This window comes from Wolffia australiana, chromosome 16 (genome assembly GCF_029677425.1).
Source record: "Wolffia australiana isolate 7733 chromosome 16, ASM2967742v1".
In the NCBI taxonomy this organism is placed as follows: Eukaryota; Viridiplantae; Streptophyta; class Magnoliopsida; order Alismatales; family Araceae; genus Wolffia; species Wolffia australiana.
Genome location: NC_135850.1, coordinates 6,527,988 through 6,587,070, shown reverse-complemented (window position 1 = coordinate 6,587,070; position 59,083 = coordinate 6,527,988). Strand labels below are relative to the sequence as shown.

Here is a 59,083-nt window from a genome sequence, read left to right as displayed (position 1 = left end):
CTTATTGTAGAACTGATACCTATGCATATTGGCATTTCAAATATTTTTGTTTCCTTTGAAAATGAATTTAAATGATTTTAGATTTGAATAATGTATGAATAATTATAATTTTGGAATCTACAGAAATTTGGAGAACTCTTAAAGTTTAACATGGGGTTTCAAGGATCTATAAATCCAAGACCAAATGTTTCATGATACAAATTTAGAGGTTTGTTTTTTATATTTCTTAGAAACATTGTAGATGAAGAAATTATCATGTAATCATTGAAGATCCCATAATTATAAATTTAATTGAAATACATCTATAAAATATTTAGTTCAAACTTACACATGGCCTAAAGTTCTACAACTACAAGAATAATCTCCTCTAAGGCCTAGACCTCTACCATTTAGCCCTACTACCCATAGAAATGATTGAAAATTTGGATCTATCAATTAAATAATAAGTAATTTATTTTTATTTTTTTCTTTAATTTTTCATTTTCAACCGAAAACTCAAAATTATTACTTTGGACTATGAAAAAACTTCCTATAGTGCCACCAACCTATAAAATCAAGGCTTTCAAACCAATGATGTTATTGCATAGGATTTACACGCATGATAAATGATCAATGACATATAATATAAATGACCGAATTGAAAGTTTCGGTACAAGGTGGAAGAACCTAATGAAAACTACCTAATAGATAAATAACTTGATCTGCTGTTTGAATAATGTAAAGTAATAAAATCTTGTGATACACAATAAAGTATGATCCTAGGAAACAAAAAATGGAATGATTATTTCTAGTTCCCCAAGAGGAATCTCTCAGGAATTTTGAAATTATCAAATTCCTAGTAAGAGCACCTTTAATGATTATTTTTATAAATTTTGCATTTCATTATTCCATGGAGAGATGAATGAACAGGAATTGGTGAGTCTAAATTAGAACGGATATTAATGTCAATGTTTGTATCTTTATTCTTAATCAAAATCCATGATCATACGAATTAATGATTTTATTTTCAAAATGGTTATTTATTCATTTTAAAAGATTGCTCACCCCTTATTAAAATATCCCAATTAGGTCAGCTAGTGTCATTTATTAGTTAAATAATAATAATCATACCCATTTGAAAAAATTTCCCCCTACGTCAGATAGTGTCACACCTCAATGCCTTACATAGCTATTACATTTACTTACTATATTATTTCACGATAAGTCAACTCCCAACTTGAGCTTTAATTAAAATCAAACATTTTTTTATTGTAAAACTGTTATTTGTAAAATTCTTAAAGTAATTCAAATTGATCTTTCTATCTCCAATAATAGAGATATATTTTTTTCTTAGCTTATCAATCTTATGATTTTGAGTATTCCAACACGGTGTAATTTGGGACAAAAATAAATTAAATAATTTCTCAGGCTAATATTTCATTATCGATAATAGAAATTGGAATCGTATGTTATCCCTAGGATTTTGATGAGACATTATTATATTATTAGGAGTTATTGATATAAACGAATCGAGGCTTAACTGTATCTATGCAGAAAGATGGTGGGAACTAAATGATGTACACTCTATCCAAGATTTTCCTTTTGGTGATGTACTCTCTTTCCGAGTTATTTCCATCGGAATTTACAATTATAGACAACAATATCACATCGTGTAGCAAAAGCATTCTGCCCAGAGAGTGAGCGATTTGATATTTGAGAGTATTTGTTCCCGGAACAGGAGAGCGAAAATATTATGTAATATTTGTTCACGGAACGTAAATGAAGATATTAAAGTCGAGTTTCCTTCGGGCGAAAACGGTATTTGCTGGTTTACTTTCCGGAAAGCTACGACTTATTGAGTGCGTAAAGAAAAATCTTGAATATATCATGAAACAATCACAAGATAAAGAAAAAAACGATGGAAAAACGTAAAAGAAGATTATAAAACTACTAAGATCCAGATAATACGTGGAGAAAGATGGGCGAACAAAAGTATTTGAAGATAACGTGAAAGATTGTAAGAAAAAGAAAAAAACGGTGGAAAAGGTAAACGAAGATTATAAAACTAGTAAAAACCAAATAACTTGTGGAGAAAGATGGTCGAAGAAAAAACTTTGAAGATACCACGAAAGATTGTGAGATAAAGAAGAAAAGGGTGGAAAACGTAAATGAAGCTTATAAAACTAGACATATCCAAAGGGTGGGAACAAATATATTTTGAAGACATCATGAAACAAAGGGTGGAAAACGTAAATGAAGATTACAGAAATACTATGATCCAGATAACGCTTACAAGATCGATAAGGGAAGAAAAGATATTGAAGATACCGCGGAACATTGGAAGATGAAGAAGAAAAGGTGAAAAACGTTAATAACGACTAAAACCAGTAAGATCCTGGTAATACGTGGAAAAAGATGGGGAAAAATATTTTGAAGATATCATGAAACATTTTAAGATAAAAAAAACGGTGGAAAGAGTACAGGAAGGATACAAAACAACACGAACCAAATAACGCGTGGAGAAAAACGGGCGAAGAAAAGATTTTGAAGATATCATGAAATATTGTAAGATGAAGAAAAAACCGTGGGAAGCGTACATGAAGAGTATAAAACAACAATAACCAAATAATACTTGGAGAAAGACGGTCAAAGGAAATATTTTGAAAATATCATGAAACATTGTAGGAGAAAGAAAAAAACGGTTCAAAACGTAATTGAAGACTATACAATAGGAGAAACAAAGATCTTAGTAAACTGCTGTATTTGAAGGTTATAAATAATACGAATCGTTTGATGATCATGGATTTGTGATCCATGTCTCTAATTGTTTGACACCATAGACAAAATGATTATCAGCAACAACTCTTTGACGGACCCATTACACACGCACACTCTATCTTACTCGAGGCTGCTATTGAATCAATTATTATTTCTTTCCCAAGAAATGAAAATAAACAAGGATGCAATTCAAAGTGAGACTCAGTCTCTCGCTCGCTCTAAAACTATCAGCAATACGGAGAGACTCTCTCTCTCTCTCTCACAGTCACTTGAAGTTCATGCAGAAGGCGTTCAAAAATCAATGCTGTCGGTTGTTGACTCCACTTGGGGTGCCATCAAAGGCACCTTCACCAACCCTCAGAAAGCAGGCGTTTCGTTTCCAAGTACATTAAATCGAAACGGATAGGTGACAGAAGGTCACGAGGATTTCATCAGGAGATATTAGTTGAACAGAAGCGCCGAGCGGAACCTGTTAATTTTGATAATGCATGGTCTACGAAGATAGAGAAGCTCATTAGTAAGAAAAATTCTAACATGAAGGGAAATAACTGATGTAAACGTGAGAGGAGAAGAGACTCAGCCTTTGAGTAGGATAGAAAAAAAATCTGAGAAGATACTGGTTGAGGGGAATGAAGCCTGGTCCGAGACCAAGACTCTAAAGCAGGAAGAATTGAGATGGGCTTCTCCCTCTTTGCATGGCCTCGAGCCAGACAACATTCCCCACAACCCACCATCAACGAGCTCGCCACCAGAGCAAAGGAGAAAGATGAGGAGAGATAGATAAGAAATTAGGGGTGATCTCATCTCGCCGTCTTCATGTCTTCCTAAGAAGAACAAAGAGACAAGAAAATGAATCAACTCAGAGAGGAGTGGAGAGGAGAGGATAGAAGAGAAGCGCTGGAGGGGCTCTATAAAAAGGGTTGAGGAGTGGAGGGTAGGCTACGGAATGAGCGGTTTCTCTCAGTAATTGGCAATTAGCTAGCAATTCCATATGGCACAAACTGGTCTGTTCAGTTGAATTTAATAACAACGAACCTACTCTTTCTCTCTCTACTTCTTCCCCCCTCCACAAAACCCTAAACTTTTATGGAAACCAGTTTTATCCCACCGCAGAGTCCCAGATGAGCCTTGAATTAAATCACAAGAATCCAACGGCCCCTCCCTCTTCATCTGCTTCTTACCAGATCAGTGTAACAGTCGCTTCTCTCACCAACCTTTCTTCTATCTCTCTTTTTTCTCCTTTAACCATCATAGCCCAGGCACCCTATCGATCCAGCCAGTGCCTTATATTTCCCATGGAAAAAGGGCAAATTAGCTACTGGAGAGATGACTGCTCATCTCTCCTCTTTCTCCACGACGTCGAACCATGCACAGCTGATTGATGGATTCCCACCATATCTCTATCTCTCTCTCTCTATCACTCAACTTTATCACTCTCCCCATCCATCATTACCCTATTATTGATCATCGAGATGACTACGACAGGCCACAAAACAATAGACATCTTGCTTGTGATGCACTCCACGTCCACAGCAAGCCCTTGAAGATAAAACTAGGAAATTCCTTGAGAATGGACGGCTGAGATGAGCTCTGATAAAGTGATTAACACGTGTTTGCATTGATTGCACCGTACTCTGAAAGCTATCATCTGAGGAGGTCAGAACCAACATGTCATTGGAAAGGCGCGGCCCTGCTGCTACTGCCTATCTTCGCAATGATGTCTTAATGATGATAAGTTTCATGGGTCGTGAGAGAATCTCAAACGGCGCATCAGATGCCTGCAGGTACAGCGGAAAATTAGGGAGCCCTGAAGTAAATGCTCTCTGCTCTGGGGTCGTTGGACCACGTTTGGAACCAATCGGATTTCTTCTTTGGGATCTAATTATCCACAAAAAAGAACATGGGTCAACGCAGGAAGAGCGTCTAGAGAGAGTTCGAGTCATAACTCATCTAAAATACGAGGGAATCTGTCTATTTGTCTCTCCAGATAGGACAAATGAAAATCTCTCGCAACCTTAAGTGCAATTTAGAAGGGATTATTTCGAATCTCTATCTCTATCTGAGGGATTTCGATACCAAGGGCAACGAGAAAAGAAAGGCGTCTACAGAGAGAGTCAAATCATTAATTGAATATCTCTCTTTTTTTTTCTCTATATGAGACAAATGGAAATCTGTCTCAATATCAATAAGTGCACTTACGAAGGGATTATTGATTCTCTCTCTATCTCTCTGTCTGGCGGATTACAATGGGAACGACAACAACAATGGTCAACGACGGAAGGATCAAAAGGAAAGGTTGTCTAAAGAGAGAGTTACGTTATTACTCATCTGATTTACGAAAGAATCTCTCCCAACCCCAAGAAGTGCACTTAAGAAGCAATTATTGAATCTCTCTCTCTCTCTCTCTTTCTCTCCTCTCCACTCAAGATGCGATAACTGAACTTCTCTCTCTAGCTGAATAGCTTCCTCAGTCTTTCTCTCTCTAGCTAATGAACTCTAAAGAAGGGATTCATCGAATCTCTCTCTTCATCTCTATATTTGAAGGCAGCTCATCAATAGGTTCTGGAACTGGCAGAGGTATCTCTTGGTCCCTCAAGTTTCATTAAATAGTAGCAGTATTTTGACAGCCGTTTCCCATGTGATGTCTTTGTAAATCTAATAATGGAAAACAATTAGCAAATATATATAACTCTCGGGTTTCCTCTTAAACATGCCCTCCGAGCTGATCAATTCATAAGGTTGTTTATCAAACATTTTAAAGAATTATTAACACGCCTGAAATCCGAATATTTCTGTAGTTTTAATGAGCATCTCAGCTTCTGCATGTTCTCCAAACCAGCCGTTGACTGACATGAATTGTCAGAGCGATAAGTAGGCCATTTGATTGGCTCAGTCGTGAAGATCGAATTAACTGGCGCCTACCTACTAAGTTTTTCTGCATTCAATATTCAGACTAATCAGTGACAGCTGCTACATGGGTGACTCAATCCCACCTGTAAAATAAATTATAATTTTTTCTCTGCATCCAGATGAACGCCACATGCGTAATCAATGGTAAAGAGCGTGCCAGGATTTCTCTTCTTTTCGTATTGTCATGAAGATGGGTCACTCCTCTTCTCGGAAAAGTGTCACCTTGGAACTGATGAAAAGAAGGGAGTAGACCTTGGGCTCGACTGCCGAGATGGCCATTTTTCAACCTTCTTTCACAAGTTTTGTCTCGTCGAAGGACGACGATTCCAACGCAGGAGACGACGTTTAATCCACAAATTTTGAGCTGACGTTCATGTAATTAGACTATTGTTTAGCGATAATTAGAACGTAACTTCAGTAATAAGTGATGGTTAACCGAGAAAGGGATGAACTGGGGAACCATGTATCATTTAAGACCTTCATTGTTGCTTCTCTTCGATTCCAGAAGAGAAGCAACAATAAATGTTTTTAGAGGGATTTCGCTCATGAAGGGATGATGTATTCATGATTCCCGTGAAACTTTGAAAAGCACAGCAGTACTATATTAGGTTACTCATAAATGTATGTTCGAGCCAGCTGTCTTATTTATATGAGTCGATCTTGAAAGAAGGCTTTCCATGTTCAGAGATTCTGCAAACGTATGTTAGGTGTGGTCATGATGAGCCTTATCATGAAACTACCCTACCCGAAAATGGATACATTACAAAAGGAAAAGATTAGACGTACGGTTGGGTTGTAAGAAGTTGCTGTCCTGAAAAACTTCTCTTAAAATCTTAGTCATAGTGACGAGACAATAACCAAGGTTTAAGTTTAAACATTTCTGCGAAAAGTCCTTAATCCAATGGTCAGGGATTCAGCTGAAGAGATGTCCCCAAGATAGAAATTGTTTAAAAATAGTGAGACATCTACTAGGCAACTGTATCCAGCATGAATTATATTAAAGTGCAATTTCTAATCACTTGCATTCATGATTTAGTATAAAACCAGTCTCCCTTGACTGAGGTGACTGAAATTACCTTGGTCAATAAGTTGGTTATCATGTTTTAGGCATCTATCTCATTACCTTGGTCAATATGTTGGTTATCATGTTTTATAGGCATCTATCTCCTGATTTTCAATGTGTGAAAGAATGTCACATAACTTTCTTAACATTTCAAGGCCCGAGAAAGATTATCTAGACGTCGAAGGGATTGTAGAATCGGTGGCTCATATTGCATCAAATAGCCAGTTATAAGGTAGGATGTGATCAATTTTTTAGTATGGTACTTTTAGATGGAGAATTCCAGTAAGTTCATGATATTGAGAGAATGTGCTGTGTATGTGGGTCATTAAGATGTAATTTTATGGAAGCTATTATATTTTCTACATGTGGCAGCCATGACTAGAAGCTGTATTGGTAAGTTAGGATTGGATGGTGATTCATACCTGGAGTTTTGCTCTCTATTTAAGTTTTTTTTTTATGCAGAGAATCAACACTCCTATATAAAAAAGGCCTAGGTTATAACAAGTAAATATGCAGTCCATTTACTGAAATTCTTATTTGGTTTAATGTCATAGTGGAATATGTGTACCCTAATTAAATAACAGATTGTATAAAAACTAAAGATATCACATATAGCTAAGAGGTTGGATATAACAGTCTAAATGAAATTCCATATCCTAAAATATATCATACAGTTTAAAGACTTTTTTGAAACAAATGACAATCATTATATATTGTGTGGCCGAACTGGATGTTGACCATGTTACACCTTGTAATGTGATGTAGTTACTCAAAGTATTTGGAAATTGAGGTTACTCATTTGATTTTGAAGTGGCTCAATGCAACATAACACGATTTGAAAATATGAAGTAGGCATTACTGAAAATGCTAAAGAACCAGTACTGCTGATAGTGCCAAAAAATATAAAGATCATACATTAATGGCATAATAAAATATCAGTATCACAGTAATGTCCTTTTTCTCATCTTTATCGCAATATGAATCTACTTAGATCTCTCATCATTATATATTTCCCCCATTATTTATTCCGGTACGAACAACCAATTTTAGCTCTAGAACCTTTTTAAAACCTTCATCCCTTTCTATGTCTTCTCCAAATTATTTGCTTTGATCCAGACTTGTCCCCTTAATTGGATGATTCATTACAAATTTATTCATAAAAATTTCAATCGGAAATATTTAAGTTTTAAGCCGCATTTTTTCCCATAGTTGTCATCAAATATAGAAGTTTTGAAATTATGTTCTCCTCTAATCTTTATATTCAATCGGAAAGGATAAATACCTATCTATGCAGACTAGTACCAGTTTCTGTTAAAATAGTAGGTGATTCTGAGCAGTTAATACTTTATTTCCATATTATTTATGTCCAACGCATTTAATATAACATCTATCTATGAGTTTTACACTTTCTTATCGAAATGTCTATTGAATTAATATAGTTATAGTTATATCAAACTTAAAACTTATTAATAATATAAAGTAATAGCTTCAAATTAGAATGCATGATCGAATTGCTACATAATTGGGATATTCCCCAGTCTTATCCCACATATGTACAACTTCCTTCCCAGGTGGTATTCTATGTCATAACAAGTGTATCATTTCCTAAAACATTTCAATTAAGCCACAAAATATTAAAGGCACAAGCCTTGATACAAAATATTACCATAGAGGTTAAGTTCCTTATCTAGATTCATGAAGTAGGAATTTCATTTCTCAGCTTAATTGTATAAAAATTCTCAGACATGAATCTTACTATAATATTTTCACATCAGGAAAAACTAAATTGAAAGTGCCTCAAGAATGCTGGAATACTATCTCAGACTTTGATCATCTCATAATTTTTTTGAATGGATGCATTATTTGTAGAATTAGAAAGTTTAATTAGTTGCACAGAAAGACTAGGCAGTATTATATATATATTTTACATAAATATAATAAAGAACAGTGCCCACTGAACGTTGACGAGTAGGATACTCATCTCGCACATTATTTATAAATTCATTCAAATAGTCCCAAATGCCAAAAAGCGCCCCTCGTGGATGAAATGCGACTGAGTGGTTGTGACAGAAACCCAATCTTTAATTCTTTATGTCAAAGAATCTCAATTTAGACATTACTTTATGCTCATAAATTTCTTATCTATTATAAAAAATCTGATGTATAATTTTACTCTCATAAAACTAGACAAAATGCTTTACTACTTTAGGATATTAGGCAAAGGTTAAAACTAATGGTATACGTATGACCTGCATGCAAACCATACATTCCATATCATGTTTAATATTCATTAGTAAAATCATATTCTATTTAGGCACATGCTATGGCTTACAATGAAGTACAATGTTATGTGGTGAGAGAGATTATGATATGATCATAGTACGATGACTAGTCATATTTAAACACTGATCCTAACAATTGTATTCATAGGGTATTTGAAGGACCATAGAGTATCCATAGAAACTATTATTGACTGATCATATAATCAAGATGGCTAATTCCATGACCACTTATGTGCACACATGAATAATAGATAATGGAAGCTCCTTAGAGAAAGAGTTCACCAAAATGCATGTGAATCCCTTGATGGTTTACTGCCTGCCTGTCAACCAGATATTAATATCCTGGTTTTATTCAAGCAGTGATAATGAATAGATTCTAAGTAATATGATGGACGTAACTAATGATGTGAAAGTACATAATTTAGATTTAGAAATTATAGTATAATGGTTTTCCCATGAAACAACATTTTAGGAATTTTAATTCCTCTACACATTATATCACAGAGTCCAGAAACAACGAAAAGAAAATTATATTGAGTTTAACATGATGAAATAACCAAAAACAATGTCAAACAAGAAAATATAACATTAGGAATCCAACTAATGCGTATCAATGATTGCTAGTTTTAAGAGGTGAATATCAATGGAAATATGCAGAAACTTTTACACAGTAATAACAATTTCCTTTTAACATAAGCTTAAGTATTTATGTTTCTTTCATTGAAGTGTTTTGATTTTGATGTCTTCACTATTTTTGTTCAAAATATCAATAAAATAAACAATCATATAAAAATAAATCGATCATCAAGTTAATATTTATTATTTAAAATAGAAATATAATTTTTTGCAAAAAATATATTACTATTTTAAATAATAAACTAACCTGCGTAAAATTGATGTATCGAATTTATTCTATCCCCATAATAATGGTACAATTAATCAGAAATAGACACTAAGTTTGGTTACCACTTTGTCGAATGGAATTTCAGTCTCAGCTTAAATTTAAAATCTGTTTAAATTAAAAAAACTATTGATTTATTATTTGAATATAATCATGCCTCAGATATCTCGGTACTTTTGTTTGATTATTCACATATAAAATAAAAACAATATTTGCATCCTCAATAATTGGCTTGTATATTTTTATTTAACCAACCATTTACTTGTTCTAGTAGTTAAGATTAAGATAAGCGAATCTAAATATTTTTAGCTTCATTTGAAAACTCATACTAAGATAATGAGGGAGACTCTAGAGATTAAGATTATTGAGTAATCCTAAACATTTTTATCCTATTAAGCTTAACATTTCAGATACTAGAATAGAAATTTGGAGATAGTATTGATTAATTGTGTCTTGGTTTTCTATATTCTAACCGGATGATATTATTTAGGATAGTGGTTGTATTTTATATAGATGAGCCAAAAATAAATGACACAGTGAAAAATGTGCAGTAGAGAGAAATATAGTGGGATGGAGTTAGGTGTGTGTTAACACTAAAATTATTAGGTGTTACATTTTATGCATTCAAATATTAATATATGGATGTTATCATGCGTAAAATGATAAAATTTATTTTCGAGTCATATTCTTTTTTTGTGTGGAGTTTTCATTATTGAGATGGACCTTTGTGACATCATATTCTTAAATAAAATATTATTTTTGAGTGGTAGAAAATTTTTCCTGAATGGTCAGACACTAATTGACAAAGATAATTTTTCTAAGTCATAAAATATATTTATTTATATTCTTTCGACTTTACATTAAATTTATATCAATTTAGGATGGACTTTTGGGCTTTATTGCCAATGTGCCACATGTTGCAATTTGATTCATCAAATCTCAACCAATCAGGGATTTCTCCCAATTTTAGTGCCATAAATCGTTGTGAAAAGATGCCACTATGGTGTCACTAAGTACACTACCATAATCACCAATCATGGACTTATGTCTATTATTTTTTAAAATGCACAGATGAGGTGGACTAGTACAAAAAAGGTCAAATTATAATAATGTGTACAGATACAGAAAAGACATCACTAAGTTGGATACATTTTATGAAATAGAAAATCATAAAGAGTGGCATAGTGAGGTGACATCATATGATTAGCCGAAAAGGGAAAAAAGATTAACATGATGTTGTTGTCTGCGTTGCTACATTACACAATAATTGAGAATTGCTTTTATATTTTTTACATGAATGACATGCATTAACATGTCATTTCATAAAATAAGAACTTTTTGAGGTGGCATGCAGTGGCACGTCTCCACATCTCATAATCATTATTTAATCAAAAAATGTCTTTTTTCTCAGTCTTCTTTTTATGTGTAGGACACGAGGCGCTCTTGGAGTTGCCTTTTGGCAAAGTTAAATGGAAATATATTGAGATTCTAAAACTTTAACCTAATGATGAAGTGATACTATCACTGATGAGGAGGCATAAAAATACATGGCAAGGATTTATCGCACTTTAGAATTTGACATCTGATGATCAAGAAGGCCAGTTGAAAAAAAATATTCAGGGTACCCTTTTTTCTTTACCTGAAACAAAGGCGCGGAAGCGGTGAATATATGAGGCATGAGGAGCGTGAAGATTAAGATTCAGACGAGCGGGAGCATTCGAGTTCACAATCCCCAGCGTTTTGAAGTTGCAAGTTAGGGAATTATCACTTCGATGTGGGTACCGGAAATGACACCAAAAACTGAGCGAGAATGGTAAGGTTGTCTTTAGATTACGGGGATGCAATTCTCCACGCCAAGCTGACCTCGGGGACTACTTGACTGTATGACGACGGAGGACCACCCGTAGGCCAAGCAGCATTATTCGCCACCACCCGAGAAGCAAAAGATTCGAGAGTCAAGCAAGGCAGGAGGTGCGAATTTATGAGCAGGAGCGATAAATGAAACGAAGGTGTGTACGAGCAGCTCCTCGACCCAAAATCCAGGTCTCGTCCCAGCTCCAACATGCAAAACTGTTTAGACAACGTGGGCCTCCTTTATCTTGATTTCCTATTTCCATCCATGTCCTCTGATCTATAAATAGGGTCTGGCTTTGTAAAAATCATCCGTAAAATTCCTTCCGATAGATATGGGCTGATGGAAAGAGAGTGAATTTCTGAGATCCATCAAGCTTGCTCTTTATGTGCTAGCTGTGTGCGAAGAGGCAAGAAAGAAAAGGGGGGAGCTTACTTGAACTCACAAATTTTCATGGTCCTAGATGAACATAAGGATCTCTGGTAAGCATCCTTGCCTAAGATTGATTCTTTTTCATCATAAACATAAGTTTATATCCATCTCGTCGTCTCATCCCACCATCACATAGCATCTTTATACATTTCGATTACACCTTTCATGTTACCATTTATTTGTCATTTTACCATCATCCCACTTATGCAGATCATTATTTTCATCATGCGACTCCAGCCTAATTCTTTCATATCTCAATATCATCACATCCTCCTCACTCTTACTTGTTCTTCTAATATCCTCATGTACAGTCTACTAAACTCATTTCATCTTATTATTACTTATCACATTCTCTTTAGGTTTTCCTCATCTCTCGATCCTGTACTTTACACACATGTTCCCTCCTCTCATTAATCACTACTTAAATAATATTAATCCTTAATTACCATTCCCCATGGGATATTCCATACTCATCACTGACAAGATTTACTTAAATGAGACAGATTTATGTTTTTATTGATTAAACTCAAACACACTAATGATGAATGAAAAACCCTGTTTTTGTGCTATTAATTAGAGGAGGTTTAGTTACTTGGCGAAAAATGTGGGAACAATCTGATTTGTAATTTCTGAAATTAATTCCCTTTTTTCATAGAGATACTATACAACATAATTTTAAGTTAGCAAAGAGTTGCCAAAGAATAAAATCAAATTAGTTAATGAAATTACCCTCTCTGGTTCTCCTATTATCACATTTATATGCAATAATGAAAAAGACTTTCAGTATAGTGTGTAGATCTCAGTCATTAAAGACAAGTATGAGACTCTAAATTTTTTAAAATATTTTTGACAAGTAATGTCTATCTGTAATACTTTAGTTTACTTTTGATTTTGAATTAGCCATTCATATTATTTATATATGCTAAGGGCAGGCGGAAATATATGTCGCTGGCAAGCCAATCACTTATTTGACATTTTGTTCAAAGTTCATTGACACAATACATTCACCAATATAAATGTATGATGTGATGCTTATAATGAAGCCCACAAATACATATTGTGACTAAGTGAAGTAGGACGAGATCTAAATATAGAGACCTCTACTGTTAAACATTTATTTTTAATATTCACATTCAAAGAATACTTGAGAAGGACATCGAAATATACTAATATAATTTCACTAGTTATTCACACTCATAAGATGATTATGGTGTACCCCCTATGTCATAGCGTCGAGATACTAAGGACTTATAGTAGGTGCTCCATTGGGGAAAGAATTGATTTATTTGATCTTAATGGATCAATGAAAGGTATCATACTGTTGTCCATCAAACTTAGACGTGGGAGACCAAAGATGTCTTGTGGACAGACATATGTACTTTGACTATGACCTTAGAGTCCCTGCCCATGGACATCGAAATCATCTTAGCTTGAGTGCAGCTAGAAATTCACAAAGATGATTGAGTTCTCAAGTTGGGATCTCCCAGACCATAATTTTTCACATGCACATCCTTCTTATTCTATCTCTCTTTGACTCGCCTCCACTCCTGATACGATTGGAATGGTGTAGTGATAATAATGGATTGATAACATGACCATTGCGATTGATAATAATTCAACATGCAGGTGAATGCATGGATATATGGTGTGTTTAAGAGTTTTCAGCCTTAAACACACAATTTATGAATACTCTTAAACACACAATTTATGAATACTCTTTAAGGGTTTGGAACCTTATTTCTTTGCCTTCCTACATGTCACAGTACTCTTTGATTGACTGGAAACTAATCTACACTTTTGGCCATGATTAAAGAAGCTGATCATTGCAAAAAGAGGCCAATACGCATAACAATTAATGTTAATTAGTGACTAATCACTAGCAGACGTCCATTTATGTTTTTCATCAACATGGTGACATTGAAGAACAGGTAAAAATATTTATTCAATTAATAATAAATGCAGTTATGGAGGATTGAGAAAGAGGACATGTGTTGGAATTGTAATATCTACCATTTCACATGGATTAAATGCTAGAAAAACTAAAAAAGAATAATATTTGTACATGTCACCACCTCTTCGGGAGAGAAGGGAAGCCACATTGACATAGCTTCTTGACCCACATTGCCCCATCATGAGTTTGCTTATTCCAATCATGAGTCAGCATCTTTTACAATCTGTGACACGAGGATGTATGACATTTGGTAAAGTCAGAGGCTGTATATCATATAGATGTGGTGTGGGGCGAATCATTGCCATACCACACACAAACTAGTTGTTAATTTTTCTTTTTTCATTTTATTCTTCACAAGGATACCTGAAATCTTTTGAATCTTTCGTTGAGGATGATACAGAAAATCAGAGTCAATTATTGAAATAATTTATCAGAAAACTTTAAGGATATAGAGCTTTGAAACTACTAAAGCTGAGGTGACATAAACACAGAGAAAGAGAGAGAGAGAATATTTAAATAAATCAAGTGCTATAATTGTTCCAACTTGAATCCTTGATTTTTGTAGATCTTGAAGGTAGATCAAGCTGACAATTTAAGGCAACTTCATCTCTCTCCCCTCTTCCACCTAATTCCTTGGATATATTATGAGGTGTTAATCTCTCTAAATGTGAAACCTAACTTTGTAGAAATTTCTAAAGATATTGAATTTCGAGATCTGGGTGTTATGGGCGATTGAGGGGCAACAGAGAAATGCAGGAGGTAACCTACGACGACAAATCAGTCTGGTCCTTCCAGAATGCAAGGATCCAGGATAAATATGGATTTCTTATATTTTTACATCTTTATCATCATTGTTAGGTTATATCCATCATCCTTATCTTCATTATATCTCAGCCTATGATCACACCGCATCGCGATATTTCTATCATGTCTTAGACCCTAGATATCACCATGTTTTTTGATATTGCCATTATCTCACTAACATAAATATTTATATCATCGTATAGTTATCTTTCTCTATATCTATCCTCTAATCTAGCCATGATCACATAATCCTCCATCCCTCTCTATCTCATTACATCTCATATAACTATCCCCTATCTAATTTAATTTATATCACTCATCTGAATCCTATTAAAATTGTATTATCACCTTCTCTCCTCTCCATTTGTCTTTTCTCTATCCCTGCTGTCGTGTAATTTTGCTCTCTCATAATTTCAAAGAATATTTAATTACTAATTTCTGTTCCTTGAATGAATAAACCTTACTTATCACTGACTTGTCATATTTCCATTGAGGAAAGGTTTTCTAAAAATATATGGATTGAACTTAAACGGCAAAAATATCATTATTTAACACAGTTTTTATTGTTTAATTGTTTAATATCATTATTGTTTATTGTTTAATTGTTTAATATAAATAATTGTTTAATGTATTTTTCATATTTGGTATTATAGCATATATTGAATCGGGTTAAAAACTTTGGGTAGAAAATTGAATGAGGTTAAAAACTTGGCGGAATGCATGCAGCTCGAAAAATCAAATCTGTATGTACCCATGGCAGAGCTCCAAGTGAGTTAATGAAACAAGCCACATCACATCTCTTAGGAGCTCAATTAATGATGCCTTTGAAGCCAAGGAAGATTTCTCACTTTCTCCATGATCTTTCATTACTACCAAACAATTTATCATTAAATTACAACATATAAGAAGTTTCACTTATATTATCAATTTCAGTATCATTCACACTCGTTTTATTAATCTGATGGATTAAAATGTTCTGTATTATGATTTATTCTAGTCATTAAAATTATTCACGCATAAAAAGTTCTATCTTAATTTTATATTAGATGAAGTTAAGTGCATCAAAATTATTAACCATTAAGTTAGTCCAAAATTATTCAAGGATATCCCCATGTTAGTTTTTATCTACATTTGGAGTTACTGTTTAAAAAACTTTAGGCCTTTTTTTATTTTGAAAAGATATTTCAAAACTTTTTATTTAGCCATTGCAATAAAGTCCAGGCTTATTTGATCTATGTATGTGTTGTTTGGATTGCAGAGTGGGTTAATGACAGCAAGCAAATGGGGGGGGAGACTGAAATCATAAGCTAAAAAGTTCATACATTGGCAAATCAACTAGGCCTGATTTGAGTCAATCTATGCTTTGTCTGGTTGACCTATTCTGACTAAGTCAAGTAACTCTACTGGGGATTCCTCTCATGGATATTATGTAGGCTTCAAGCCAATCACACCACCCTGTCTTATTTTAAGTTCATTGAATGAAATGTTTCTTCATTATTATTCTATGTGATGTTTGTAAAGAAGTCCATGAATACATGCAATTAATTAGTGAATTATGAAGAGATCATTAGTATTTAAATATTTATTCTCAATGTTCGTATTAAATGGATTTTTGAGATAGACATCAAGTTATCCAGATAGAATATCATTATTTGATCCTAGTTGTATGACAATTATGACTGATCCTGTGGTCGTTAGTGTGAGTCGTGATAACTTGTAAATTACTGGGTTATTTCTCTGAAATCTACACACATTTTTGTATTAAAATTATAATAAATGCTTGTTACATTAAATGATTTAATCTTTTTTTAGAGTAATATTCTGCTTTTTTGTGGATTTAATGCTATTTCTAAAAAGATTTGTGATATCATATTCGTCAAAAAATAAAATTCTGATTCAGAATGTATTATTTTTAAGTTAATATAGATATTTATAATATATATTTGACTTATTATTTATTTTATAATAAATTATTCATTTGTTTGAGCTTTAAAATGCGCCCTGCAACTTCTCCAAGGTGAAAGCTTGATATATGGTGATCCTCATAATTGATTGAGATGAAGTTTTTATGAATGCCAGAAAGCTTTTGGGTGACAGATTCAGTTAACTCAAATATGATTAATATATATAAATAGTATCAACTTAAAAATTATTTAACCTAACAATTATGATATCTCCCAGGAAGCAAGTCAAGGGTAGAAATGTTCCCCACAAGGTACTCAAAATATTATATAATGTATAGATCAATTATGGATATATCTTTGCTTCCGGTGGAATCAAATTCGTTTCATTCATAAAAAACAATACTCCCACAACCCAAAAACCACACTCTACTACAACAACTCCAGTTCATACTGGGTGATCTCATATCCTATGAAAGACTAGACTCATGAAACTAATGCATGATTGGGTTAAAGTAAACTCTAAGAATGTGCCAATATGTTACTCAAAATAATCATGTCATGCCACAACCTGAGGTCCATGAACATTAGAAAGATCATGCCCATCAGATTATAATAAAAAAACAAGATCAATCCCTTTAAAATAAAATGTAAATATGTACCATTGTTGCTGATAGACTTTGGATCATGGCTGCATTGAACAAAGTATACCAATCATTAGTGGTTCAAATACGTGATCACAAAAATTCACTTAGAGAAAATTTAGATGATTAATATATCATTTCTGATTTTATCATAGAATTAAGTCAATTAGTTTAACTTAAATTTTCAATTTTTAATCCCACCATTTTTAATAGAATGTTCGTTAGGTTTTTGAAATTGATTATGCCCTACATCATTAAAGGGTAGGCAAGTAGATGAGGGATTGTATCTACACAATAACTTCTGATAGACTGTCTAGGTGTGTAGCATAATATAGTTACCTTGTGGGAGTTGCAGTGTAGCTTGGCGTCTAATGTGTTTCCTGCATGACCTATTCATGGAGTTTAATCAATCCATGCTTAGTTGATTTGATATAGATATGAAGTTAGTTGATAGCCATGGCCATAATATAGTTAGTTGGCAATCATGCTATTAACAAAATATGTACTAGGGCTTGGGGATCACATGCAAAATCTTTTGGATGACAGAGAAAGTGTTACTAAGGTGGGAATTTTCTAATGAAATTATGACTTATTAAATAGCATTCAAGGGTAAGGTTGAAGGACTGATAAACTCAAATTTTAGGGTAAAATTACATCGTCAATATTTGAGTTAATCGATAATAATTTGGAAACCTTTACTTATAATAATTTGAGTAGCAAGTGATGAGCAATAGTTGTCTCCATTGGGAAGATATATAAGGGTTTAAATACTCTTTAAATGATGATTCACAAGGGATGGGAGGAGATACATATAAACAGGAGATTGTGATGTGATAAATATGAGATGGTGAGAGGGTGACAATTATTATTTTATAAGGATGATATGAATAATAATATGAGGAATTGATAGAATGACGTGGATATATCAAAATGAAATGAGAGAGTGAGATAGATGATGTTGTGAAGTGATGATTGATGTAGAAGATGAATAAGAAGTTAGCACGATGAAATGGGTGAACTGATGTGAGCGAACAGGGATGGATGATGGTGGAAGAATAAACGATAATGATCTTAATAATGGATGTGATGGAAGAACGGATAGTTGGTTGCGAGATGAAGAAGAGGGTGATGAACTAGATGGTTTAGAGTTTTTACATCAGATGAAGGTGACAAGATCGAGATTGAGATCAGATATGGCTGTGGTAAGGTGAGATGAATGAAGAGGTGATGAGAATGAGATGATGAAAATAAGAAGGTAGGTCTAACTAAAGGAATCTGAAGGAGATAAACCAATATAAGGCAAGAAACAAACATTAGATCCCTATGTTCCGCTGGGATCAAGGCATTTTCCTAATGCAGATCAATTTCTCCACTTTTCTGTTCATCTCCCCAAGCACTCAAGACACCGATAACACTCTTGATAGACCTTAAAAACATCACTCTCTTTCAATCAACCCCTCTAGAAGTTAATTCATAAAAATATTAGAATTTAAAAAATGATATCTCTTTGAATACATTTTGACTCTTCTGTTTTGAAGAAGAGTCAAAAAATATGTTTTCAAGAAAAAATATGTTTTCACTCAAAAAAATCATGTGCTTTCAGGAAAAATTATCAACGGAAAGTTACATTTTGACTCTTCTAATATCACATTACTACCTTTTCTTATTACCATTGTAAAACACAATGAACAAATCAATGCTTCATTTACAATGAAAAAAATCTAAAATAAAAGTAAAAAAAGTAGAAAACAAAACTTTATACTAAAGGTATAATATAACCTTAAAATTTGCAAACCAAAATATGGAAAAAATCAAATAAAATTTATTTAAATATTTATTTTATACTTTTTTTATGTATTTCATGTGATGTTTTATTGTCTGATACCAATGAAGACAGGTGGCTGAATCTAGCATATTAATTATTATTTTTCTGAATTAAACGTTGAAATTTAGGATAGTAACACATTATATGTTTCAAGGCTAAAATATTCTTGCGCTTAAAATATTCAAAAATGTTGTAAGAAGTTAAGTAACAATTTCCAAGACAAATGTCTTTAGTTTCAGGTCGGGAGGTATCTCATAAGGAGAGAAAAAATGTATTTTTCTTTATTCAATTGAGACATTTTATTTTTTGTCAAACTTGTTACTTTTTTTCCCAAAATTGATTTTTACTAGATAATGGTGCCACTATAAACCCAAGATAGACATTTTAAATAGTAATAAGAAAATTATTGATAAGTTTGTCAACATACATGCTTCAGTAAAGGACTAAAGATATGATAACTGAATCTTGTTTTTATTATCTATCTTGAATACTCACTCTTCTTACACCTTCTTGTTAATAATTTTGAATCCATACATTCTTTCTTATTAGTATCAATGAAAGAATGGTTAGTTATCTCTTATTGTCTTCTGGTTCAATTAATACTAAAATATTTAGGTTTTCTCCATTTTGATGGAAATTATTTGTTGAAATAATATTAAGTGATTAATTAGCTTTGTAGTGTCTTTAAATGAAATTTTTATAATGTGACGAACATAAGACTTTCTGAAATTTCCCAAAAAAACAAAAGCTGAGACTATTTATTAGCTATCAGCCAACCATTTTACAGTGTGTCATTATCACATATAAGAATGAATTTCTAGCTGTGAACTAGACGGTATGTTGTGATGTATGAAGGTTTTTAAATTTTATTTCACACTAGGAACTTGGTTACGGTAGTAGCGCCTTCAAACAAATTTTATGTTCCATTTATAGATGAATGTCCAAATGATCTGTAACTCCGATAAGTTTTGGTTTTAGAGCTAAAAACATTTTACTTATTTTGATATTTCATTACAACGTAGATGAATATTTTTCATATGTTTATTTCACAAGCCATCAATATAGCTTATGATGATATGCTAAATACTGCCATTTTGCTCTCCAAAGGATTACCATTTTACTAAAATGGAAAGACAAACATATAAGAAATAAGAATAGGAAATGAATACATTTTGTCCCAATGGATCACAAATGATAAAAAATCATTTAAATTCTAAAACAAAGAAATATTTTGAATTTTTGCAGAGAACCATGATCTGTGACCTTATTTAGTAAACAATGTGCGACATGTATCAATATTATTGCATTTAAATGAAACTTAGTGATTTCATGCTTCAAAATTAAGGCTCTCAAACTCATAGGCTTTCGTGTGACAAATCAAGTTTCATAATTGTATTTTATTTATTTTCTAATGATTAAAATAAACTGGATAAATGTGACAGCGTTCGATTCATTAGTTAAACTTTAAAACGAAAGAACTGAAGTAGATGTTACTTTCCCCTTGCAAAGTCAGTTTCACTAGAGGTGCCACTTCGCTCTCTTGAAATTTCAGGCTCTCAAATTCGTCCCTTACGAAACAAATCGATGTAAGCTTGACTTGCAAATAGTTTCAAGCTTCGGGCTTCAACATGGTTTGCTTTGGTATTTCTTTCTTCGAAGCACCATCAGTGTCAATTTTTTTAATCCATAATATGACTAACTAATGATATATTCATTTCACGACATCTGATCTAATGGGTTCATTATCCCTCTAAGAAAAAATAGTTTCACACTTTTTAGTCGTTTGAACTTCCACAAAAAAATTCATGGAGGAACCTACGCTTCATATCGGAAAGAGAGAGAGAGAGAGAGAGAGAGAGAGAGAGAGAGAGAGAGAGAGAGAGAGAGAGAGAGAGAGAGAGGTGAGATCAACGTTAAAGAAAATTAAAAGGTCATTTACGGTGTTGCAGAAACGACCGCGGGAGGTTTTCCAGGCTGGGGACAAGTAAACGGAAAACGAGATGGTAACGTCCACTTCTCCCCTTCATATTCCATCAGTCTCCTGCTCTCTTAAACGACATTTTCCATTCTTAGAGATAGTAAATCAAGGACGATGAGGGGGCGAGGAGAGAAGAAGATTCCAACTTTATGGATTTCCATCCTGTGCATCTCTTGCTTCATTTTCGGCGCTATCTTCGCCGGAAGGTAACTTTGATATCGCTCTTATCATCCTGGCCGGAGTTCTTTCCTATTTTTTTTCCACGATTAGATTTCGCAGAGACGTGTCTCAGTCGAGGGAGAAAATTGCACCGCGTCGGCGGCAAGACCAACAGCTCCGGCTCGTCTCAGAGGGCTTCGGCGGGGAGAAGGTAAGCCTTCGACGAAATCAAGAGTTGTTCAAGCTTCCCAACGTATAATCCCACTAAACAGATTCAATTATCTTAACAAGAAGGGACTTAGAAAATTCAATTGTGGATATTAAGTATATGCGTAGATGCAAGTTTTTGAGAGCTACAATAATGGGATAAATTAGTATTGGACAAGAGACGTTTAAAAGCTCCCACGGACCTAGAGTCGCGTGTGTTGAACTTATTAAGAGAAGTTAGTTAATGTGTCTAGAATCAAATGACTACCCCTCCTAGATCATAGACAGGAATGGACTCGGGTAAGGTTCTCATTTTTTTATTTAATTATTATAACCGCCATAATATGTGCTTAAATCGAACCACTAGTAATAATTAAGTACATGAAGAACTGTCCAGTTTCGACACTGATTTCTCTCCTTTTAGGGCCTTAACCGTAATCAACTTCACGGGAATGATGCCATGGAGGAGGTATCTAAAGCTCAGGAGACAATCCGGTAATCAGGAGAGAGGATGATGAAGGCCTGAGATTTTTCCTGAAGCTATAAGTTTGTGCCAAACGTGTATCTGCTTTCTAAACTCCAGATCTTTGGAGAAGACTATGTCAACGCTGGAAATGGAGCTCGCGGTATTGGGGAGCTCCCATGGCCACGCCCTGGAGAGGAAGAAGGCCTTCGTTATGATCGGCATTACCACCGCGTTCAGCAGCAGGAAGCGGAGAGACTCCCTCAGAGAAACCTGGATGCCGAAAGGTTGCTTCTTTGATGATTCATCGAGCTCAAAATCCTCGTATAAAATTCATCTCCTCAGCTACCATTTCCTAAAACTTTTTAATTCTTCTATTCAGGGGACAAGCTTAGGATGCTTGAAGATGAAAAGGGTATCGTCGTTCGGTTCATGATAGGACACAGGTGCTTTAGCTCATACTTGAATCGGAAAATATTACGAATATATAAAGTAGAAAACATGGGTTTATCCGGTAGTTATTTCTTCCGATGCAGCTCCACATCGAGCAGCAAATTAGATCAAGCAATTGATTCCGAGGAGGCCGAGTACAAGGACTTCCTTCGGCTGGTACTGGATTACACTCCCGTTCTTCTCAATGGTTTAATGAAGATAATTTAGTTATTAATTTATACGTGTCTAAGGATCATATCGAAGGGTACCATGCGCTGTCTGCCAAAACCCAGATCTTCTTTTCGACGGCGGTGGCTATGTGGGACGCCGAATTCTACGTCAAAGTGGACGATGATGTCCACCTCAACCTTGGTAAGGCGTTTATTATCCTTCCGTAACCTCCAAAATTTCTTATTTAGATTCTCTGAAATAATAATTTGCCAGGTACTTTGGCTGCCACCCTGTCCCGACACCGATGGAAGCCCAGGGTGTACGTCGGCTGCATGAAATCCGGACGAGTTCTTTCCAATAAGTAACACCTTTCTTTTTCCATTTTCGTTCAGTTCATCCACGTCAACTTTCGCAATACAATTCTGAAGATTGGGTTCATTATTCCTAGCGTGTTCAGATACCTGAACTCTGATGGAACGTTACTTCTGCTTGTTTATAAAGGACGTTTAATTTCCCCATAATGTGTTCTCATTTTGGGCATACGGCCGCGATACTACAAATTTAGACTCTCGATAAATGGTTAATACGTGTACTTAGAAACGAAAAACGATTTCAAGTTTTAAAAATATACGATGAACCCAGAAAACTCAAAGGCTTTCGAAATGTTCGTGATTATGTTGATTTTTTTTCCTTCTCAGTAACCACATTTCTCGTGATCTTCGGGAACCAATATTTTCTTCAAAAATCATCATCTTTAGGATAACTTTGACGAGTTATGGTAAGTAACTCCTGACGAAAAATATTTTCCTTGTTAATCACGTAGGGAGGCGAAATATCACGAACCGGAGCACTGGAAGTTCGGCGACGAGGGAAACAGCTACTTTCGGCACGCCACAGGGCAAATCTACGCCATATCGAAAGATCTCGCCTCTTACATATCAATCCACAGGTAGCAGCTCTTCCAGTTAATGAATAATATTTCTGGCTTACGATGCCTTTTTCCAGGCCGATACTTCACCGTTACGCAAATGAGGACGTCTCCCTTGGCGCCTGGTTCATCGGTCTTGACGTGGAGCACGTCGATGAGCATAGCATGTGCTGCAAAACACCTGGTGCAGTTTATCTTCTAAATACGCTCCGAAAACATTCGTTTATCTTCTCCAGGAACCTTAGCTCTTAAGGATTTTATTCTTTTCTGGATGCCAATAATGCCTTAGACTGTGAGGAGAAGGCGAAGGGTGGAAGCATCTGTGTGGCCTCGTTTGACTGGAACTGCAGCGGAGTCTGCCAATCAGTGGAGAGGATGAAGCTCGTCCACCAGAGCTGCGGCGAAGGAGAGGGAACGATCTGGAGCGCCGCCCTCTGATGAAGAAATTAATGGGTTTTCTATCTCTTTTCTTAAAATCCAATCAAATACTTCTTATTTCTTACTTGAGCCGTATTATAAGTGTTGCCGAATGCCGAGCAAGATCAAGATTTGGAAAGAACAAGATCGGGAGGGGGAAAACAGAATCTGGGGATGTATATATACATATCTGATTGGAAACTTAGGCACTCAAAGCATAGTTCAAATTGTTAGAATTTGAACTGTGCTGCCACTCCCCTTTAAATGAGGCAAGGAGTTAAAGAGCAAGAGGGGGATATGACAAAAAGGATCTCTACTTATAGGGTTCTAGATAGTAACAGATGTAAAAATAAACTTTCGGGAGACTACATCGTCTCCAGTTGCAAAATTGATCCGAACATTCTGCCCTTGAATTCAGAAACTCTGTTGACGTTTGGGAGTCCCAGCCTGGTCATCTGTACTACTATAATAGGAATTGGTGTACCCTTCTGGCCTCTGATTGACTGTACTACCATCTCTTACTCTCTCTCTCTCTCTCTCTCTCTCTCTCTCTCTCTCTCTCTCTCTCTCTGTCTCTCTCTCTCTCTCTCTCTCTCTCAATTTCCATCTCTTTCTCTCTGTACCACTATCGAAACCCTAATTTTCTCACTCCTACTGTTTGACGAATACCTTCAGATCTAGATTTGCAATCAATATCCTGGGTTTCCATATCCAAACGAGCAATGCACCTTCAGTTTTTCGATTTCTAAGGGTTCTAGGGACGGATGTCTGCATTGTTGATTCGTGTATTTATGGTTCGTTTTAGAACGGTATTCTAGATTTCTTTTTGTTGTTTGTATATGGGAAATAAATTCCGCTTTCATCTTTATTATCCATACCTGCAATCAGGATTGTTTTTTTTCCTCACACAGTATCTGATCAATTATGATTTTTTTTACACGTTGTTTTTCAAATCGAGTAAACTATCTCCCTCACAGTCTCCGATCTAGTTCGTGGGTCAATTGGTCACACTATATGTCCAATAATTGTTAATTTATTTAGATTTTCAAATAGATTAAAAAATTTCTCAATCTAATTCATGAGTAGATTAGGCACACCATCTGTCCAATTATGAATTTATTTAGTTTTCAAGTAGATTAAACTATCTCTTGATCTAATTCATGGGTCGATTAATCACGCCATCTGTACAATAGTCAATAATTTATTTAGTTCTCAAATATTATACTATCTCTTGATCTAATTCATGGGTTGATTATTCACACCTGTGAAATATCATTCTTAAATGATTGGTTATGCACAGATGTCTGCATCGTTGGTGTTGCACATATGCCGATGGGATGTTTTTTAGGCGCCCTTTCATCCTTGCCTGCTACCAAACTTAAATCGATTGCTATTGTCCTTATAAATTCTTATACTCTACTTAATTATACTCTACTTCATTTCAAACTATTCTTCTTAATGTAGCAGCCGGATAATTATCTTGGGGGATCTGAATTACAGAATTTCGTTGGCGGCGGCGGAGGCGAGAAGCTTCGATGCAAAGAATGAATGGGTGAAATTATTGCATAGGAACCAAGTGAGGTCTACTCCGCCACTCGTCTTCTATGCTACCCCAGACATGTAATCCAAAAGAAAGAGCCTTCGTTTTTTTTCCTTCTCCGTCATCTGTCTACAAGCTTCAGATCTGTGTGGTTCGTCTGAGTGGCTGAAGATGGGATTTTTTAATTATCTCCCAGAATGAGTACGGCCCTGCTTTCTATCTCTTCTCTCTCCACCCGAAGTGAGCATTGAGAACGAGCCCCACTAGTATGTCATTATCCATTTCATTTTAAATCCCTTATTCACTATCAGTGATCTTCCTGAGCTTCTTCTCCCCTATTTTGTAAACCTTCTGGAGAACGGATCCAGGTTTCTGGAAGCAGCCATATATAAATACGTATCTGAGTGGAAGCTCCTCAATGGGTATGATAGTGTACTTGTTGCTCCATCATCTCAGTGAAACATCCATAATATAGTGCCTCTTCCTTTTTCTTCTGTTCTTGGAGATCAAGGCTCCGATTGGCTTGGCTTTATTCTTAGTACGTCCATCAATATCAGACATGTCTTTCTTTTCACATCTTACACAAGAACATGAAGAGCCGTCAACCGAAAACATGTATTTACTAATGTAATAAAATCTCATATTGTAAGTTGTTCATGTCTTCCTGAGCATATATTGAAGAAGTCTTCTTTTCTGACGTCGTAATAGATGTCGGCTAGAATAGTAAAGATGTCGGAGCAGATGCTTTTCAATAATCTGCGTTATGTATCAGTAATAAGAGGAATGTCGGTTTACATTTTAATAGTTAACCATAGAAGTCATTCGAGAGTCTTGTGCGGATGATGAAATATGTGTAAACATTATTTTGATAATGGTAAAGGTTCCATGACAGAGTACATTTAATACTATGTACATTTTACAGCACAAGCTGTAGACACCTATTGATTTGATTAAATTAGATCTTGATTAATGAATCTATAAGATCTATGAACATTTGTCTACTTAGCAATGATTTTTGTAAAAGTTCCAAATTAAGAATAAATAGAAGGCTACCCATTTTAGGTGCTCATGCCAGCAATATTTGGGCTAACCCCTCTGTATTCTCCACTCTGCCTTTTCTCCTTCTAGAGAGACTAGGCAAGAGAATCAACTAGATCTTCAAAGAGAGTTGAACAAGTTCAAGAGGAGATCCACCATTTCAGTGATCACATGGATATTTTTAGAGGCTAAACACATGAACAGATTCAAGGTGATCTTCCATAGAGATATTGTGAAATCAGTCACACAAATGTTATGAGATCGTCTTTAGTTCTAGACCTTAGTCAGATTCAATTTTGTTGTACATTTTTATTTGGATCTTCAATCAAGCCCAAAAAACCCAACATTAACCTATGATGTGATTTTGCCTCCCTTACTTGTGCAATAAACTCAGTGTCATCTTGCAAGGGAATATGCTCTGGTATTGAAGGTAAAATACAAGACTCAATGTTAAAGTTTTTTATCCACACAACATTCTAAGTCACATTAGATATATGAATTTTCTCAAAATTATTTATGCAGTCAAGTTTGTTATTATGTTTGATAGTCTTTGAATACTTTGTACCTCCTTCATTTGAATATCAATCTAAGTACGTATTTGGTACCAATCTAGGTCCAGCTGGAAACTAGAGTCAATGTAACCCTCAAGCATTAGTTTATGTTCTCCATAAATTTAAAATAAATACTTGATCTTTTATAAGAACTTCAGGATTTAATTCATAGATATTTATTGTTACCCTTGCGGGTCAGCTTGGAATCTGTTCATGAATTATTTGATACATTGGGGATATGAAGTTTTTTTAAAATACGCTATTTCTCTCTAAGGATTTTCTGAATTCTACTTTAAAATATGACCTCCAAGTCTCATCAACACGAGAGATCTCTTAATGTTATTCATCCACAAGCCCATTTTGTATGTTTCTCTACCTATGTGTGTAAGGCCCCAAAGTAGGCAAAACTCTTGTGTGGATGCTTGCGTGCTAACATCACAGAGTGCCTGAGCACACTTGCCCAAGGGGAACCCCATATACTTTGACTTGGGGTAGGAAGCTGAGGTTGTCATGTTACTACCACATGCACCATAGGTGGTGACACCCATCGATGTAACACAAGGAATGCTGGGATCAAACGACTTGTGCTACAACATAAAGAGGTGTGTATGATCAGATATGCAGCAATGCAGACGTGATGCAAGCATAGTAAAATCAATGAAAATATACGAATGACGCTGCAGATCTAAGGGGGTAAGACCAGAGTAACGGTAGTGATGAAAATAAATGTGGCCGACAAGCCAATCACATATTCCACATCTCGGTCTATGTTCATTAATACAATATATCCATTATAGTGCACAAGTGATGCTTATAATGAAGTACATCAATACATGATCAGACTTAGTGAATTATGATGAGATCGTAATATGGAGTTCACTAGTCTTTCTGCATGTGTTCTAAACATTCCTATTCAAAGGATACATGAGAAGGACATCGAAGTGTCCGGATATAATAGCACTCTCTAACCTCACTCATATGATGAGTATGGCCGTTCCCGTAGCCATTAGTGTGGAGACACTAAGGATAGATAGTGGTTACTCTTTAGTGGAAAGAGTTCACTGAATGGATCCGTACGAATCCCTGAATGGTATTATACAAAACTGTCAATCAGGTTGATTCACGTCATGGTTGTGTAAGTGGTCCTTAGACCTGAGACACCAAAGACATCTTGTGGATGGGCGGTTGTACTTTGACTATGGCCAACGAGTCTCTAATCATGGGATACATCAAGAAGTCCTTGGGCAAGGTAGTGAAATATCGGAGAAGAGTTCTCTAATGATTTCCGAATGCATCAATACTAACCCGGATGAACGATTAGGGTTTGATAGTTGACCATAACCTAAGTCGTCCAAGGAGTGTCAAGTGAACGAGGGACTATACATACACAGTAATCGATGGTGAACAGGTTCCATTAAGTGAGTCGATACACACTCTTTTGTATCTTCTAGAACACGAGGTGTAGCTTGGCACCCCACGTGTTGGAGACTCAAACTATCGATTGGGTTAAATCAATCCGACACTAATTAGTCTATATGATGATATAGTTAATTGATTGGAAGCCCAATAAAGGTTATTGGGCCAGTGGACTTGTTACATAGATTGATACATGGGCCTAGAGGGTCACACGCAAATGGTCTTTTGGACGTCGGAAGATATACTCAAGTTTTAGGGGTTTTTATGAAAACTATCCACTTAGTATAAATAGGGGAAGGCCCTAAATGAAATTCACCCAGGCCAGAATTGTTCAGGGGCCTCCCCCTTCTTCTCCCCTCTCCCAAAACCCCACTCCATGCCCGATGCGATTGGAATGACATAATGACAATGACAAAGATTGAATGGGGCTTGTCAACGAGGAGATTCAACGTGCCGAGGATTGCATGGATACACTTAGAGGCTACACATTTGAGTAGCTCGACTCAGCTTGCTCTAGGATCCAAGAAATCACGGATGCAATCCGTGTAAAGGTACTTCGTTTCATGGTTTTAATGATGTCGTTATGGTTCCGTTACGCGCCTTCCGCTGCGTGGAATCATCATCTTCATCCATGTCAAGGCCTCTAGAACCCAATAGGCAGGCTCCCAATGACCCCAGTAATCAGCTCGAAGGCCGACGGGAGGGGAACAATCACTGTCCGTGAGCGTCCAGAACCATTGTCGATAATGATACAAATCCAACACCAAAAATAAAGTCCCTTACACATATTTGGTGGTTATTCCTATGACTCGAAAACTCTCGGCAACATAACAGACAAGAACAGTACTAAAGAAAATAATAATATTGAAAATAGAGGGGTATAGCTATGTGACATGCGGGACTGGTTTCTCCAGGTGGGCGTAATCGTCGGAGGTGAAGAGGATCATAGGACCAGTCGATGCTAATGTGACCGTCAAATGTCGAAAAAGGGATGATAGTAGGTACGTGACCAAGTGCACACATGGGCATGACGACAACCAGGGTAGAGCGCACGGTGCCAGGTGGGATGACAGGCATGACAACAGGCGCGGCGACAAACGTAGTTGCAAGCATGGCAATTGGCGCAGCAGCGACACGTTGGAGGCCACACGCAAGCAAGCCGTGACGAAAAGGCTGGCAGTTGCTGATGAGTCACTATTCATGTGTGCAAAACTACATATAATAGGGGGTTATGGAGTCACTTTGAATCAAATGAACATGCATTTTTGGGTTAAGAATCCCAATTTTATGCAAAGATCCAATCATTGTGTAGAAATTCATGTTTTATGCTCTTTGCATTTATAAACATATTGAAACATGTGTTTTCTTTAAGGAGGAAAAAAAAAATCATAGAAGAGAAAATATATAAAAAATAGTAGCAACATAAAAAAAAGGGGGCACCGATCACCGCCATGCCAGGCGCACCGCACACGCTGCCCGTAGCCGTAGTCAAGGCCGCAACAGCTAAGGCCACTGCCGTAGGCGACACGCGTAGCGCAAGCCCAGCCAACGGCCGCACCTTAGGCAAGGGAGCAATATCAGCACCTAGAGGTAAGTTTTCATTTGATCTCGTTCTATCGTTTGAGCTCTCTTTATATACCAAGCGCGAGTTTTAAAATGGTCGATATGGGATACGAAATTCCATATCTCAAACGCGATCGGGCCGGGTCACCAATAAAGAGTGATTGCGGCCCGTCGGGCTGCAATTTAAAGAGGAAGACACATAAACGCGACCGGGCTGCCCGAAGCACAAAAACGTAAGTTCCAGTATTTTCCCCTGCATTTTCTCTTATAATTCGACCTCTAAAAATTCTAGAAAAATTTCCTAAAATCACTAATCTTCTTCTTATTCCTATCTTTAAAGTCTGAGGTCGAAATAAAATCCGTAAAGACATTTCCCTTTATAATCATCCTTAACAAACTTCTCTCTATCCTTTCTTCACTACTCTACTCATTAGTCAAAGTCTAACTCTAAGAACCCAATCCCTGTGGAGACGACCTTACTCACCTCTATACATATCTGAGTAAGTTTACTATTACAAATTTTTATTTGATTGAAGCGAAAATAACAACGACGATTTACACCCCATTTCCGCCTTCATCAGTTGCAAACAGGCGGCCTCGGTCAGCTCTAGGGTTAGTGACCGCGGCGACGACCCTTGCAAGGTGACATAGAGGCGGGCCTCACGACTTACCACTACAGCGGCCCTTGTGGGCGGCTGTTGCAGCGGCCCTCGTGGGCGGCCGATGGGGCAATCCTCCTAGGCTGCGGTCACTAGGGCAACCTAGCAGGCGGCCGCTAGGGTAGCCCTCACAAGTGGCAGCTAGGGTGGCTCCACGGGAGGCTGCTAGAGCAATGGCTATGGAGACATCAGCCACTAGGGCAACGGCCATAAGGACGATGGCCGCCAGGGTGCTGTTGCAGACGGTGGCTAAAGTGGCCCTAGCGGGTGGCAACAAGGGTGGCCAAAGGCGGCCGGATATGGTGGGAGGTGGTGGTGAATGGCTGGAGGGGGCCATGGAAGGCCGGAGGCGGCCAAGCATGGCCAGAGACAACCACGGATAGCAGGAGGCAACAGTGGACAACAAGAGGCGGTCGTGGACAACCGGATGCAGCTAGGGACGACCGGAGGCAGTCGGGGATGGCCGGAGGCAATCGAGGATGGCCAGAGGCAGCTGAGGATAGCCGGAGATGATGGGAGGCGGCTGGGGATGGCCGGGTTCAACTGCCGGAAGCTGAGCAGTCTCAGGCGGCAGGGTCATCCAGCTAAGGCGACATCGACATGACATGGCACGTCAATGATCGTGCATCGAGAAGGACCCTACTGATGATGGACGATTAGGTCATTGAGGGCAGTAGTGGCAATATCATCCTCACAGTGATGAACTGGCAGCGGCAGCGCTAGCCGATCGGTGGGCGTCGTCCTCATACTACTCAAACATAAACGAGGATAATCTCCCTAGCAAAGAGGATGGGACTCCAAGTGAAACGACTCAAATTTTTCATCAACCAAATTCCAATTGTTTCTTGGGGCGTACCTTCCCTTATATAGGGTGGTGGTTGGGGGGGGGGGGGTCCCTAAGGGGCCCAATTAGGGTAACGTCTAATGTGGGGGATAATGGACCGAATGAAACCAAAGAAGATACAATAAGGGTTTTATGTCCAATATCCGATATTAGACATTCGAAATCTGATATTTAGAAAAAATGGGACGGTGTATGATATCAGATATCGGATGATATCCGTTCGATAGATGAAGACATATATCATAGACGCATACCGAAGGGGTATGGAAAAGACGGATATTGGTTACCAGATATCAGATTTTGATATCTGGAAATCAGAAGTGGTACTCGGATATCAATATCTGATATCAACCAAAAAAACAATAGTTGATCATCATTTCTTGATGATTTATGTCGACAACACTTTGTGTTTTTGATATTTATCCTACCTCGTTTAATATATACAGCTCAAACTATTTGTTTTCTTCCCTATAGGATAACATGATTCGCAGTTTAATATTAAACGCCAACCTATTGTCCCATATGGAAGAAAACAGAAATTTTGAGTTGTATATATTAATCGAGATAGAATATATGTTAAATCATTTGATAATATACTTAATACATGATATATTAACTTTATATTACATATAATACTACCTCGTTTAATATATACAGCTCAATATTTTTGTTTTCTTATATATGGGATAACAGGATTCAGAGTTTAATGTTAAACTACGAAACCTGTTATCCCATATGGAAGAAAACAAATATATTCTGCTGTATATATCAATGGAGCTGCTTAATAACTTAAAAGCTTCTACGTACTTTGTGCCGCTGGCCCACGTAGTAGATGATTAAAATATATTTTTAACAACCTTCTATTGTTGGATATCAAAATTTGATATCCAACTCCGATATCCGATATCGTCATCCTCCCTAAGAGACGGAGGCGGATGACGACATCGAGACGGACACCGATATCAGATATCAGTACTGTAGCAACCGATATCCAGATATTGAGAAAAATGGATACTGAAAATTTGATTTTTCGGTATCTAGTACAGCCACCATCCCAATATCGTAATCCGATCTTGGTATCGAGACGCACGATCCCTAAGATACGGAAAAGAGACGTCAAGAAGCCAAAACATTAAGTCCCTCGATAAAGTCCATAATGAAAAGAAATGTGCAGAAACGAACTATGGAGGCATGTCGCCAAGCTGGATACTTGAAGCTCGGGTCCTTTGCATAGGCTCGGGCTGCACCATGGGCTGTTGATGAGCCTGGGCTCGATTTACCAGATGGTCCTCAATCACCCATCCCTGAGCTTGAAATCCAAGGCCCACTTGGTCCTCAATCTTAACAATGCATGTGCGACAAATTAAGGTAGGCCGCGTTTCACTACCAAGGCTTGCATTGCGTTCTGTCGATACTTCCCACGTAGGCTGAGATAAGGTATGTGGATTTCATGGCGGGTAGCCATGGCCTTCAAAGCATCATGAAAGTTGGTAGGCACTTAGTGTGCCCCTGTAGGTCGAGCTGCAATGTGTAGGCACCAAGACTTGGGGCGCCAAGCACAGTGATATAAATAAGGACCAAAGTAGTAGAGGCGTTAGTGTGGGTATCAAAGCCACATGGAGCATCAATGTTGGACTCTGAGCACGGTGGTGTTGTAGAGGGATGTTGGGGCATGTGGTATGACTGATTGATGGATGCAATAAAGTCCATGCCCCATAGGCATGTGGCCAACACCACTACATTCTTGGAGCAAATGTGTCGACATGCACGCGTGGGACTACAGGCCTCAAGGTACTGAAGCACCACAACCTAATGGTGCAGATTGTGCTTCGTCTCTACATTCATGTATGTCCTTTGTTCCTAATTGAAGAGCTATGGTCACTGATGTTTCTTAACTCATATGGTAATTGAATTTCTCTATGCTTTGCTAAGAGCCTAGCCCAACCTTCTTAACCCAAAGAAATCTCAAGCACTCACAAAACTGCTCAAGTGAAGGCTACCAAACGATCGTGCCCAAGTGCTCATGCTAGGGCGCAGTCAATCTGAACATTATTCTTTCTTGCACATTTGACCGCGTGAGAATTACTATCTGAGCCAGCTTGGAATCCGCACACAACACTTTTGTGAAAATTGTTTGAAGATGAAAATTGACTCTGGAAAAGACTCAGATCTACAATGGACAAGGAAGCTCCAAAGGGCGATGCACATGAAATAAGAACTAGGCACAATCTACTCAAGATTACGAGGCATCATAGCCTAGAAGAGTGGAATGTAAGAGATAGCATTAAGCATGTCTATTTAGAGACCATTCTCGATAAAACTGAACAAGCAATATCATTGCATGAATGATATCTTAAAGGAGATCATAGAAATCATGATGTCTATGGAGATGGAGATGGTGATGTTGTGGAGGGTAGAGGTACCTACTTCCATACCTAGGGGTGGAGAGGACTGACTAGTTGTTCCTCACCCAAAATCATTCACTAAACTGAGAAAGAGGAGGATGTTTATGACTTCCTTAACAGTCTCGAAAGACATTTTGAACTAGTGGGCCCCTCGAAGGATAGGAAGGTCTTGACGCCAGCATTAAGAAGATGGGGAGTGGGCTCCAGCCACATTTGAGAATTTTTACAAGAGCTTAATGAGACATTCATGCCATAAAACACCTCTTAGATGGCCTGAGACAATCTAGACAACCTTAAGATGTTGAGCGTTCCAAGGGATATGTGAGGAGATTTGCCTACCTACTCCTGTGAATCATTGGCATGTCAAACGAGGACAAGCTCTAGCACTACAACAAGAGACTCCCCTTCTAGGCCTAGACCAATCTGTAGAGGAGCCACTCCCTAACTTATAATCTGCCTAGAAGGTAGTGGAGAGCATCAGCAACCCCTACACCAATGGAACTAGTAAACCAAAGGAGGAGTTCAAGAAATGTGGAGGTGTCCTCCCTCCCCCCCCCCCCCATCGCATATAATCATCTTCAGGTATTTGGCCAAGTAGGGCCTAAAGAGAAGGTTTAAGTGATACAATTGATGGAAATATATGTGGCCGGCAAGCCAATTACACATTCCATAACTCGTTCCACGTTCATTAATAGAACTTATTCATTATAATGCATGCGTGATGCTTATAATGAACTCCATGATATATAAGTGGACTTAACGAATTATGATGAGACTATTATACGGAGATCACTAGTCTTTAAGCATGTGTTCTAAATATTCCCATTTGAAGGATACTTGAGAAGGACATCAAAGTATTTCGATCGAATAACACTATATATCCTTATTCATATGATGAGTATGGCCAGTCCGATAGCCCTTAGTGTTGAGACACTAAGGATAGATAGTGGATTTTTTTAGTGGAAAGAGTTCATTGAATTGATCCGTACAAATCCCTGTGGTATTATATGAACTGTCAATCAGGTTGATTTATGTCACTGTTGCGTAAGTGGTCCTTTGCCCTGAGACCCCACAGACGTCTTGTGGATTGACAATTGTACTTTGACTATAACCTATGAGTTTCTAACCATTGAATTATAAATGGTATTAATTTGGGTGCATCAAGAAGTTTATAAAAATGGTTGAGTGGTCAAGATGGGATCAAGTGCTTGGCCAAGGCAGTGAAATATTAGAGAAGAGTTCTCTGATGATTTCCAAACACATCAATACTAACTCGGATGATCGATTAGGGTTTGAATGTTAAACATACCCTAAGTCATCTTAAGAGCATTAAGTGGATGGGAGATTATGTGTACACATTAATCAATGATGAAAAAATTCCATGGGTGAATCAATACATAATCCGTTATATTTTTTTAGAGCATGAGGTGTAGCTTGGCACCTCACAGGTTGAGACTCAACCTATCGATTTGGTTAAATTGATCCGACATTAATTACTCTATATGATGATATATTTCATTAATATGGAAGGCTATTAAAGCTTACTGGGCCACTAGAGTCATTAACTAGATTAACACATGCGCCTAGAGAGTCACAGGAAAATTTTCTTTTGGACATTGGAAGATACACTTAACTTTGGGCATTTTTATGAAAAATATCCACCAAGTGTAAATAAGGGAAGGCCCTTAAATAAATTCACCCAAGCCAGAGTTGTTCAAGGGCCTTCCCCTTTTACTCCCTTCTCTCCATGGCTCTTCTCCATTCTCAATGCGATTGGGACAATGTAACGATCGAACGGAAGCTGAACAAAGCTCTTCAACATGAAGGAGGATATGTAACATGTCGAGGAATGTGTGGATATGTTTAGAGATTGAACACACGAGCCGCTGAATTAACTCACTCGAGGATCTGTTGCGTTGAATACTCGTGTTCATCTAGATCAAGGATTTTGTAACCCAGAAACAATGACAGGGGTCCTAACAAGGACAATATGACAAAGCTGGTGACAATGACCCAAGGAGTAGGCCCTAGATCAAGGTGCTTCTCTTGTAGAGGCCCACATTTTTTGAGGGATTGCACCCCAAGTGTATGAGCAGCCACCAACAATAATACAATAGTCATGCCCCCATCATTCCTGGGGGCAGCAATATCGTGATGGTGGAACCCCTTCAGTTCCTAGTGGCACTAGGAGCATCCCAATTTGATAAGGACTCAAACTCCTCCATGTTGAAGTCCTTATCAACATCCATATACCACAATGGCCATGGTGTACACAGTAATGTCACACAATGTCTTTGTAGAGAAATAAGCCAAATGCCTTAGTCTAAACCTCATCCTTGGCTCAAAGAAGATCAAGGTGGTGAACTCAGAAGCTCGAGACATCATCAACATGGCTAAAGGGGTACTCCTATGGGTGGGGATGTGGAAATGCCAAACCAACATCATGGTGTGCTCCATGGACGGCTTTTTAGTTATCTTGGGTCTCAAAGTCCAACTGGGAGTGTGTATGGTTGCGTTCCTCGAGTACCACGACATCTTGTTCCTTCATGGATTGTACTCCTATTTTGTGACACACCAAGGGGGCTTGAGACTGTGAGACACTACTGTCCTATCGTTGATCCAATTCAAGGATTCTCTTCATAAGGGGGAAGAGACCTTTCTTGTCATGGTACGAGGGCCATCATCCAAGAGGTAGGGCATCCAACAAGGGTGCATGCCTGATCATTTAGCGATCCATAGATAGAAATCATTAGGGAGATGCATGTGGAACTCTCTACATGCCTGTGTGTAGGCAGCATGTTGACCACAAAATTGTGCTACTACTCGGTACCCGTCCACTCCTGCACACGCCCTACAAGATGCCCCAAGCTTACTTGGGAGATTTTAGGTGATAACTCCATAAACTATGAGAGTTAGCGCCGACCCACTTGTTCAGGGCATCATTTGGTTTGTCGGTGCAGTTTTAAAAGAGGAAGGATGTATTGCTACACCTATGGGTGCACTATCGAGTGCTCAACAAAGTTTTCATGAACAGCAAGTATATGGTGCCGAATGCAGAGGAGAGGTTGGCATAGCTTGGGGATGCTCATTTCTTCTCATATATGGACCTCAATAGCAGGTATCATGAGGTGTAGACATTATTGCTCTTTTGAATTTAATATAATCCCATCGGGCTTGCCAATGCTCTAGCAAATTTCTGATACTCAATGAATTCTGTATTTGAAGAGTATATAAACAATTGTGTTGTATTATAGTTGCACAATATCCTTGTGTACAGTCAAATTTTGGACGATCACGTGAGGCACTTGAGAAAAATGTTCTCCAAGTTGAAAGAACATGAGCTCTATCTCAACCCGCAAAAGTGTGAATATTATCTAGAGCAGTTGAATTCCTCGGGCTCCTAATCGGACAAAGGAGTATTCGCATGGATTCTTCCAAGGTGCATGCTAACCACCACTAGGTCATGACAAAAAAGGTGCACACATCCGCTCATTGGATTTTCCAAGTACTATTGAAAATTCGTTATGTCATTCTCTCAACGAGTTGCATCATTGACAATTACGGGGAAGGACTTACATTGGCATTGGTAGGAGTGGGGCCAAAGGGCCTTCGATGATCTGAAGAGGGCAGCCACAAATGAGTCGTATGAAGTGTGCACTGACGTATCTGAATTTTCTCTTAGAGGTGTTCTAATGTTAGAGGGTCATTTTGTGGTGTATCAAAGATAGAAGTTGAACAACACAGATAGGCGGTACTATGTGCGTAAGAAGGTGATGACTGATGTGTTTGCTACGGTTATGGTGCCATTATATCCTTGGGGGTAAGTTTGTGGTGTACACAAACATTGTGGCCACATGGTGGTTTCAGTACCAGAACAAGTTGAGCCCAAAACAAGTGAGGTGGTAAAACTTCTTGATTGAGTTTAACTTCAACCTTAATTACAAGCTAGGGCATGCCAACCAAGTGGGAGACGCACTAATCCACAAAGAACTTAATGTCTTTGCAGCAACACTTTCAGCACTCTAAGGGGGAATTCTAGAGGGCATCAATTGAAAGATGACGAAGAACCCGTTCGCCTTATGATAAGTCCAAATTTACGAGTTTTATGTCATTATTTTAATTCAGATTTAATAAAGAAAATTAACGAAACTTTCCACTTCAATACTGTATAATTAATATAAGCACGTAACAAGTTGATCCACAAAGAGGCAGAAATTTAATTTAAGAACTTTTCTCAAGCTTGGAATGAACATGAAAAAAACTTAAAACATTTAGACTAATTTTCATATTTTAATTAACAACAGAAGTCAAAAAAATATATTTTTAAAGAATTTCTCAAATTTAAATTATACCAAAAACCACTAGAACTATTAAAAAGAGAGTTAGAGATTTTTTAGAATTTTCTTAGATGTTAAAATCACTAGAAATTTAATGTACAAATTTTTTGGAATTTTTAAATGCATGAAATAAAATTTCCTAATTTTTATTATTCTTCCTCATTTTGTATGATTTTTTAAATGCTGGAAATGACAAAAATACATGCTCTGGGGATCGTCAGCAGCAGCAAAGCGGGGGGGGGAGTTTTTTCATAATTTTTTAAATCATAAAAAATGTTTTTTTTATAACACAGTTTGGACAAAATTCAATCTGGTTCGAATTGGGCCAGAGTGGTTCAGGGCGGTTCCGGACTTAGCCAAAAAATCGGCTAAGTCCAAGTCCTGAAGGGGTGCCCCTTCTGCATAGATGTTGCGCCTCTGTGCCCACGCATGACCGGCGGCAGAGGGCACTCTTGCCGCCCTAAGTGCTGTCGTGCAGTGCACACCACCACACGGCAGCGACAACAAGAGGAGAAACCCTAGTTTTGAAAGTTTAAAATTGATTTTTTAGGAAATTTTTCAGGGATTTGAAATAGGAAATTGATGAGCCGAAAATAGGGGTGAAAATTACGCAAATTTTTAGCCCTTGTCGTTGTGAATTTTTGGCTTATGCAATAAAATTTATAAAATTCTACTTAATATGTATAGTGATAAGTATGAGTGTCGTCCAAGGGAGGCAAGTAGGAATTTCAATTTGATTTTATTTTTGGCGTTTTAGATCCTAATTAGAGTGAATTTGATCTTCAATGAGGATCAAGTCACCCTAATTAGGTGAGAATTTAGAGAGGGGGATAGAAGAGATGGGAAGACTAGAAGAATTAAGGGCTCTAAATTTCCTTCTTTGATCCTAATTAAAGGATCCAAGAAATCATTTAGAGAGGTTGAAAGAGGGTTCTTAAAATGAGTTGGGTTGATTTTTGCAGGTTGATAATTCAGAACTAAAATGGGGGAAATTGAGAATTCTAAGAATTAAAACTAATTTTTTTTATATAATTTTATTTTGTAATGCAATTGAATGCCCAGGTAAAATTCCTCAATTTCTCCTCTCAATCCTAATCAGGGCTTGTACATGCCGCTCAAGCCAAGCGATTTAGAAGTTCAGACTAGAATGGAGATGAAGAAACAAACAACTTAACCTATTTCATTCAAAATGCACAAAAGTTTGAATACAATGAAAGAAAAAAATACCAAAACTGTTGATCCAAGCTGGGAATCCTCTCTGTCTTGCAGCTGTGATGAAGCACCCTCCAGAATGAGCCCCTCCTCTCGAAATTCAGCTTTTATACCTAGGTCACATGGTAAAAATCACCATTTTACCCACGTTTAGTAATTAATTTTTATCTATCAATGTAGGCTAGATCTGAATGATACAACCATACAGATAGAAAGAGGGGATCAAGACGAGCAAATCCATAAAAAAATCATCTCAATCGGACTTCAGGATCAAAAGTTATTAATAAATCAAGTTTAACCAATTTTAGCCATTGGATTAAAGTTTGATTTATTTAATAATACACGCCATGACGTGTCGACAGCCCATTGGCTGTGACGTTTTAAATTCTTTTGGCGGATGCTCTCTCGTGGCGCCACGTACCCCCTGCGAAAAAAAAGAAAACATAAGAAAAATCGAAAGTGCGAAAAATGCATATGTGTTGCTGTGCGCCTTTGCGTGCGTCTGGTCGTAGGGAGACCCACTGAGAAGTCGCCACGTCACCCCCCATGCGAGCGCTTCGCATGCGCCGCACGGGCGGTGATCTTACCGTCCGCACCCTCTCTTTCTTAAAAATCCATTCGATCCGCATCCGACGGCCACCGATGCGCCACGTCGCCCCTGCCAAGCTTCTTTCTGACTTTTTTTGCGCGAAACCCCTTACAAATCATTCTTTTGCAAATAAACGCCGCTCAAATGTATTTATACATATATCGTTTTCGCCTTCTCTCTCCTCTGATTTTCTCTAAAATATTAAAGCAATTAATAATGGAATTGCAATAAAACCCTGAATGATTTTAAATAGGATCTTTACGCCTGCCGTGGCGATCAAGAGCTGTTTTTAGGGTCTTTTGCAACGAAACGTTTCAAAAAGGCCCCGAAAAGTCTAGAAATTGCATAAATACATTTTTTCTCTTATAAATATGCCCTTTTTAAATAGAATAAATGCATTTCTTCTTGAAATAAATCCCAGAAAATTCCTAAAAATTCGTAAAAAATTCTAGAAAATTCTAGAAAATTCCCTGATTAATTCCCTGTTGATAAATGTCGAAATAAACTTTTTAATGTGCCATTTTCATCCAAAAATAATTATTTCGAGCCTCAATAAATCCTTAAAAATTCATATAATTAACAGAAAATTAGGAAAAAATCAGAAATTACTTGGAAGCATTATTTTCGTGTAAATATATGATAACAACCCAATTTTAAGCCTTTTAAATGCATAAATCATGCTAATAACATGAAATAAAGACCGAAATTAGGGTGTTATCAGAAATGATGGGAAATCTTGATATATATAGGGAGAGATTTTAGAGAAAGAAAGAAACTGTTTAGTGGGAAGATGGCTGAAATGAAGAGATAGAGAGAGAAAATGAAGAGTGGTGTAGAAAGAGTTTGACATGCAATTCGAAGGTGCAAATGAAGGAGATTTTTTTGAAATTTTGAGGGGATAGTCTAAGGATATGTATGAAGGTTTAGAGAGATAAAGAGTCAATTCTAGAGGGATAAATTAGGGAAAATGAGTGTTTAGTGTGAGAAAGTAATGGATTTTAAGGGTAAATGGATGGATTATGATGGGGAGAAGGTAAATCTAGGTTCCTAAAACCTCAATGCAATTCTAGTGAGCCCTCAATATTTCCTCTCAAGTATAGATCCTTATATTTTACCAGTATCAGGCAATTTTCAATGCAAACAAGAGACGAGCTTGAATGAAAACTTCAACAAACTTACATTATGCAGGTTCAAGAACCTGGATTCTGAGATATGCCTTGTCCTGCGGGCCAGCCACTTGCTAGCGCACGTCCAGAATGAGGAAACATGGTGGATAAAGGAGTATTTGTACATTGGAAGAATTAATAAAATACCCCTTTGGGCATTTTCTATTCTCTTTTTGCCATATTGCGTCTTTTTCTCCATGGGTTGAGAGCTTCCCCTTGTAATCTTTAGCTTCTTTCTTCGTAAGACTTTCGGGAGCCCATTGGGAAGGCCAGGTCATGGCCCATGTCCCTCAGATTTCTCCTTTGAAGGCCCACAATACCCTTTGCTTCTTTCAAGCCCCTTTTAAGAATCACTAAAATCTAAAAACTTCTCCAACTCTTTCAGAATTCTATATTCTTATTCAAGTAAATTTCTGCATATGTAAAACTATAAAATACTCATTAGTACTAATCGTTCTTGACTTCAAATGAGTCAAGGAGTTTAGTAAAAAATAAACATAATGTGGAAAAATTAGAATTTATATCTTATGCACAAATATTTAATTAATTCAAATAATAATATGATAAATAATTAATAATACCATAGTCATCTAAAACGTATGCGAAGAACCATGCATTTATCATTCTATCACCTTTTGATGCTCAATGCCACGAGTGAGATGAGACGGTTCTAGAGTGAGGATGAAGTTGTGTACGCGCATGGGCACCGGTCGTATATGTTATGTGCAAGAGGGCTGTGTCAGAGGCTCCTCCACAAGATGCATGACGTGTCCCATGCTGAGCACATAGGACATGCACACGCTAGCACTTTTTTCCGGTGGCTACCTTTGGCCAAGAATAGAGTGAGATGTGGAGAGGCTTATGTCCCCTCATGTTTGGTCTGTCAATAAGATAAGATGGATAAGGCTAAGGCAGTAAGGATACTAGAACCTTTCTTGGGAGTGAGCCGACTGTAAGAATCCGTCTCTATAGACTTCATCACCTGCCTTCCCCAGATTGAAACTCAAACCCCATTCCATCATCCAATTTGTAATGATGCATTATTAGGATCATTGGTGAACACCTTTTCTCATATCCTCACTACCTTAGCCAGAGATTTAGCTACATCATCTTCCTTGAGTCAATCTCCTCTTGTACCAAGGGTGGATGCTCACATCTTAACAACTCAATCATCTTTGTGGGCTTCTTACTATATCTGAGTTATGACTTGTTTGCATCTTATGGTTAGAGACTAATAAGCCATTATCAAAACATAGTTGTCCATCTATGAGATGTCTGTGGTGTCTCGGTTCAATGGATCACTTATACAACCATGACATGAATCAGCATGATTGACATTTAGGTATAATATTATTTAGGGATTCATACAGCCACACAATAAAATATTTAGTGTCTCCACACAAATGGCCATAGGATCAACCATAATTATCATATAATATGATCCGATTGTGCTAGTCTATCCATATAGTTGGATGTCCACCTCGACTATCTATTGAATAGGAATATTTAGAATAAATGTTAAAAGACTTGTGATCACTCATCATCAGTCACTAGTTTATTGCATATATTCATAGAATTAATTATAAAGCCACAGACGAATAATAATAAAGGAATATTTTATTCAATGAACTTACAAGAAACATGGTGGTGTGATGGGATTAACTTTTGAATAATTGAATTCAATAAGTGGGAAATATATATCTCTAGATAAAATTTATGATTTGGTTCACATAAAAGAACCTAACTTTGAACTTAATTATGACAAAAAATAAGAATGTACTCTTTTTCAATTTTTTTTTTGAATTTATTCAATGAAAAAGTAATTTATTTTAAAATATTTTAGTAATAAAAATATTTAACTTTTTAAGGACATAAATATTGTTAAGAATATGCTCCGAACATAGAAAATATGTTGCCTAGTAGTCATAGGCTAAATGTATGACCTAGAAGTTATGGACCTGACCCCCAAGGACAAAATTAAAATGTTGATTTTCTAGCCAAAAGAGGCATGCCCACTGGTTGCCCTCTTGGTGCCTATGTAGGCCCCTCATTGAGATGAGCCACCTACCTGATGCCTCCAAAAGTTTTGCCTACCTAATTTGCTTAGCCAGATAGGTTGAGGCCCCTACACTATCCTACCACATCGGAGGGGGTGCCTATGTGGCTCCACCACATAGGCACGGGCCCCTTATGTAGCCTTGCCAATTAGGCACTACTACCTACATGATAGTGCATAGGTGGACTGCCCCACAGCGTGTTACCCTCCCTACGTCATCCTACCATGTGGGCGGAGGGATCTATGTCACATAAGCTAATGAATTACTCTATTTAAGAACTCTAGTTTCACAATAACCTTTATTCGCCTTCAAAATTAATTATTTATATAATCACATAGATTAGATAATCAGATATTGATTTGACCCAATCGATAGGTTGATTTTTCAGCTCTTAGGTGCCAAGCTGCACCTTCTGCTATGGAACATAAAAATGAATGTATTGACTCACTCATAGAACCTTTCTATCAGCAGTTAACATGTATGTATAGTCTCTCATCCCTTGATGCTCCTAGAATGGCAATGACATGAATCAATATGATTAGCTGTTTGGTATAATAACATTCAGAGATTCATAGGGATCAATTTAGTGAATACTTTCCTCTAAAGAGTACCCACTATATGTCTATAGTGTCTCCACACTAATTGCTATGCCATTGGACATATTAATCACATGGGTTGGGCTCAATAGTTCTATCCTATCCAGGTGTCTTAATGTCCTTCTTGACTATCCTTTCCACTAAAGATTGTAACACATACATCAAAACTATTGATCTTTCACTAAACAGCACCCAATATCTGTCCATAGTATCTCCACAATCATGGCTAATATTAACCTAATAATGAGTGTTAGAAATGAGTTACCTAATAATTATCTTTATTAAGATTTATCTAGGAGCATTCATTAAACCCAAGATATCACTATACAAGATTATAGAGGAATGCTGCCTTTTGGCAATATTTTGCAATATTGGTTTCAACAAAATTATATTTGTGATCTCAGCCTCACATATGGTCCAAAGTTTATCCTGCTATATCATTGCACTCAGGTGATATCTTGACATATTGTAATTATGTGAATTCATCTTGAGAATTTATAGTCTCAATAAATTTTTTTTAAAAATGCATTGGTCAAAAATTTACAAATCAGATTTCTAGGTTTTGTCTAATCCTTCAATTAACATGGCATCAATGTGTTTGTTAAAATAATAATATGCAACCCAGATATGTATGAGTTGTGGTTATCAATATAAAGTGAAATTCATAATTCCATGCTGCTAAACATGCATACCAATAAATTATGAAGAGTTGCCATTGATTTGTACTTCATAATCTGTATAATATGAAGTGGTAGAAATAAATTTATTTTGAATTAAGAGAAGATAAAGATTTGAGATGTACTCACATCCAGTTATGACATAAACGAATCATCAAATACCATGTCTAGTTCAGTTAAAATATTTAATGAAAAAATTATATATAGAATTGGACCGTTATATCTAATATTTTTTCATTATTATTAGCTTGGGCCAATTTAGTCTTACCATATTAATTATAATTAAGTAAAAAATAGGAAATCTTACAAGTGTGCTTTGCCCTTAAATGATAGATAATCGACTGTAGGAACTTAAACTTGTTTACTGTTATGATGGAATAAGTTCCTATTGCACAACTGTTGAGAAGAGATAGATTGATATATATATATATATATATATATATGTATATATATATATATGTATATATATATATATATATAGAGAGAGAGAGAGAGAGAGAGAGAGAGAGAGAGAGAGAGATGGCGTCAACGATGGAGGGAATTAAATGAGGGTCAACGATGCAGAAGAAACGAGCGAGTAAGGTTGCTCCAAGCTGGGCCATGGCGAATAAAGTATAAAACAAGATGGAAACTTCTACGGTCCTGTTCTTCCCCTTCGGAATCCAGTACCGATTCTCTCACAGAAACCTTTTCGCGCTGACCTCCTTTGCCTCTCCCTGCGCCCGTTGATGGTAGCTTTGCCTCTCGATGACGATGGGAGGCCGAGGAGAGAAGAAGCTTCTAGCTCTATGGATCTTCATCCTATGCATATTTTCCTTAATCTTTGGTTTTATCCTCGCCGGAAGGTAATGTTAATGCCAATATTTCCCCTACCATCGCCGGTGTTCATTCCTGATCGTCTCAATTGGCAGATTTGGCCAAGACATGTCTTGGTCAAGCGATAAGCCTGCTCTGGATCTACGGAAGGACAAGCAGTCCTTGCTCGACTCATCAAACAACAAGGTATGCCTGTCAAGTTCTCTTTTTATGTCTTATATTCTGATCTTTTGTGCACCAGAAACGAGTTCAAGGGGAGCACGCCATGGAAGAGATAGCTAAAGCTCAGGAGACAATCCGGTAAGTGGGAGAGTCAAAGACTGTGGTCTCAGCCTTTTTAAAATAAAGTTAAGGAACTTCTTGTATTCCATTCTCAAGGATGAATCAATTTATTATCAGAAAACGGATAACATTCACGAGTCCATTACACTAGGCTGATCTTGAGGGCTAATCTTTTGGGTCAACTGGTGGGAACTTGCATAAGCGCTTTAGAGAAGTTCGATAAAACATATGACCCGAGGATCAATAGGCAACAGCGGAATCTTAAGCATGTTTAGTATATCCTAAGCTAAACCATATTAAATTGATAGGTACAATTTATCGAGATTAATATGAAAGCTTATAATCTAAAATGTACGTATCGCTTATCGTGGTTTTGCTTTCTGGATTCCAGATCTTTGGAGAAGAGCATGTCTACGCTGCAAATGGAGTTTTCGGTTTTGGGAAGATCTCATGGCGATGGCCATGGCCTGAAGAGGAAGAAGGCCTTCGTCATGGTTGGCATCAACACTGCGTTCGACAGCAGGAATCGGAGGGACTCCCTCAGAGAAACCTGGATGCCGAAAGGTTACTTCTTTGAAGATTGATTTAGCTCAAAATCATTAGATAAAATTTTTCTCCTCAACAACTATTTCCTCAAAGTTTCCAATAATTCTATTCAGGAGACAAGTTAAGGATACTCGAGAATGAAAAGGGTATTGTGGTTCGCTTCATGATAGGACACAGGTGCTTAGCTCCATACTTATTTTCTATGTCCGAACTTTCTTTGGAAAATAATACGGATAAACAAATAGAAAAATGGGTTAATAGTATAACTTATGCGGCAACCCACGTGAGGGAGTTGAAGGGATTCTTCTGATGCAGTTCCACATCGAGCACTGTCTTAGATCAAGCCATTGATTCCGAGGCGGCCGAGTTTAAGGACTTCCTGAGGCTGGTATCGGATTATATTCCCCTCTTTTCCTATGGTTCTCACCACAAAATAACTTAATAATTTATGTGCCAGGATCATATCGAAGGCTACCATAAACTGACAGCTAAAACCCAGATATTCTTTTCGACGGCGGTGGCAATGTGGGACGCCGAGTTCTACGTGAAAGTGGACGATGATGTACATCTCAACATTGGTCAGGCATTGACTAATCTTCCGCAACATCCGATAAGGAAAATTTCTAAATTATTGATTTTCCAGGAACTTTGGCCGCGACCTTGTCACAGCACCGATGGAAGCCCAGAGTGTACATAGGTTGCATGAAATCCGGACCAGTTATTTCTGATAAGTTCGTCTCTTCTACTTCCATTTTTATCAACTCTTACACTTTTACTTTCCCCAATTTATATCATTACATGGCATTACTGCTTCACGCTCGTTCGGATGCTAGAACTCTTATGAAAGCATTTCATTTGCTTCTCTTCAATAGAATTTTAACTTCACCAGAATGTGTTTTAATTTTTGCATGCGGGAACCGTTGCGATTTTAGGCTATCTGGGCATATTCAAAAATTGGTAAATGCGTGTTTTAAGAAACCAAAAGCCGAGGTTCAAATTACGGAAATATTACTTTGAACCAATAAAATTATAAAATAAAAGTTTTAAAACATCCTCATCCCGTCTTCGACCAAAACTTAGTCATGCCCAAAATTTTGAACTATAAAATCAAATTTTCTTCCCTTCTAAGTTACCTCTTTTCGGCGTTCTGTATGACCTCACATTCCTTCAAAAATCATGTTATTTCTGGTGCGATCACAATTCAGCCAGCTTCGTATGATAATTTTACGAGTTTTGCAAAAGATCTTCACGCGGAAAAAATTATCTGTCTTGATGGTGTAGGGATTCGAAGTATCGCGAACCGGAGATCTGGAAGTTCGGCGGAGAGGGAAGCAACTACTTCAAGCACGCCGCCGGGCAGATCTACGCCATCTCCAAAGATCTCGCCTCTTACATTTCGATCCACAGGTAACACCGAGCGCAGCTCAATTATACCCTAATCTTCTAGTCCTACGATTAAGATTATAATATCCAAACAATATATTATCGGCTGATCTTCGTTTCCAGGCAGATACTCCACCAGTACGCCAACGAAGACGTCTCCCTCGGCGCCTGGTTCATTGGTCTAGACGTTGTTCACGTCAATGAAGGAAGCATGTGTTGCAAAACGATCGGTGCGGTTTTTTCTCCCACTACCTCAAAAGATATTGCTTTAGCTTCTAAAAAAAACCAAGTCCTTGAGCTTTTATTCCTTATTTGTCACCTTTGATGGGTTAGAATGTGAGGAGAAGACGAAAGCTGGGAACATCTGCGTGGCCTCTGTTGACTGGGAGTGCAGTGGAATCTGTGAACCAGTGGAGAGGATGAAGCTCGTCCACCAGAGCTGCAGTGAAGGAAGAGGGCAGTCTAACACCCCAAGTTTTGATCCTCCTCTTGTCTCTCGGTGATCATTAAGCAATTCACCAGTTTGTATCTTTAATTTTCTAAAATCTAATCGTTTCGGTAAGTTTTGCGTACATGGAGAAATACGATCGTTAAAATCAACGCGAAAGATCTAAGCTCTAACCTCTAACAAAAAACGCACCAAAAGTAAATTAGTTCACGACGGATAATTTCAAACTTAATTACTAAGTTTCTTGAGAATAAGATTAACCTGAAATCCTCTGATCGAACATGCATCTCTTTATGAGATCTAATCGCTTGGGCACGTTTTCCATTCATGAGAAGATACAACCGTCAAGAAATTCTCTCGTTAGGGTGCGTTTCCTCTTCATCAAGAGAAACAATTTTTCCTCTCGTATCCAATGACAATTAAGAAATTCACCAGCTTTGCATCTTCCTCTTTATGAAAGATAATCGTTTCGTGACAGAATCGATAAAATCTGAGAGAAAATCTCAGCAATTGCACCAAATTACACCATACGGTGCGATATTAATTACAGAACAAAGGATAACTGTCAAACTGGCATATTTAAGTTTCTTGAGGTTACGATTAACCTAAACGTACGCGTTTCCCTAGGGATTAAAAGCCCCTTAATTTCTCTTTTTCGGATCAGGTCAGAAAGTCAAGTCATTAAATTCGACGGAGTAAACACAGTTTTCTTGTTCTTATGGGGAATTGGCGGCGCTCTCAAAGAACCGCGGTTGCCGATCTTGAATGACGAAAATATCATTTTTGAACGAAGACGGTGCATAGACAGCGGCGATCAGGTCATTTCCGGGGGCACGGTGCTGAAAAGAAAGACATGTCCATTTGACGTCGACCCGCTTGAAAACGCAGGAGGTTGAGTTTGAGATTTTAATGATAGACGGAGTTACAGAGAGAGAGAAAAGAAAGAGAGAAAAAAACAATCTCCATTTTTCTCATATGTCAAAGTTAACACGGTGAGTTTTTTGTAGACTTTTCAAACAGAGAGGAATGGTAAATAGAAAACAAAAAAATATGGACTTAGCGGTATACATATATCAATTCATACATGATAAATGGTGTATGAATATCCGCTGGGCTTGCCAGGATAGATGCCAGGAGAAGGAAACTTCATACATCAATTCTTACATGATAGATGGGTGTATGAATATCCGCCGGACTTGCCAGAGTGGCTATGAGGAGAAGAAAACTACACACTTATGTATGTTACGGTGGGAGCAGTTTTAGGAAACAGTAATGGCCTCTTTGAAAAGTCATGATGGAATGGCCTGTCTTGCTAAAATTTTGGGGTGGAAAATATATAAAAATGAGTAGTATAAGAATGAAATGAACCCAGAAAATTATTTAAATACAAATAGAACACATCCAATGGGAGACTGATGAAATGGTAAATTCGAGCAATGGTAAATTTACGTATAGATAGATAAATATTTCCTTGGAAGGAAGATTTCAATGAAAGATCGATGGTTTTGGTGTATTGACGTCTAAGCAGATTATCAGATTGATGGATGCATTAAGTGGTACGTGGATTTATACCTTGAGAGATACATGCAAACTGACAGAAAGAGAGATAGATAAAATCATTAAAAAAAAATTATTGATAAAGATTTTTCCTTCTCGACGGGGATAGACAGACAGACAGACCGCGAAAGACAATCAGGCTCTCTTCAGATTCAAAGGTCAAGGTTTTTACCGCAACAAGTAACATCCAATGAATCGTCCCGGCAATTGCGAGCCAGGCCTTCGTTTTCCATGAACATCGAGTTTCGTCGAACGCGGTAGCAAACAGACAAAAAGGACAGACACAAATAAAAACCCCCCATAATCCGTCCTCCTACTAAACCCTTTTCGTACTCTTCTCCATCTCAAACGAAAATGGCCAGCGTTCGGCGCCAATTTCCTGTAAGCGTCTTCAACCCAGCGCGGTGTCTTCGGCCTCAGGCCTGGGGGGACGACCTATTCCGCGACTGGGACAGGCCTTCTCTTCCGTCAAGCTCTCTGCCTTCCTTTGAGCCCGGTTCTCCTCGCGTGGGCTGCATGGGCCAGATTAAGGACGCCAAGTCGTCTTCTTCTTCTTCTTCATCTTCCCTCTTCTTTACCAGGCGAAAGCTGAAGATTTTGAGAAAGGCTTTAATGGGGAAGAACGTAAGGGTAAGTCAAGTCGTCTGCGTCTCGGTGCTGGACCCGCCGCTTCCGGTGGCGCGGGGATGTACCGCCAGCGGCGCGCGCGCGGCGAGCTTGTGGGAGCGGCGGCGGTGCGATCAGGTGCTTCCGCTGGACGTCGTTGATCTCCCGCAGAAGAAGCAGCGGCCTCCTCCGGTTTATCTCGTTGTCTCGTAGGGCTTCATCAGGATTCATAACCGATTCTTTCATGACCCTTTACATCGCTGATTCTTACCCTTCTTCCTCTTTTACGAGAAATGATTATTTGTTTTGAGCTCTGATTCGTTCATATCATTGAAGGTAATTCGTGATATGGTCATCAAGAATCGGGGCATCTGTAAAGTTGATTTATGTTTTCCTGCTGGTTCCAGTCCAAATCTGTACACAATCTTTTGTACTTTTAATGATATTTCTTCTTTGTGATTCATCGTTTCGTTCATGTTTTCGATGATTTTTACCAAATTTATGAGTTGGGCTATTCTTTTCAAATCCATAGTTTTGTTCATTTATATGATTATTTCTTCTTCATTATTACCACGATTTTTCATCATTTAAGAATTGCACCATTCTTGAATGATTCATAGTTTCGTTCACGTTTTCGATGATTCTTACCAAATTTATGAGGCTTTGTTTTAGTCATTTTTTAACTGTTTCGAGATCATATTGATAATTATCATTTTAAATATTTGACCAATGTAATATTAGGGTAGACTTTTCGATGCTATGGTTGGGATAACATATGGAGGAACTGGATCACTCTTTAATGGTTCATTATTTACTACATGTTTCTATCGTTCAGACCCAAACTTGTAAGGCTCCTGTTTTCTTCGTTCTAGTTGCCATGACTATCAGGTACTAAGGCTTTGTTCTACCGATGACAGGACCAGGATATAGTTAGGTAGACCTGGACCACTTTTTGACGATTCATTCAATTGTTCTCACCTCAATTCAATTGTTCTGACCTTTTTTTGTTTGTTCTACCTGTCATGATCATCGGTTATGAGGTATTGTTCATAAGAAATGTCTGTTCATGGTTGAGTTTTGGTTGACTAATTTATGAGATGGCTGAGATGACACAGGACAGATAGGACACAAATCAGGAACTCTGGGTTGCATTAATTTTAAATTATATAAGCTTTTTTAAAGAAAATTGATTGGGATTGTCCACTGCTTCTCCATGGCATCAGGCCCCATGCGAGATAATGATCATTCGTTACAAGTTCTCATCCCTTAACATAAGGTTATTTGCGTTTGGATAATCCAGGTTGGGTCATCCCTAAAGACTCATTCATAGCCGCCTGAATGGATTAGATGTAAGGTTCGCCAACTACTGAGGTTAAAAATGAGTTTTGGTGAAGATTTAGGAAAGCGTTTTACATTCCCTAGATGGAGAAGAAAATATTAGGGCTTATAAGAAAATAAATTAGGTGGACCTTCTGGATTGATATCCAGGTCTGCCAACAAATTTATGACGCAGTGTACTCCAAGGCCCAATACTCAGCTGAGGACCTCAAGGCAAAAGATTTATTTATGCTTGTCCATGTCAATAGGAAGATGCATAACTTAATGATGATCTTTGAGTGCGTAGGCGTGATGCTCAATCTGCGTTAGAATAAGCTAGAAGCTGTAACTAAGAGTTTTTTTTGTAAAAAACTTCCTCGCCCTGGGAATGATTCAGTATAAAATAAAAAAATGATGAATGGCTTGCATATTGACTTCTTAGTGCTTGTCCATACATTGAACGAGTCTGTACACACAAAATGTGATGTCTAAGCACAACATCATTAAAGGGCTTCCCTTTTTCATATGACAGTTTTTGTTGATAATTGAGTGAAATAGCATTTGGTTTTGCTCCCAAGTAACCTTCATGGTCAATGATGCTCAACGCATAGCTTATTTGTCTGAGCATAATACACTGTGGAGACTTTGTGATTTCAAGTCCCAACAAATACTTCAAAGACCCAATATCCTCAAGTTTAAAGGTAGAATTCAGAAAATCTTTCAATACCTCAATGTGAAGTATGAGGGAACCAATGACAATGATATCTTTTATTAGACAATAGTTTTAGTAAGTTCTCCTCCATTCATCTCAAAATTAGAACTATACTGAATTTAAAATAGAAAAGCTTCCTTATTGAGCCTGCTTGAATAAACAATGTGAGAGTGATATCTGACTGCTTTATTAAAGCCCTTGAAGCATTCAAGAATTATGGTGAGAAAATATCAATGGCCTGGATGTCCCTTAATGCGGTATGGACCCTAAACCATGGATTTGCAATGACGACTAAGGTAATTCCTAGTGTGGTGAAGATGTTAAAAAATATTTGGCTCAAACCATGTATTATGAAGCTTAAGGAAGTAAAAATTAACAGAATTAATATATTTTCTAAGTGCGCTTAAATGTTAATGGGGACCATTAAGTGTTAAATGTTATGAGATACGCCTTATGAAAGAGGACCTTTAAGTTCACCCCTTAGCTCACAAGCAGTAGCAAGATCGCGGACTATGAATAGAGCCACAAACCCAGTTATTGGCAACAGCATTGCTCTGTTCATGTTGACCAAATAAATGGGGGTCATTGTGTGGATGAGGATTAATTGACCAATCAATAAAATCCCATTTATTTTTAGCTTGAACAACAGTACAAAATGCATATTAAATCACATAGTTATCCAGACTGATTAATTTCCACAATAGAAATGTTTGCTAAATAATTATTCTAATGATAAAAAGAACTAGATTGGCATGGTTTTAAGAAGAATTGGGATCAAGGGGGTCTCCTATTTGAATGGGCCAGCCATGAATTAAAAGAAGATGATATATTTGATATTTCGCAGTGCATAGAAATATATGCATCGACTGGTCACTACCAGAGAAGAACACAACAGGTGCTGACTCAAAAAAACATAAGTTTAAGCTATTTAATCTTCATAGTTTATTTAGGTGAATTAACAAAAATTTATAAATATTCACTCATTAAACTATTTTGTTAGTAATTGAAAGAATGAGTTGTCTCCACAAGGAACAAAAATTAGGGTTCAAAATAATGTTATGTGGTCAATAGGGGACAAAAGGAGACATGTATAATATCAGAATGTGATATGATGAGGAAGATGATAAGACAATATAATAGTATATGGAATAAGGTGGATATAATCACAATGGATGGATAGATATGAATCAGTGGATGAAGATGGATGGATATGGATTGATGATAATATGCATTTTTAGTACCTTATTTGATCATATTTACATTTTTATTTGCATGAAATTACTGATATTTGCATGTTATCAGGATTAAAATGATTAAATGTATTTTTAAAATGATGTTCTGAATTTTATGCATTATTTGAATTTTTTGAGAATTTTCTGACAATATATTCTAAAATAATATAATTCTTTGAGACGGAATATGATTTTTATGGAATTTTTAAACATTAAAAATTGAAATATTTATTTATTTGTATTTTTTGGAATTTTATTTTATTTACTATGAATTTTAAAATATTTTCTAGCCCTTTAATCTCGCACTGCCATGTATCGCCGTTCGATTCGTCAAACGGCGATGAATCAAAGCTAGCGCTGATGACTGGGGACAGCCAATCATTAACCTAGTTAATGATTGGCATCAGCCAATCAGTTGGCTACACCATTATGGAATCGCAAAAAGCAATGCCATAATGGCATTCAACTACCGGATTATAGTTTTTTGTGCAGGGATGATGTGGACGAATAAAAAAAATAAGGCCTTTTTTTGCAATAAATGCACACGTGGATCGAGGAAGCAAAAATACAAAAATGACTTTTCTTCTCTCTCTCTTTGAAAGTCAAGGATGGTCGCCAGGCAACGTGGCGCAATGGCATGGCGCCACGTGTACACATTGTGCCTGTGTGTACACGTGGCACTGACATGTGGATTTGTTATTGGGCCATCACTGACGTGGCTCACGCTGACACGATGCCACGTCAGCTGCAAGAATGATAAATGCAATATTTAAATAATATTAATACTATTATTATCTTTTGTCTTTTTCTTTCCATAGGTACATGTAGCAACTACAAAAAATGTGAGCCCGAAAGACGAAGCGGCATGGATTTCTGAACGATGTGGTAGTTCAACCAAAAATGGAAGAAAGGAAGTGTTAGAGACGATGATGAGGAGGGAGAAAAAATCAAGGGCTAGGATTGCTCCAATTTCAAACGGACATCGATTGCACTGAAATTTTCAGCACTGCTTTGTCTTCCACTCCTCTTTCCATTCATGCTCTCTGATCTATAAATAGAGACTAGGATCACTATGAAATTCATCTTGATTTTGCTTCCTACTTGTGTGGGCTGATTGAAAGATAATGAGTTTTGAGATCCATCAAGTGTGTTCTTGGTGTCTTGGGTGTGTGGGGAGAAGCATTGGAGAAGAGGAGGAGCTTACTGGCACTAGCAAATCACCGTGATCGTGGTGGAACATAAGGATCTAAGGTAAGTGTCTTCGCGTTACGTTGCTCTTTTCCCGACATCATAGTTTGCTTAGTTAGAGTTTACTATCATATCACCTCCTTACATTCCCTTTATCTCGTCTATATATTTTTCTTCACACCGTTCCTACATTCAATCACTATTGTATCCTTCGTATTCTCTATCTCATTCACATATCGTTACACAAATTCTACATTCACTTTCTCCTTTCTTGTTAAATAGCTATATACAACATATTACTCGATATTACTATCTCACCTAGTCTACTTTAGTATTATCTATTCTCGTATTGTTAATCTCTATAGTAAGAATTGACTACTTAATCATCTTTCCCTGTGGAGATGATCCGTACTCATCACTAAGTAAATATTCTTAAGTACACTTAAATATATTTTTATTGAATAATATCAATCATCAACGAAAAATTAAAACCCCTAAATTTGAGATTATGAATTGATGTTTATAAATGGACTGATGGATGGATTTTGAGAACTTGAAAGTATGTAAGTGCAAGGAGACTCACCGTACATCCTCATATTCCTCTAGGGCCGTGGCGACTTGCCACAGCGGGAGAGCCCCTCCATTTCTCTTTCAGTTTCTAACTTCGATCAATGACAGACACCAAGATCACTTCTTTTACTCGGCCCAATAAAGTAGGAGTAACTGCAAGATGGTTTTTACATAAATTTTAGGTCTATTCATAAATTCAGTCAGAAAGATGGAAAGAGAAGATAGAGACAAAGCAGTCCTAAAAATTTTAGGTAGAACTCTTTCTAGTTGTCAGATATTTTGGTTTGAAGTCGATTCATCATCAACCATTGGATTTACTCTCTCCTACCCATCATATTTATAGCGTGGCATGGAATCTTCAAGAAATATGAAAACTTTCTGTTGATGTACATTTCAACCATCAGATTAAAATGTCAAATGATGTGCATATTTGCTTTTTTTATGGCACCATAATTGATGTTATTCATCTCTGAAAATAAAAATATGTCATGTATAAGCATTGGCTGATGCAGGAAAAAGTATGAATCAACTAGGCCACATCGTAATCTGTATTCTTATGTCTCCTCAAGTCAGAAAGCAACATGTTCACACACTAGCTCCGTTGCCAAAATCACATTAATTTCAGTTTAAATCCCTCTTTCTATTGTTCTTCATTCCTCCTTTCTCAAGATTAAAAATTACATTGGTTATATTTTAATGTTGGGATTTATTTGATTGGTCTAAGCCATCTTACATAATAAGAGGATAAATACATCACAAATGATCGGTCCAAATGGCATTGCAATTTGAGATGCTATAATGATACCTTTTTGATATAATCAAAGTGTGCCCACTGATTACAACCAATATAAATGCAGAGGAGAATGCCTTGCATTTGCTATTTTTATGTACCCACCTTTTATTCTCTTGTTCCAATGGCAACACGAGAAAAAAATTGAAAAAGTATGAAATTATTTTGAAAATTTCTAGGAAATATATTTCAATTCACAAAACTATCATACTAATAAGACTAAATTTGGTGTGTAAAATGTGTTTTTTTTGCTTTTAGACTTATACAATAAAATTTATAATAACCCTTAATCACTAAATACTATGTATAGAGCTACAAAGGGGTCGAACCACACAGAGGCACAAAGCAAGAATGTTATCCTAATTCAAATGAATTATTGCAATAATGAATTAATTTTGCATTTAATAGGCCTTAATCATGTTTAATTTTGTTTTTTAATTAATCAAAATTTAGCAAAAGCTTAATTCTAATATTAATATTTTTGGTCAAGACAATATAGATATAGGATAATTTTGGTTCTGATATCCATTTAATTCGGATTACCAATTTTCTAATCAGGATATTTTTTTAAGACAATTTTTGTGTATTAAAATTGGGAATTAATAATTAAGAAAGGGATTTTTGAAATTGGACTTGAAGATGGACAAATCTTTTGATGAAATTTTGTATTTAGGTTTTTTATATGTTGAATTGAATTTTCAAACAATCAATTTATTAATCTAGAAAGATAAAGTAGACGAATTAACCTAGAGAGAGAAAATAGAAACATTTGGGGGAAAATTAATTAAAGGTGAAATTCGACCCTTATCTAGAGATCTAAGATGCCAAATTGGATGAAAATCAATGTAGAACTAAGTATTAAAAGTCAGATCTTGAATCAAAATCAAAATGCAATGCTAATTTCCATTCAATTCAACTTCAAGAGCATGTACATTTTGCTAGTGCCTTGGCATTTTAGAATCGTTCAAGAAGAAGTTCAAAAAGCAAATTAGAAAATTACAACTTCCAATGATGAACCAAGATCTGTCGACTTCTAAAGCATCACCTATGTCCTTCCTAGCTAAATCCATGGCGAGACCTTTCAAAAGTAAATTTTCCCATTTTCCCGACCTTTGTTTTAAAATTCAACGGGCTGGATCATAGAGGATGAAAAGACAAACCTACCCTCAAAATTTGAGCTCAATCGGACGGCAAGATCTCAAGATATCACCATTTTACTGGCGATTAATCGTGATGATTTCCTTTATCTCTCCTCCACGCAATAAAAAATGGCATTTTCTAATTGGCTTGCTTGATATCTCCGCCCTCTGATCACATTCTGTCATGTCATTGTGCGCTTACACAGGTGCAATCTTTGCAAAATGATGCTGCATTTAAACGGCTCACAAAATGCCACGCCATCGCATCTATTCGCCTTTGAATAAAATTTTTTTAAAAAAGACAAAGGGAGGTAAGCTTACCGATTGATTCATTTAATGCACGCGGAATCAATGGCTGCATGCAATCAGTGCACGTGGCGAATCAATTCTCCGTGTGTTAAACACGCAGAATATTCCTTTTTCATAAATCCAAGTGGAGATCGATTCTCCGCGTGCATTTATTATATGAAAAGGCAAATAAAACAAAAGACAAGATGTACCTTTTTCCTCGTCGCCCACGCCACGTAGTTCCTTTCGAAGCAATGATTTTCTCATTATGGCATCGCGCATTGCGATGCCATAATGAGCCAATAAAGCACTTCATTTAACACATCCAATCATTCGCCTGAATTTTGGGCGAATGACGTGGAGGCCACGTGATTTAAAATAAAAGCCATTTTAAAATACTAAATAATTCATAAAACATATTATTTTAATTCTAAAATTCATTTCTTGGCTATTTAATGGTCAAAAAATTATAAATAAATATGGGAAAAAATCCAGAAAATTTACTAAAACCCTCATCGACCTCTAGCCAAATATTTTGTGCGTCATAAAAAAAATATTTCTTCAATACACTGAGGTTAAATACCATGTAAAAAATGCTTAAAAATCAAAAAAATCATAAAATCAGCATGCAACTCATTTATGTCCACTTATGTATGATAACATGCAAATATGGCAAAACATGTGTAATGTAATATTCATCGATCTTACATTATAATTTTTAAGTTATCACTTACATATATCAACTTCAAAAGTTATTTTCTTTATGATTCTAATGTCATAAAATTATAAAAAAATATATATTCCAACATAAACCTTTATTTTCTTTACGAATATGAACTCAGAAAATTTCATAAAAATAGCCCATAAATCCAGGAAAAATCAGAATATCATTATAAAAATAAACTGAATCATTTTAAGCTTCATAAAACATACACTTATTTTAGGGAACATTAACATCTACAACACCTGATTAAAATAGAATAGTTATCATGTTATTAGTGGTCAATAAATATTTAGAAAAAAAAACAATACAAGACTATCAATAGATCCCACAGGTCTAGATGTAATGTATGATCCCTTCTCCTCCCCTTCATATCCATCTCCCTTTTCCTTTTCTGTTCAGTAAAGCTACATATCAACATCAATCAATGCCATTAAACACTAGAACAACAATGATTAGCTCCCTTATCTGAGGTACCTTGTGTCTCCTTAATTTTGAGATAAATGTGGATAATGATAGTTATTTTTTCCCTCTCAATCGTTATGTTATCTAGTGGTTTCTTCTACCTTAAACTTTGATTGAATAGTCTAGCTCCCTCTAATTAAATTAATTTAGGGACATCTGAGTCATTAATTTAGTTGGTCATTTCTATTTCCCTAGTTATCGAACCCAAGTCCTAACCTACAAGTTTAAAGTCATTGATACATGTACATTATATGTTATTAATTAATATTTGCACGAATCCACATGTTTGTTCCGTG

General features: G+C 36.9%; 2 protein-coding genes across 2 annotated transcripts; both read left to right on the top strand.

The window, feature by feature from the left end:
* Nucleotides 1–22,104: 22,104 nt before the first annotated feature.
* On the top strand, nt 22,105–24,098 carry LOC144713650 (beta-1,3-galactosyltransferase 7-like). Its single transcript, XM_078588302.1, has 8 exons — nt 22,105–22,416; nt 22,512–22,575; nt 22,666–22,738; nt 22,813–22,933; nt 23,006–23,093; nt 23,556–23,681; nt 23,738–23,844; nt 23,950–24,098. The coding sequence occupies exons 1-8, from the start codon at nt 22,266–22,268 to the stop codon at nt 24,096–24,098; spliced, it is 879 nt and encodes a 292-aa protein (XP_078444428.1). The 5' UTR covers nt 22,105–22,265.
* A 21,269-nt stretch (nt 24,099–45,367) lies between these two features.
* LOC144713600 (putative beta-1,3-galactosyltransferase 5) lies at nt 45,368–48,316 on the top strand. The gene is made up of 11 exons (XM_078588231.1): nt 45,368–45,572; nt 45,639–45,729; nt 45,785–45,843; nt 46,217–46,389; nt 46,485–46,548; nt 46,687–46,759; nt 46,829–46,949; nt 47,015–47,102; nt 47,653–47,778; nt 47,878–47,984; nt 48,088–48,316. Exons 1-11 carry the CDS (start codon nt 45,475–45,477, stop codon nt 48,255–48,257), a joined length of 1,170 nt encoding a protein of 389 aa, XP_078444357.1. The 5' UTR covers nt 45,368–45,474; the 3' UTR covers nt 48,258–48,316.
* Nucleotides 48,317–59,083: the final 10,767 nt, after the last annotated feature.

Coding starts and splice junctions, on each gene's coding strand:
- LOC144713650 (XM_078588302.1), top strand. CDS start 22,266: ATGTCAACGCTGGAAATGGAGCTCGCGGTATTGGGGAGCTCCCATGGC. Junction 22,739..22,812: donor ACAAGGACTTCCTTCGGCTG/GTACTGGATTAC, acceptor TACGTGTCTAAG/GATCATATCGAAGGGTACCA. Junction 23,845..23,949: donor CATGTGCTGCAAAACACCTG/GTGCAGTTTATC, acceptor ATAATGCCTTAG/ACTGTGAGGAGAAGGCGAAG.
- LOC144713600 (XM_078588231.1), top strand. CDS start 45,475: ATGACGATGGGAGGCCGAGGAGAGAAGAAGCTTCTAGCTCTATGGATC. Junction 46,390..46,484: donor AGAAACCTGGATGCCGAAAG/GTTACTTCTTTG, acceptor AATTCTATTCAG/GAGACAAGTTAAGGATACTC. Junction 47,985..48,087: donor CATGTGTTGCAAAACGATCG/GTGCGGTTTTTT, acceptor TTGATGGGTTAG/AATGTGAGGAGAAGACGAAA.